General features: G+C 48.6%; 2 protein-coding genes and 1 long non-coding RNA gene across 3 annotated transcripts in view; 1 reads left to right on the top strand and 2 right to left on the bottom strand.

Annotated features, from left to right (window-relative positions):
- ADAMTS15 (ADAM metallopeptidase with thrombospondin type 1 motif 15) overlaps positions 1 to 24,977 on the bottom strand; it is a 27,183-nt gene extending 2,206 nt beyond the window's left edge. Inside the window, exons 1-8 of the mRNA XM_030333281.1 lie at positions 23,993 to 24,977; positions 11,958 to 12,090; positions 11,273 to 11,440; positions 10,756 to 11,039; positions 4,854 to 5,031; positions 3,634 to 3,815; positions 3,353 to 3,528; positions 1 to 1,359 (exon numbers count right to left, since the gene is read on the bottom strand). The exon at positions 1 to 1,359 is cut by the window's left edge and continues 2,206 nt beyond it. Coding sequence (XP_030189141.1) covers positions 585 to 1,359; positions 3,353 to 3,528; positions 3,634 to 3,815; positions 4,854 to 5,031; positions 10,756 to 11,039; positions 11,273 to 11,440; positions 11,958 to 12,090; positions 23,993 to 24,949 — 2,853 coding nt within the window. The 5' untranslated portion in view covers positions 24,950 to 24,977 and the 3' untranslated portion in view covers positions 1 to 584. The remainder of the gene's footprint in view (positions 1,360 to 3,352; positions 3,529 to 3,633; positions 3,816 to 4,853; positions 5,032 to 10,755; positions 11,040 to 11,272; positions 11,441 to 11,957; positions 12,091 to 23,992) is intronic.
- Positions 24,978 to 35,411: 10,434 nt separating this feature from the next.
- LOC115525976 lies at positions 35,412 to 56,208 on the bottom strand. Its single transcript, XR_003972503.1, has 3 exons — positions 56,197 to 56,208; positions 42,299 to 42,303; positions 35,412 to 35,485 (listed from the first exon to the last, which is right to left on the bottom strand). It is a non-coding gene; the product is annotated as an uncharacterized LOC115525976 (long non-coding RNA).
- ADAMTS8 (ADAM metallopeptidase with thrombospondin type 1 motif 8) lies at positions 42,639 to 63,742 on the top strand. The gene is made up of 9 exons (XM_030333422.1): positions 42,639 to 43,826; positions 51,792 to 52,031; positions 52,837 to 52,972; positions 53,642 to 53,809; positions 54,778 to 55,079; positions 57,383 to 57,566; positions 59,977 to 60,149; positions 60,271 to 60,446; positions 62,548 to 63,742. Exons 1-9 carry the CDS (start codon positions 42,639 to 42,641, stop codon positions 63,116 to 63,118), a joined length of 3,138 nt encoding a protein of 1,045 aa, XP_030189282.1. The 3' UTR covers positions 63,119 to 63,742.
- The last annotated feature ends 7,044 nt before the right edge of the window (positions 63,743 to 70,786 follow it).

Genomic DNA, 70,786 nt, shown 5'->3' with positions numbered 1-70,786 from the left:
TCTTCCCAAACGGGGTGGCCCAGGCTCCAGTTATACCTAATCCCACTCTCCCACCAGTTTTGGCCCACCCCAGCCATTTTTCATTATTCAGTCCTTGTCAGTCAGAAAGAAAAGGTGGGCTGACAGCACCATAAAAATCTGCCTGTTCAGAAACGGCTTAGAGCCCCCCGGGGCCACCTGAGGGTGCCAAGCTGCTGGGCCATGGCTCTTCCAGCAGCCTGTGGCCTCCCTGATGGGGGCCAAGGTCCCTGAAGTTCTTCCTGGGAGGTGCCCATCCTCCAGGTCCCTTGGAAACCAGGCCCCGGCGCCTCTACCCAGTGCCCGCACCTCTCAGCCTCTCCCAGAGACTGGGCCCTGGAGGAGCCCGGCGTGAGGTAGACTGTGCATTAGTCACTTGGCTTCCCCCACCGAGGCCAGGGAGGAGGAGGGGACTTCTCACTCCTGTCCCTGGTCCTTGTCCCTGGAAGTGGGTGACGTCATGGCATGGACCCCCAGCCACTGCCCTCTGCCCACGGCTCCAGCTGGTCAGAACACTGGCAGCACCAATTGGGCAGAGAGTAAGAAGGAGAAAAGGACAGTCCTATTCAGCATGGCCTCAAGATACAGAAGTCCAGCTCCTGGGGCTTCCGGCGCAGGTTGCACTGGTCCCGAGCCAGCAGCCGCCCTCCAGGGCCCAAACACTTGAGTGGACGCCTCTTAAATCCCCGGCCGCAGCTCTTGGAGCAAGGCGACCAGGCACCCAGCTCCCAGGTCGGGCAGGGCTCCCCACAGACTCTCGTTTCCACCGGCCGATAGGCTGCATCACAGGCAGACGCCACATGCAGCCCTGGGGGACCACGACAGTCGACCGCCCGCTTCTGCAGGCCACTGCCACAGCTTGCAGAGCAAGGCCCCCAGCTGCCTGCCACCCAGCGTGCAGGGGGCCTGTCGCCCTGCTGCTCCACCTGATTGGAGAGGCTGAGGACACTGTTGTGGAGCACAGAGGGGCCCCGGGGGTCCTTGGGGTGAGAGGCCTTGTCTTCCCGAGGCTCCTTGGGCAGATAGAAGGAGTAGCGGACCCGGGGTGGCGTCATCTTGCCCACAGAGAGGACCTCCACGGTCAGGGGCTCCAGGATGGGCCGGGAGGCCTGCAGGCTCTCCACCGCGGTCCCCGTGCCGCTATAGCGCAGTAGGCTGCCCTTCACCACCAGGTCCCGCTCCACGGCCGACACCACGAAGTGCCCATTGAGCAGGTACTTTCCCTGGCTATTCTTCAGGGCCAGGTAGTTGTCATCTCCAATCAGCCCCTTGTAGCCACGCTGGCGGATGTCGATACTCGAGGCACCTGCAGGGATGGCCACCACAAAATTGTAGCCATGCCTGTGGTGAGAAAGGGGATCGTATATTAGACACCTGCCTGGACATAATGCCCTCATCCCCCTCTAAAGTCATAGCTGATGCCCCTTTCACAACCCCTGCAGGAGGTCACCAAGATGGCAGAGACTGCTCAACCACAGCACGGAAGGTCAGGGGGGGCACACAAACTGGAAGGCAGTACCTCAGATTGTCACCACATCATCTGAAGCTACATACACTGGCTGTGCCACCCTGTGGCCTTTTTTATTCAGGATATTTATACTGTGGTGAATTCTTTTATTTTAAAATTTTTTTCATATGTCTTTATTTTGGGGGGGGGGGGCATAGAGAGAGAGAATCCCAAGCAGGCTCCAAACTGTCAGCACAAAGCCCAACGTGGGGCTCAATCTCACAAACCATGAGAGATCATGACCTGAGCTGAGATCAAGAGTCGGATGCTTCCCCGACTGAGCCACCCAGACACCCCTACATGGTGATGAATTCTAGGGCAGGAGTAAAGCACAGGTTTTGGAGCCAGACCCATCTCTATCACTGGCTTAGCTGTTGGCCTGGGATAAGTCACTTAGCTTGTCAGTTGCCTCATCTGTGAAATGGAGATCATAATCACACATACCTCATTAAAGCACCTAGAGCCTATGGCACAGTGCCTGCCATCCAGTAAGCACTCAATATATACTAACTGTGAGAAGGAGGAGGAAGTGGAGGAGGAACAGAAGGCAAGGCTTCAGTCCCTGAGCCCAAGGCTGGGACTAGACGTAATGAGACACACTGGCCCTGGAGTCGGGCACCCAGATGAAGCCCTGGCTTGGACACCACCTCCTTGGTGGCTCAGACAAATCAGTCTCTCTGGGTTCCAGGGTCCTCACCCATACAGTGAGGGGGTCAAACTAGATGATATCTAAGGCTCCTTCCAGCTCCACTAGTCCATGAAAGGAGTGCCTGCCATTTAGCCAGTGAAGCAAGTCTGGGGGTGTTTACCTTTAATTCTCCACTTGGTCACCCCCTGCAGATCCCTGTGAACACCACCCACCTGCAGTGCCACCTGTTCCCAGAAAACTTGCCCACCTACAGGCCCAGCAGAGGGCACTGTGTCCAGAAGAGGCAGCTGAGGCTCCTGGACAGCCATCTAGGCCTTTCTATCATAGCACCTGGCCTCCCAAGTTTTCAGAGCCAACCATAGCCTTGCTCAACTGAGAGCTCAGGGACTCTGCTTGCTCCAGCTCCTTCCAGAACCTGAGGCAGGACTTTCCAAAGGAGCACATTCCCCCTGAAAATAAAAAGGAACCTGCTGGACTTCAGAAAGCCGGGCTCTGGAGGTGGGAATAGAAGAAGCTTAGAGACATTTCTTCAGCTGACTCTGTACACATCTCCCAGGAAGAGGGAATCGATCAGTCCTAGCCACTCACTCTGCCGTTTATTGCCATTCTCACCTCAATCTCATCCCTGAGGCCAGGGCCTCAGGCTCCGGGAGATGGGCAGGCTGTCACATTTTGTCCCCAGGCATGTTTTGTGTTTTGTGATCATCATCATGAACATTTGGTGAGCATTTATTATGCACCAAGTACTACACTGAGCATTTTACTTAGAGTAACACCCTTAATCTTCACAATAGCACAATAGGAAATATATTCATATCAGGCCCACTATACAAGTGAGGAAATCCAGAATTCCAGAGATGTTGTCACATGTTCAAGATCATCCAGAAAATGGGTAACTGAGATCTGAACACTGGCCAGTCTTACTCTAGAACTCTAGATAGACTCTAATGTTTCTCTGCCATCTCCCTAAATATCATCTCCTTTTCAGTGGTGGACTCCTCAAGCATTCATCTCTGTCAATTGCCTGGCTGGCTGGCTGAATATCATACTCCCAGAAGAGTCTGAGTGGCCCCTACACCAAGGGCGCAGCCCATTTACCCCAGTCTAACCCAAGTTTCCACCACCTGGGAGCAGCTCCACTTAGCCCTCCTCCCCCTGCTCCAGGACCCAGAACTCACATGGGCTTGGTGAAGAGGCCTGTCACCTTCTTACAGCTCTTATTGTCGCCCCCACACACCCCACACTTGTCGAATTTCTTCTTGGAGCCCAGGTTCCCATCACAGCCAGCCTTGATGCACTTGCCTTGGACACAGACCGAGGTGGAGTCAGGAGTACATGGTGTACCATCCACCACCTGCAGTGCCCCCAGGAAAGGGAGAAAAGGAAAGAAGGGCAGTTCAGCCAGATGCATCCCAAAGACTTTGTCTCTGCTTTGGTCTCCTGCCCCATGCTCACTCACCTTGGGTGCCAACACATAGAAGTAGCCGGTGCCATTGGCTCGGCAGATGAGCTTGCACTTGTCCCGGGGAGAAACACCTGAGTACTTGGGCACCCATGCCACGGCAAGAGTGAGCCGGTTGGTGCTATGGTTGTAGCCATTGAAAGCCTCACACTGCTCCTCCCGGAAGCTCTTGCCGGAAGCTGTGGAGGGAGGAAGCACAGGCAGGAAGCTAAAGGGAGGAGTGATGGGGGAGAGAGAGCCCTCCTCCCCAGGGTGCTCAGCGCCTGTGGCCTTCAACACCTCTTACCCTCATCTGAGTTATCCTCATCCCTTCTCAAAGAACTAAAGCAGGCTAGGACCAAAGGATGCAGGTCACAGCCAATCACACAACCCCCAAACAATGGGCCGCCTTCAATTCCCTCCATAACAGACACCCTAAACAGTTTGGGGCTACACAATCCTTCAGGAGTCTTCTGAAACTATTTTCAGAATGTTATGACATGAATAAAATAAATTACATCCACGACAAATAATACTAATTATACTGATATACAACTATCAATATATATCAAAACATATTTGTGATATGTGTGCTCCTTGTTAGCCCAATACATAACAAGATTCAATAATGAGTCTAATAACCACCGTCATTTTCAAGTAGTGATGAGAAGAAATGGCATTCTGAGAAATGGCAATAACTGAAATGTCATATGAACATATTCAAGATCTCTACTGCGGACAAAGTCGCGTGTAGTGCCACTAGCATTGCAGTTTGCTAATTAAAAGAAATAATAATTTTAGATAGAAAGATTAGTAAAAACTATACTAAACTCACTGAAGGGAATGATAAATTTTAAATTTAAAAAGGCTAGTAAAAATAGAGACGTAATTTTCTCCCCTCCAAGCTCATGGACCCTGGATAAAGAGTCCCTGCTTATGAGTGATGGGCTTGCGAGACTTAATTAACTAAGAGGACATCTAGTGTGTCACTCTCTTGGGCCACTTAGCCCCCCAGCCTAAGTAGGGGGAAGAAAACACCCCCGCCCAAGGGGAGTGGGGAAGAAATGATCCCAAGAGGAATCTGCTCCTCTGCACTTCCAGACTTTGTCCTAGGGGATAGAATCTTGACTGCTGTCAATCTGCAGCCATGAAGTATCCAGAGTGTGGAGGATGAGGGAGGGGTGCTCTCCAGCCTCGATGTCCCCGGGCACAGGCCAACACTGCCCTCCCCTCCTCACCTGAGCTGGGGCAGGGCTCCAGGTTGCAGGATCGGTATTTCACCCTCACCCCCTCGCAGTATTTGCCCCCATTGGCAGGGGTGGGGTTGCTGCACTGCCTCCGGGCCAGCTGCACGCCCCCCCCGCAGGTGCGTGAGCAGGGGCCGTAGGGCTCCCATTTGGCCCAGGAACCGTCCACCTATGAGAAAGAGTCTGTCATACTCCTGCAGCGGCCGGATGCACACCGGGAGCCTGCAGAACAGCTACACGGGTACAGCCCCCACCATTCCATCCCGTCCCACTGGAATGAAGTCCACTGTGGATCATAAGGGGAAAATGACAAGCAAATGGTCAGGGTCCACACAGCGCCCACAGAACACTTCAACCTGGTCAGTAGCAAATGCCAACTGCACCCAGTTATAAATGAGGCCACTCCGAAGACAAGCCCCTTTGGGCTATGGGGTCAGATAGCCAAGTTCTGTCATCATCTCTGCCCTCACCACATGGGTGGTCTTGAGCAAGGGGTGAAACCTCCTTAAATTTAAGGTGCTTCATTAGCAAAAATGGGACCAGTAATACTCAGGTGTGAGATCAGACAGATTTAAATGATACATCGTGTGTGAAAATTCCTAGCACTGTGTTTGCCACCGAGCAAGATGGGTTTCTCCTTACCTACTCTTAGCGTATTGACAAGAGTCTCTAAATCTAAGGCAGGGGCGGGCCCCCAGTCTTGCCAGAAAACCTTGTTGCCATAGATACTTGAACATTTTTATTTATAAATGATCCATAATCCAGACTCCTCTCCAAACCAGACTTAAGCAGATCTTAAGCTCAACCGGGCTGAAATTGAGAAAGTTTCACTGCAAGAGGTTCTAACATTTGTGCTCAGAGGAAATGAAGATAGGAGACTACAAAGCAATCCCAAAACTTTGTTTGGCTTCAGGGTGAACTATGCAGTGTTGTTTCATTTTTCAAGAGGGTGGAGAGGGGAGAGAAACGGTATAGTTTTCATTATTGTTTTTCTTAGGATGCCAGTAAAGCGAGTTTTCATCCCCTGAACACACATCAGTTGGGCAACAAAGGAAGCGGCCTAGTTGTACAAGCCTGGGATTAAAATGCTCTCATACATCATCCAAAGTGACTAACCCACATGGAGCTAATCAGGAACTGGCTGCATGTAATCTAAATACTTTAACTTAGGCATACATGCAGCATAGTTATTCTATCTGCCCTTCTGTCCGATAGCTTTTGCTTCACTGAGTCAACATGTCTCTCATCCAGTGAAGAATTACTTGCTGTTAGCCCCACCTCCTCCTGCAACTAGCACCCCACCTCCTCCTGGCCTTTCACTTCCTAAGAGTCTCTACATTCGCTCCTTCCACCTCCTCCCTCCTCGGTGCCTTGTAATATGGGTTTTGTCCCCATCACACCTGGGAAGCTGCTCTCTCAAAGGCCTGACATGACCACTAATAAACTGAAGAGTCTGTGTATACACCTCATTTTCTCCAGTTTTCCTTCAGTGCTTAATCCTTCAGTACATTCATCTCACAGGAAACACTCCTGCCATGTGCCATTCATTCACCAAATACCTATTGAGTTCTTACTCCATGTCAACGCTGTGTGCATCAAATCCCTGCCCTGAAAATGACTGCATCCCAGCAGGGGAAGATAGACAATAAAAACAGGCCTGGGCATATTGTGTCAGAAGCAGTTAAATGCAGGCACTGGGGAGAGAGCGGTGGAGAGGGCCTTGGTGAGGTGGGCTGCTCTCCATTACAGGGGGTCATGGAGACTTCACTACAGAGGTGACGGTGGTGCAGATGCCTGAAGGAAGTACAGGAGGGAGTTGTGCAGATAGGAGGGAAAGAGCATTCTAGGCAGAGGGAGCAACGCAAAGACCCTAAGGAGGGACGGGCCTGGAGTGCTCCAGCATCACATGAACAAGAGAAACAGGAGATGAAGGCAGATAGAGGACTCACTTGTCCAGAGCACACGGAGTAAAGTCCCTGAAGGGTTCTGAGCATGTGGCATGACCTGACTTACATTTTATTTTTTTTTTAATTTTTTTTTCAAAGTTTATTTATTTTTGGGACAGAGAGAGACAGAGCATGAACGGGGGAGGGGCAGAGAGAGAGGGAGACACAGAATGGGAAACAGGCTCCAGGCTCTGAGCCATCAGCCCAGAGCCCGACGCGGGGCTCGAACTCACGGACCGCGAGATCGTGACCTGGCTGAAGTCGGACGCTTAACCGACTGCGCCACCCAGGCGCCCCCTGACTTACATTTTAAAGGATCCCTCTGGCCCCTATGTTGGGAACAGTCTGTGAGGTGTAAGACCAGCAGCAAGGAGATCAGCTAGGGTGCCAAGAGCAAGAATCCAAGGGGGAGTTGACAGTAGCTTGGCACAGGGTGGAAGCAGATAAGGTGGGAAAAATAGTTCAATTCTGCATCTATTTTGAAGATAGAATCAACAGGAATTGCTGAAATAGTAGATGGGCGGGTGTGAGAGAACAGAGGGTTGGCATGAGCAACGGGAAGATGGAGTTGCCAAAGCAAGTTCAGGACAGATGATCAGGAGCTTGGTTTTACAGATGTTATGTTTAGGATGCTTATCTGAATGGAGAAATCAAGATTCAGTGAGGCATGTGAGTCTGTAGTTCAGGACAGAGGTCTGAGCTGGAGATACACATCTGGGAGTCTTCAATGTATCAGTGTAAATGGTACTTAAAGCCATTGGCCTAAATGAATCACCTAAGAAGTCAGTGTGGATAGTGAGGAGAGCTAAGGACTGAAAGCTGGAATGCCCAACATGGAAAAACAAGAATATGAGGAAGAGCCAGTGAAGGGGACCAGAAGGGGCAGCCAGTAGGGAGAAGGGAAACCAAGACACGAGCCTGTGTTCCCAGGGGAGAGAGTGATCAGCTGTGTCAAATGTTGCTAACAGGTCAGACAATATGAGGATGGTAATCAATCACTGCCTTAAGCAGTGTAGAGGCCATTTGGCGACCTTAGTTAGAGTTATTTTTAGAGGAATAGTGGGACTGAAAGCCAGATTGGAATGGACTCCAGAGAAAAATGGCAAGACAGGAACTGGAGAGAGAAATTTCATACCACTCTTTCCAGGAACTTTGTGGTAAAGGGAGTCAGAGAGATAGATTTTGATTTATGGAGAGGAAGTAGGATCAGGAGAAGTTTTATTTAAGATGGGAGGAATTATAGCAAGTTTGTATCCTGATAGAAATGATTCAACTCAAGAGAGGGGAAATCTGACACTGCAGGAGAGAGACGGAAGAATTTATGGAGCATTTTCCTTGAATAGAGGGGATACTATCCTAAGCACAAAGCACTGCACCGCCAGGCCCCATATGAGAATGTGGGCAGCTCATCCATAGCAAAGGAGGAAAGGTAGAGATTACAAGCACAGAAGCAGGACAGACAGTGGATGTGGTGGTGGGAGTTGGTGGAAGTTCTTTTCTGATTACTTGATTGCTTGTTTTTTTATTAATGAGATGGGAAGAAAGACTACTGGCAAAAGTGGAAATGAAGAGAAAGGGTTGGTAATGGCAGAGAGAGGCGAAGGTGTGATATAATCATGTAGGATGTTGGGAGGACAAATGCAGTAAAGGAAATAAAATACCATATGACTCCTGAGCAGCATTGCAGGCCCCCCTAAGTTGTCAGGCCATTAGTTTAAGCTGAACCCACTGAACATGGTTCCATGTCTTTCTCCAGCCGCACTCACCTCCACCTGCACAGTTGAGTGACAGTTGGATTCCACCAGGACAGTGGTTTATCCTAGCGAGTACGACAGAGAGAGGCAGGGGCATGGGAGCCACGAGTGTACATGAAGGAGTGATTTTAACAATGGACCACGGAATTGCAGCTCAAGAAGGAGGTTGGTGAGGGCACAGGAAGAGCAGGTGGGACTGAAGAATTGCTGGAGTCCAAAACTAGAGGGCTGGACAACAGGGCCTTGGTAGTCAGAGTGTGATTCTTGCAAATGAGATCCCAGGGCAGCACTGGGGCTGTGTGATCAGTAAGATAAGCTTTGTGCTTTGACCTCGGCTGATTAGGGCAGTGTCCTTTGTGAAGGGCCAGGGTGGTGAAGGGAATGTCCAGAAAAGAGACTGAGGATATGGTGGATGTTGCTGTTGATGGACTGAGAATTCCAGAAAGCATGTGGAAATACTGTCTTCTCAGATCACATTTCCTATATCCAGTATCCTCTTGGGCAACATCTTTATCCTCCAGACTCCTCTTCCCAAGAGAAGGAGCTGGCCATGGCTGGCCTGTCCTCGGGACCTTCTGGTGGTCAAGGCAACCCCAGACTAGCCCCAAACCACACCCCCAAAGATGTTTCCCATATAGCTCTGGCCTGTCCACCCCTCCAGCTTGCCCCACCTCCCTGACTTTGCTCCTGCCTGTTGAGACCCTACTCATTCCTCAAGTCCCTCTCCAAATCCAACCTCCTTGCCAAAGTTTTTTCAGAACCCCCCCCCCCCAGTCATCATTAATCTCTCATTCCTTATTCCCCCATGACACATTTTCACACTTCTATCTTAACACTGAATACATGCCTCTCTGGGTCTTGGATTACAGTGACATTTCTAGCTTCGCCACTAGACTGTGAGCCCACTGAGACACAACCCATGTTTTATTTCTTTCACTGACCACCACACAGTACCTCACATAGTTCTCTGAATACAGTGGGATGATGCCTAATAAATGGCCAAAGGCTTAATTAAATATATGTTCCCAAAACATAGAACAAGATTTTACATAATTGTGTACCAAACCCAGCTCAGGGCAACTGATAAAGTGCTGGCAAATGCTTTTGTATTATATTGCCCCCCTGTACATAAAACCCCAAGGCAAGGTCCTCTGCATCCAAGACAAGGATGGGGAAGGGACCATCATCTCCAGGATCCAGAAAGAGGATGGACTGCTTATTCCTGTCCGACAAAGTCCCAATCCCTTTGTGACCCCACCCCCAGACCAGAAGAATATAAAGTTTTTATTATATTCAGAGAACATGTGGGGTTTAAAATTTGTTCTTATTCAACTGTTATTCTTTTTACCATGAAAAAAATAACTTTTGCTCAGTTATGTCTTAGCTTCAAAAAACAATCACGACAGAAACTTGGTTTGGAATGTAGCAAATTACTGAAGCTTGCCCAAAGGTCTGTTTCCTTTCAGTTCTGAGCCTGGTTCACCTCTGGCCCAGAGCTCCCTGGAAACAGAACACACTCAGAAATAGATGATAGGGGCACCTGGGTGGCTCAGTCAGTTGAGTGTCTGACTTCGGCTCAGGTCATGATCTTGCAGTTCACAGGTTCGAGCCCTGTGTTGGGCTCTGTGCTGACAGCCCAGAGCCTGGAGCCTGCTTCAGATTCTGTGTTTCCCTCTCTTTCTGCCCCTCCCCCACCCACAGTCTGTCTGTCTGTCTGTCTGTCTCTCTCCCTCTCCCTCTCTCTCTCTCAAAAATAAAATAAACATTAAAAAGTTTAAATAAAGAATTTAGAGTGAGTGCTCAATAAATTTAGTCATCATTATCATAAGAAAAAGAAATAGCTGATAAGGGGAGGCTGGAAGGAGCCAACAAGTGAGGAATGCCAAATATCTAGTGATTGGCTTTGGGTTCAGTGCTCACTCCTCCCCAGGTAGGATGAGGCACAGAACTCAGGGCTGGGCCCCCTTATTCCACATGAAAGACTTTCCTCACATGTCTAAGGCCTCACCAAGTTCTCTGACCTACCATATCTCTTGCCTCCAGGCTTAGAGTCAAGAAGGGGATAGGACCACAGACAGGTAAATGGAGGCACAGTGCAGCAATGTGACACAATTATGGCTACACAGCAAACCTGTTCCCGCTGGAGGCCTCCGAGTCCACCCCCTGCCTCCCACTCAGCTCCAGAACACTCACCCTATACTTATGGAGGTTGTGTCTCTCCACACAGGTCCCCTTGAGGCAGAACTTGCCCTCACCACAGCTGGTGCCATCTGCCCAGGGGAAGTGGCGGGTCTGGCACACCATCTGCCCCTTCGCCTTGCCAGTGCACCACAGTTTGGTGCAGTACTGCATGTAGGGACAGGGCTTCGAGCCCACACCAAAGGCAAGCTCACACTGCTGGCTCAGGCTGTAGCTGGCACCCGGTAGGTCCTCAGGTAGGGAGATGGGCTTGCTGGGTTGATCCAGGAGGCAGTCACCTACAGGGAGCCAAGGACATTCATCAAAGATGAGTTGAGAAAGGTGAGCTCAGCTAGCCGTGAGTCTGAATGATAGGGAGACATTGAAGCAAGAGCCAGTGGAATGGACTCCCTAGAGAACCCAACTCTTTGGGCTCATGCACACCTTAGGTAACAGAGGACAGGTGCAGAGAGGTAGTGAGCAGTCACTCCAGTGACAACCCCGAAGTCCCTCCTCTGTCACCCTGGCTTACCATGCCCACTGTCCAGGAAGTCGGTGACGATGGCAGCACTGCAGGCTGACCAGGGGTTGGCACGGTCAATCTGGATGAGTGTTGGGGACATCATGTGGTTGGCTCGGAGTTTCCCAAACACCTCCTCACACACTTTCACATTGTCATGGGGCATGTTGAACACGTGGCCTGTGGGGTGAGGCAAGAGGACTCAGAGGGCAGAAGGATGTGGGCTATGCAGTTTTAAAGCAGCAGGGCGGAGGGGAGGGGAGGGCGGTTCAGCTGAGGAAGCTAGAGAGCCCATGTCAGCAATTTTCAGGCTGGTCATTTCTACGTAGTGATAGACTGACTACTTTGCAAATGTTAAGATAGTGTTCTTGTGTTCTCTGTCCTGTCCATCAGGCTGTGGGCTCAATGAGAGCAGCAGTGTTATCTAATATATTCTCCCCTTCATGCTTAATTGATGAGATACTCTGACTGCTGAGTCAGACAATATTGCTGGCCAACTGGGCTGGGGCAATCAGAAAAAATAAAACCAAGCGATTGCTAAGGCAGACTCTGACCCTAAGAAAGGATCCCTAAAGCTTCAGGACATGAGGAAGCAAAGACAGATGTCTACCCCCTGACCAAAGCACCCAGGGCAAATCCAAAAGGACCCCAGAGGGGAGCTCTCCTCCCCGTACCCAAGAGTACCCTCCAACCTTACCCAGCTCATGGGCAGTGGTGAAGGCTGATGGAAGCCCATCATCCTCGATCACAGAACAACTTCTCTTGGGGTCGCACATAGTGCCCACATCAGCCATGCCCAGCGTGTCACAGGTGGTGGCCCCACACAGGTCCTGCCAGGGTGGGGGAGAAGCAAGAAGCCAGGCAGAAATTAGGATGGGGTACAGAAGGAGCCTGGAGGAAAGAAAGGCATCCTATGGGATGCTCAGCTCATCCCAACTCCCAGTCTAACGAAGTCCAGCACCTTCCTAGACAGGTCCTTTCTCTCAGAGGGTTGCAGGGCTACACATAGAATCAACCCAGACTGAGGGAGGAAGCATCAGGAAGAAAGCCCTATGGCTCACTGAGAAGATTGTGCCCAAATCCTACTCATAGAGATCCTGTGGGCGGAAATTAGGAGGTACAAAATTAAACTACAAGGTCATTGCTTTATATAGAGACAGACTTCTGAACCAGAAAATGGCGACTCCTACAGCTGGGTGAGGTTCCAGTCATGGACAACTGAGGCAGGTGGGAGTGGAAGGCAAGTGTGTTCCTCATCCAGAGTCAGCTCTGAGCAGTCTCAGTCCTTGCGGAGTGACTGGACAACCGTGAATTAAGCTCAGATTCTCAGCCAAAGTGTCATGGGCCAAGGACCCACCCAAGCCAGAGATTTGGCTTCCTTGAATTGGGAGGAGGCAGAATGAGGCAGATACAGTCTCCTATCCAGACATAGCTCAACTGGCTACAGAAGTTCAAAGGGACCACTGGCTCAGCGGCTGCTAGGAACAAAAAATAAATGAACTGCCACCGAAGACAGTCCCTCTTTTTTGTACTGAAACCTGCATCAGAAACTAGGACTTCCTGCAACAACCCTGATGGGAAGCACTTCTGGGGATGGATATCTTAATAAACTTATTGAGCCATCAATGCACCTACATATCTTAAGAGCCCAGGAGTTGGAAACAGGACAAGATACTTAATCACAATAGAGAAGACACTGTTGAATCAGTGATACCGGTATTCTTTCCATTACATCCTTGTCTTCATTCACAGTTTACAAGAAACTATTACATGTATCATCTCATTTTAATCCCCCAGAGAGTGTTAGGAGGCAGATACATCATTATACCTATTTGTCAAAGGTGAAAACTGAGGCCCATGCTCACAGTTAATCATGGCGATGATTTATTAAATGCTGACATCGTGTGTGTACTTAACGTGCATGACCTTACTTAATCCTCACAACATCCCACTGGAAGAATGACTGCTATTATCACCTTCCACAGACAAGGAAGCTGACGCTCAGAGAGGCCCAGGTCACAGAGCGGAGATGTGCACTGGGGTCTGTACGACTGGTTACCAGCATTCTTTGCACCATGTCACAGCTGATTGGTCAGCAGCTCCTAAGTGAATTCCCAGGAGAAAGAGTGGTGTGTGTTCTCCGTGGTAGCCAAGGCATTCACATAAACACACCCAGAGCTGTTCTCAATCTTATTTCTCTTTAGGGCTCTGTGCACGTGCGTGTGCATGCACATGCTGATGGTGGGGAACAGCTGGGCAGCAGAGTTAGTGGGGCCAGGAGGCATAGGAGGAAAAGTGGTCATAGTACAGAAAATCAGCAAAATTTAATCCAGAGCCTTCCAAAGTTTACCACCTGAGCAGTCAAACTTGGCTTCCCATGGTCAGGTGATAGTCACACCTCCTAATGAGTGTTAACTCTGGCCAAAGAACTGGGAGGGTAATCAGACTCCAGAATACACAGGTCAACCATGAGCGGTGGACGCCTGGCCTTGATCTGCTGTCCTGGGCTCACATGTGGCATGTCTGCCATTTCTTGGAACCCTTCAGGGTGAACCTCAAACTCCCTCTCTTCCAAGTACTCTTCCCTTTCCAAAGGCTCACTCTTCCAGAAAGTTCTCCTTCCTTCAGAGTTCTGAGACCTAGAAAAGAACTGCTATCAAAACCTGGGAGGGGTAGTTCACCTGACAAGCAGTTTAAGGAACACAACTGCTGAGGAACAGGGCAGGGTCACACGGATCAGCTTGAGAACGGAGGGAGAAGAAGGCAGGGGACAAAGAAGGAAAGAACAGAGGTTTGCACAGAGGCATGGAAGGGGGAGGGGGCTGGGCCCATGCATCCCTAGACACTATAGTACAGCCTCCCCACTAAGGCAGGGGTCTCTGAAAATTCTCGTCTAGTGGTCACAGCCCATAGGGAGAGCCTGTAGGACAAACATGACACCATCCTGGGGCCACCATGCACACTCACTGCGGGCTTTGTGTAAGAGAAAAGGCATGGAAACAAGAATGGAAAAGCCTAGACTCTGGCCCTGGCCCCACCACTAAGTAGATGTGTGTTTTGGGGCAGGTCACTTCTCTCCTCAGGCCTCAGTCTCCTCTGCTCCTTCCCTGATCCCAGGGTGCTCAGCCCCTTCTGGCCCTGTAGGTTATGAAAGGAACACACACAATGATAAACTTCTAGAATGGAAAGAACCCTAAGGATGATCTTGTCTACTAATCCATGAAACGAACTCCCAGAAAAGTGAAGGTCACCCATGTGGACATTCAGAATCCCATCTGCTGCTCTGCTCAGCAGAAATGGTGAGACCAGACTGACAGCTCAGACTGGGGTCTAATTAGCCACTGGAGCTCCACTGCCCAGCAGCCCGCCTCTGCCGCTGGAAGGTCCTTAAAGCCAATAAAAAGGCCTCCATTCTTCTCCAGGAGGGTGGATTCTCTCTGGAGCATAGACATGCAGCTGCAGACCCTTCCTGGCCAGGAGCAACCTGTTCTTTCCATCAAGAAATCCCGGTTTCCCTGGATCAAACAAGAGGAACAAGGAAGGAGCCGGCAGATTTCCTGAGGGTCAGGGTGTAGCTGAGAGCAGCAGGCTTGCAGTAACCAGTGTCTTCATTGTGGGAAGATGCAGCTGTTTGGGGTCAGAGGCTCTGCCTGGCCCTCTTCCCCCAGCCAGGGACTCAAATGAAGAATTGCTGGATCTTAGTTCTTTGAACGCCTACAGGCGGGTGTGCAGGGCTCAGTAGTGCCTCATTTGTGGCACTGAATGTCTCCACCCTTCTGGAATGAACTCAGATGCACTCAAATTGCCTTAACCTCTTCAGCTCAGGCCCTTGTCTCCAGAAATAGAAACTGTTCTGGTTCCTTCTGCCTGGAGGGTGGAGGCACTTCCCACTCAGCCCCTACCTGCCTCACTATTTCTGGTAATTTGCCATTTCTCCTTGAAGCTACAGCTGCTGTTCCAGATGACCCAAGAATCATCTTGGCCAAGACCCTGGTCTTCCCAGGTTATTGTTTTCTCACTGTACCTTTTCATAAAATAATTTAGGATTGGAGAGCCATGACTTGAAAGCAAGTACCTTGCAGTGGCCCAATCCACATTTACCATGCCCACTCCCTCCACGCCTCACCACAATTCCTCATGGCCTTCCTTCCCACCTCCTCTCATTTCCCCAGCCACATACTGAGATGCTCATATTTTCCAGCAGTACGGGGTGGAGGACCCACAAAAATCAAGCACATTAACTTTTTTTTTAATGCAGCAGAAGATATGTGTTCTCATGCAGCCAACTTCCTACTCATTATGAACTTGTAAGCATGTGGGCCAGTGCTTATATTCATGGCCACACCGCAGCTTCCAAGTATTGTACTCACACAACTTGGGAGTCAACCTCTCACTCTGTAGATGAGGAAACTGAAGCTCCATGAACTCACCCAAAGCCATACAGCTATTAACTAAAGAATGAGCTACTGAACCCTTTTGACACCAAGGCCAGCAGGGGTCTTTGGTCTGAACCACAGCACTCTAGTTAAGATAGCATAAGTACTGTTGAAAACCACCCAGTGCTTGTATTAATATTGTGCCTTTAACTTGTTTCCCATCTGAATCTCTGGCGTGCATCTCTGTATTTCCTCATCCAACCCCAAATCTACCTCTGTTTGTAATCCCTAAGCATGGGAGGGCCTTGTTTTGCTAGAAGAAGGGGAAAAAATTAGCAATTCTGGGTGTCTGGGCAATGGGACTAGGGATGCCTGGTGAAGAAGAGAACCCACTCTGGAAACATCTATCAGCAGAGTGGGTTTCGCTAGAATATTAATTCCTCAAGATGTACAAAATGGTGTTACAGTGGGAGACCAAGGTAACTAAGACAAGAATAAGAGAAATCCAAAGCATGCAGGAAGACCAAGCTTTTTCTGGAAATCATCAGTTCAAGAGAGGATACATATCGAATACAATGTTAATAGCTGACACTGAGCTGCTACCAGGTGCCAGACACTGTTCTAAGAGCTTTCCTGTATTAGTTCTTAAATCTGTACAATAGCTTTATGAGGGAGATGCCATTGTCAGGCCCCATTTTACATATGAGGCTCAGAGAAGGTAAGTTACTAGCCCAGGATCGGTGAGCCCAAGGTCAGACAGGAGGGGAGGGGCAGAGTGAAGACTGAAATTCAGAAGTGCCGCCTGAGAGCTGAATGCTTCCCTCACATCAGTACTGCTTCCAGAGATGAAGGGGCTGGGGAATCTCAAGATGGCAAGACTTTCCAGCCCATACCCTCAGCCCCCAAAGCACAGGTTGGCCACTGAAGAGGGAGAGGCCTGGGAGAGGCCTGGGGAGAGGGGAATGACAGGACTGACTGCCAAGAGTGCTATTAGAGCAGCGCCTGCACCCCTTTCCTGGTTGAGCAAGCTCCTGGCTCCTTGCCCCACACCTGCACTGACACACTGACCCCGTCCCTCCTGTGCACCCTGTCTGCTGGCTCCCTGCTGGGGCCTCTCCTTTCTCCAGGGCAAAAGCTGATGGCAAAGAGCCAACACGAAATGCCAGAAGAACCTGACCCCTCCCAACCCTGCAGCCTGACAGCTGAAAACGCTGAGTTAATGATCCCCAGGAAGGGAGGTGAGCTACCTAAGCACCCAGAGCTACACACACTCCTTTCACTAGTATCAGTGCCTTCCTCCCATGAATACATACTGAACAACGGCAGCATGCACGGCCCACTGGAGGGGCTACAAAGACACAAAAGTCTTTTTTTTTTTAGATTCATTTATTTATTTTTTAGATTCATTTATTTTTTAAAATAATTCTCCATCCCTTCCCCTGGGGTCCGTTAAGTTTCTCAAATTCCACATACGAATGAAAACATAAGATATCTTTTTCTTTTTTTAATTTTTTAATGTTTATTTATTTTTGAGAGAGAGAGACAGAGACAGAGAATGAGGAGGACACAGAGAGGGATATACAGAATCTGAAGCAGGCCCCAGGCTCCGAGCTGTCAGCACAGAGCCCAATGCAGGCTTGAACTCACAAACTGAAGATCATGGCTTGAGCTGAAGTCAGCTGCTTAACCGACTGAGCCACCCAGGCACCCCCAATATCTGTCTTTTTCTGACTGACTTATTTCACTTAGCATAATACCCTCCAGTTCTATCCATGTCTGTTGCAAATGGTGACATTTCATTCTTTTTCATCACTGAGTAGTATTCCATTGTGTATATATACCACATCTTCTTTATCCATTCATCAGTTGATGGACATTTAGGCTCTTTCCATAATTTGGCTATTGTTGATAGTGCTGCTATAAACATTGGGGTTCATGTGCCCCTACAAATCAGCACTCCTTGCTTAAAGGAGTTTACAAGTCAGTGGGAATGTGCTGAGTCCATAGTTTTCACACAAAAACAGACATGTATTAAGTGTACTTACAAGTACAATGAGACAGAATGCTTTAAAACAGGGCCATCCCAAGTGTAAGTTCTGGCAAAGGATCTATAAATAATTATTCAACAACAACAAACATACTGACAGACCACAAAGGTAGTGATGACAACAGGTGCTTATTCTGGAATACCCAGTAACTTATCCTTGATAATGCCTTTAAGTTCAGTACCATTGTCATCATCATTATCCTTCTATGGATAAGGAAAGTGGAGTCCAGGTGGCTGATTCGTTCAATGACCATTGCTAAAAGTCAAGTGGCAGGACTGAAACTCAACTCTGCCTGACTCCAAGTCCATGTTCTTTCCATTGTGCCACGCAGCCAAGACCAGGCATCAAGGCAAGGTGTGGGGAAGCACCATGAGTGGCACAAACATCTACCAAGAAGTTCAAAGACAGGATGACAGCAAGACCAAAGGAGGGAGAAAACCTCATTTGCCTTCCTATCTAAACCAGCGTTCAAGAAAAAGAAAGAAGAAGATTCTGGTGCACATTCCTCCTGATGTTTATAGCAGCATTATCTAAAAAAGCCAGATTATGGAAACAGCCCAAGTGCCCATCAACTGATGAATGGATAAAGAGGATGTGGTATATACATACAATGGAATATTACTCAGCCATCAAAAGGAATGAAATCTTGCCATTTATGACATGGTTGGAGCTAGAGAATATTATGCTAAGTGAAATAAGTCAGAAAAAGACAAATACCGTATCATTTCACTCATATGTGGAATTTAAGAAACAAAACAAACAATCAAAACGAGAGACACAAACCAAGAAACAGACTCTTAACTATAGAGAACAAATGGATGGTTACCAGAGGGGAGATGTGTGGGGGGATGGGTTAAATAGGTGATGGTGATTAATGAGTGCACTCATGATGAGCACCAGGGGTTGTATGAAGTGCTGAATCACTAACTCATATACATGAAATTAATATTACACTCTATGTGAACAAACTGGAATTTAAATTAAAAAAAAAAAAGATTCTGGTGCACACTCCTTCCTCCAAACTTCCTCCCCCATCCTCCATTATTAATATAGGCTTCCTTATTTGGTATAAGTAAAAGAAGGAGGGAGAAGAACAATCACCTTCCAAGTCTGGGAGCAACCATATTCCACTCCTTCCTCTCCTATTCCCCTTCCTCCCTCCTCCCTCCTCCCTCCCAGAAGTAGTGTTCAGTTTCCATTCAGTGATAAAGATTTACAAACTCTTAAATACCAAAGCTACAGGTACCCCTCTTTGCTAATATCTTCCAAGGTCCAACTTCCAAAAGATTCTGACAACACTATAACTCTCTTTATTGTATTAGGAGATATGTGTAAAACACATGTTATCATTTTATTACTTTTTTAAAAATTTTTTTAACGTTTATTTATTTTTGGGACAGAGAGAGACAGAGCATGAACGGGGGAGGGGCAGAGAGAGAAGGAGACACAGAATCTGAAACAGGCTCCAGGCTCTGAGCCGTCAGCACAGAGCCTGACGCAGGGCTTGAATTCACAAACCGCGAGATCATGACCTGAGCTGAAGTCAGAAGCTTAACCGACTGAGCCACCCAGGCGCCCCTTATTACCTTTTTTTAATTGAATGCTAAATTTCACTGCCATATGGCAAGTCATTTATTATAGAAAGAACTAGCCTCTATCTCAACTGAGCCTCCAGAGTGCTGTTCCTCTCTACACAGTATAGAATACATGCATGTGCCCCCATAAAACATAGTACTACTCAAGGCCAAAACAAGGTAAGCACCAAGCTGGGGACTAAGAGGCAGAAAGGTGAGGACATGAATGAAGGAAACAGAAGAGAAGAGAACAATGGCAAGCAGCCTGCCCTGGAGAATCTCAAAAGAGGAGAAACAGAGCATAGAAAAAATGGTGAGGGGAGAGGGGGAGGGAACGGCATACAGTCCTACTAAGTGCAACAGAATAGGGGCGCCCAGGTAGCTCAGTTGGTTGAACATACAGCTTCCACCCAGGTCATTATCTCATGGTTCATGAGTTCGAGCCCCACATGGGGCTCTGAGTTGACAGTGTGGAGTCTGCTTGGGAGTCTCTCTCTCTCTGCCCCTCCCCCACTTGTGCACTCTTACTCTCAAAATAAATAAATTTGAAAAATAATAATAAAAATAAAATAAGTGCAACAGAATAAATAAAGTAAATGAAGGAATACTCATGCAGAAAAACCACAAATTGCAAATCCTAAAAAACAAAGTCTGTTCAAAGGAGAAAATGTTACAAATAGCAAAACAGATGGTGGAATGGAGAAGAGGGACTCCTGCAACACAGGAAACAAGTTTCCTTTCCCATCACCACCAGCTCCCAAGCCCAATACCTTCTTGCCACCTGTCCCTTGTCCCTTCCCTCAGAGGGCCTTCCTGGCTCTAGCCACAAGAAGAACAATCCCCCACCGGACTTCCAACAGAGGGCTCATGCCTCCCCCATGGCACTTAACACACCCTTGTGTAATAAGCTATTTCTTTGTCAGGCTCCCAGATATCCAGTGAATTCCTGAGAGCTAGAGGCCACATCGTAATATCTGTACCCCCACAGCCCAGGACAGTACCTGGAAATAACAGCTGCTCAGTAAGCACTTTTGAAATGTAGAATAAATTCACGAAAGCCAGTCTGCCACAAAGTTACCCAAATTGCAGAGGCATCGGAGGTTAAGGGAGAGGAGACCGAGAGAAATGCAGTCCTACTGAGCCCCAGCACCAGATACCTCATTCCTGCTGCCCAAGGCAACAAGAAGCCACTGAAACTTGTCTTCTCACGGAAATGAATGTCCACCCAGAAAGACTGGCTGTAATTCTCCACAGATCCTGGTTCCAATCCCGTGCTGACCTCACCCTGCTGTTATGAGTCTGGAGACTGATTGCTTTGCAGAATCAAATGTGCGCTCCTTCTCCAAGACCGTGAACTGACTCTGAATCTTTAAGAAAACTCCTCAAATTGCCAAAATATTTGTTGTATGATCAATTCTTTTTTTCTCCTTTGCGCACAGCAAAGTCTCCTCCCTGGGTCATGTCTTTCCAGTGTTTTGATTTCAACACCCCACACCCCTCCCTCTGCCCGCCAAGAGGACAGCAGCGTCTCCCCATAGCCTGGGCCCAGACTTGTTTTCATGCACAGCAACTCTGACAGTGGGTCAACGGGGGTGCTCCGGTGCCCATCAGTCCCAATGCTCCCACTGTTCCCCCTTCAGGTACCTGGCACCTGGAGCTCTACAGGTGCTGTTCTCGCCTCTTCCTCATAGGAGGAAGTACAGTCTGATGGAGACTGACCCTTCCCTGCTTCCTTCCTGTGTACTATCAGAGTCACTAGCCATTTTTCAGAATTTTCTGGGGGGACCAAGGAATAGGTGACTCTAAAGATGTCTGACAGTTCAAGATCCATTATAGACCAAAGGTGATTAACAAAATAAGCATATTTCTAAAAACTTGTTATCCAAACAAACCATATACAATTGACCCTTGCACAATATGAAGGTTAGAGGCACTGACCCCCATTGCAGTCTAAAATCCACACATAACTTTTGGCTCCCTAAAAACTTAACTACAAATACCCTAGCGTTGACCAAAACATACCAGTAACAGTCAATTAACACACGTTTTGTATGCTATATGTGTTATACGCTGTACTCTTACAGTAGAGTAAGCTAGAGAAAAGAAATTGTTATTAAGAAAATCATAAAAGAAAATCCATTTAGAGTCCTATACTGTATTGGAAAAAGTCCACCTGTAAGTGGACCCATGCAGTTCAAACCCAAGTTCAAGGGTCAACTGTAAAGATAGATAGATAGATAGATAGATAGATATAGATAGATATAGATAGATATAGATAAATAGATATGCAATCCTACTGCATATCCTATATATATATATATATATATATATATCTCCTCATTTTAGTTTGAAAAAGCATTGCTTACACCAACATTACAATAATCAGGGAAGTTCATACCCGACTTAAAGGATTACTACTAAACCTTACAAAGTAAAACACAAGTTTCTCTTGCGTTGGAGTGCAGCAGGAGACTCCTCCAGGTTCCCAGAGACCACATCTGCCTTGTCTACAAAGAGCAGCTGCAGGCTCGTGTTCTCACCACATACTGTACCTTCCCCAGGGGAATTCAGGAATGAGCAGTTCCTAAGACCCTGAGAATGCTGCAGGCCCTGAAGTCTGTGCTGGCAAGGAGGCGAGGCAGAGATGTTTACTCGAAAGCATTAAGCACATACCTGGATGTTGGTCCTGCCAACACAGCTTCCCCACTTTCTGGCTTCGCCCTCTAGAAGCCTAAGAGAAAGACAGCTTCCAAAATTCACATCTTGCACATCACTGCTTCTGACCCAAGTGGCCATGCATCTTGTACCCATTATGCATGGTTAGCATAGCCCCTGGGTCTAGACACCACTGACAAACAGAAGCTGTCATGCTGCTTGATTGCTTCTTCTTTAAAACGCGAATCCTTCTGATGATGTGGCCCATACTCCCAGCAGGAGTCCTCTTTCTAGGGCTGGCTCCAAAAGTCAACCTAACCACAAAGCGGTGGAGACTGAGGTCTGTTACGTTAGAAGCACTGAGTGACCTCCACAGGGGCATCCCAGGTAGCAGATGGGCCAACAGCTGCTTTGCCCATTAAGATATCCTGTTCTTGGCCTTTGCTTTCTCCCCCCAGCAATCTGACTGCCGAGTTGGTCTGTGTGCAGAGGTCGAAGCCACCTCCTCTGCAGTTTCCCCATGACTCAGACAGTGTGTGCAGGGGCTGGGCAGTGGCAGCTCTACAGACCTCAATTGGAAGAATGAGTGCAAGGAAACAGACTCAGGCCAAAGACCTCCCTAGAGGAACCAGGTGGTGGGAGGAGAAGGCTGGGAAAAGAGGAAGTTCAATTCCAGGAGGGGACAGGCGGTGCCAAATGGGTTAGTGTGGAAGACTTTAGCTCCAGCCCGGTGTGTGCCAGTGCAGCTCTGAGTGGCCTTTGGAAACAGTGGAGAGTGAGAGCCCCATGGGTAACCAAGGATTCTGTGCCATTCCCAGAATGATGTGGTTATGACAATAACAAAACAAGAGCATGGCACCAATTCAAGTTGCAACCCCCAAAATCAGAGGAAGCGGGTCACTTGGATGCCCCTCTTCCTCCCAGTCCCATGAATCTGAGAAATTTCAAGAATCCAAAATCTTCAACGTACCCAGTCACCACAATACCTGTGAATGTAAATTTTCATAAAGCCATAGCAAAGAGCAGAGGTGCTTCTGTGATCCGACCATCTTTCCATTCCCAACACTCAGTACCTTTCCAGTCCTGCACCTGGGGTCTCCAGATGCTCTTTACTAAGCTCACACCACCTGCACACTGCCAGGGGCAGAAACTGGAGCCCTACAGTCAAGTGTGGTCATCAGAAGTTTCAGTGAATCGGTGTCATAAGTAACCTCTGCTGCTCTGCTCCATAACACATCAGGGCAAATGGGTCACCCTCGGCCAACAAGGAAATGGGAAAATTGAGAGATTTTTCCCAACTCGACTCCAAGTGCAACTCCACTTGAAACTCCAACCTCCAAACAGGTGCTTGAACTAGATGGCCTGCTCTGAATGGACTGGAATCCCCTCAAATGGAAGGCAGGCCCAGCACACAAGGGTACAGGAGAAGCAGCAAAGAAGGACGGAATGCTCCCAGTACTTGAGTCTGTCTTTTTCATTTCAACCCACAAAATATCCCAATTGACTCCCTTCGTCCCAATCCAGGTTTTCCAGGCCCAGGACAGAGGATAACTGAACATGTTACCCAGAAGAAATGTAGCCAGGCTCCGAACTGGAACGCTTGCATCACCTTCCAGTTTCACAAGAAGAGAAAAGAAGCCTCAGAAGAGCTGTCTGGAAGGATTTAGACGCCCTGGTTGAACAGGGGCGGACCTTTCCCGACCCCTCCAACACCATCCTCAGAGCGCCTCCTATCTGCCTTGGAGGCACACTGCGGCTCCGGGGCGGCAACTTCCTGGGTTCCGGCCCCTCCGCGCCTGATCTAGGAGGCGCTGATTGGCCACGCCAGGCCAACACCTTCTGAAGTAGCAGGCGCTCCTCCGACAGCCCACGTGCATCCAGATGCACGTGAGCCGAAGCTCCACGGAGCCCAGGAGCGGACTGTCCCTGTTAGAACCAAAGTGGGAGACGGGAGAGATCAACAAAATTTTAACCCGGGGTCACTTACTTGGCACAAAGGGCATTTGGAGAGCTAAGGACGGTGACCCTAAGAAAATGGGGTTATCTGGGTCCAAAGAGGTGACAGATCATCTAACTCACCTGCCTGGTGAAGAGGATGGCTGTGTCCCAGTACTCTGGGTGTTTGTCACTCACTTTATTCAGCTTCTTCTGCCAGGCGCAGAAGTTGCGCAGCGTCAAGGCCGCGTTGCCCGTGACCTTGGGCCCGGCGTCGCGGTCTCCGAGAAGTAGCACCTTGACCACAACGATGGTGATGGGGTTGAGGATGCTGGGATGGCGGTAGAGTCGCGCCGCTGTGGCCAGCAGCGTCAGCAAGTAATGCTCCAAGTCCGCGCCGTGGAACTTCACCATTGACTCGTCTGCCACCACCAGTGTCTCCACGAACCGCGGGATAGACACGAAGCGCTTGGCGCGCCCGGACCTGCGCCGGCTGCGACTCTCTCCTAAGCCGGTCCCTCGCGGCTTATAAGGGTCCAGCGCCCGCAGGATGGCGGGGTTCCAGCCTGAGGCCACCCCGCAGCGAGAGGTGGGATCTCCGGGTGGCCCGCCAGGGGCCCCCCGGCGCTGGAGGAGGTGTGCGCCCTGGCTGTTGCGCTGCACTGCCTGCGCGCTGGCGTTGGGGAGTGGGCTAATGACATACTCGGCGCCTCCGTAGCCAAAAGCTCCGCGTAGACCCCCGCACAGGCTCACAGCGGCGAAGGAGTCTGGTTCGGCGTTCACGTCCCCAGAGTAGAAGCAACGTCGCAAGTCTGCAGAGCTCCCGGTGAGTCCCGCGAGGGGGACGCCCAGATGCTCAGTGGCGAAGGCGGGCGCCAGGAACTGAGCATCTGGAGTTAAGTGTAGGTAAAAGTCCTCCTGAAATGCTGTGATCTGAAAAATGAGTCCCTGGTGCCCGGAGTCCTCGGGACCCCTCCGGTAGTAGTGGCGGCCATTGATGTCCGGGTCCAGTCGAATGGGAACCACCACCTCCTGCTCTGGTTCTGCCCCGCCAGCGGGTCCCCCGGCGAGAGCCAGGGTTAAGATGCCCAGCAGAAGCATGGCGCCGGGCAGCGCACTGCCGCACTCTCAGAAGGGCTCGGCGCGGCTCCCCGGCCGCCGGCGAGTCTCCTTGCAGCAGGCACACGGGAACCACCAACGCTCCGGGGCAGTCCGCAGCTCCCAGAAAGCAGAGCAAAGGGAGAGAGACTCCTCCCAGAGCAGTGAGCGTGCCCCGAACAGCCCCGCGCCTCCTACCTGTGCCTTTCCAAGCAAAGCGCGCCCTGGGAGCTTAAGTACAATCGCTGTCAAGTGCAAGGACAGAGATTTGCAGCCGAGAACTAGAGGGAGGTGCCGGGCCACTTCGAACCGCAGCCACTCGCTGCGCTGAGAGCCAGGAGCTGGGCGAGCCTATTAAAGGCCCCCTCCTCTTTGGACTGCCCAGTCAGCGCCCCTCCCTCTCTCCCCTCCCAGCCTCCCAAAGCTTGCAGCCCGAACCTCCTCCAGGGGCCACCGGAGAACTCGGTCCCGCCTCCAGAGCGAAGAGCCACTTGGCGGGGAGGGAGTGGCGTTGAGCTGAGGCAGGAGGCGTGGGCTGGCTAGAGAAACCAACGCTTACAGTCTCGGTTCGCATTTTGCCCTCGCGTTATGCCCCAGTGCCCCCACACACCAGTTACTTCCGTCCCGATCGACATCTGTCTGCTCCCTGGGTCAAAGCCTTTATCTCAAGGCAGTTAGGGTCGGGAGCTGGGAATGAAGACTCACCGTAGACCCCTCTCCTCCCCTCCCCATCCTAGGCCCGCCTCACCCCTCCCGTTGCAACGTCCCTCCTGTTTCTTCATCACAGAGTCCCCTAAAAGACCCAGAACCAAGAATTGTCCCTGTAAATGTCATATCGTCAGAAGGACGAATTCCCAGGAACACGGAGAGAATCCTTCTCGAACCCGTGTAGGCCTACAGTCTCCCCTGAGGCAGTGGTGTGCTGGGTGGGCTGGTTCAGAGGTTAAATTTTCAGGGATTTTGCCAGGTGGCTGTTAAACACCACCGTTACTAAAAATTACACTATATAACTTACAATTATAAATTGTTTAATAACAAACCCCGTCACTTCCTAATTATTTAACTATAATCTATGCCCTTGAGCCTCCAGAACCACCAACCCTCCAGGACAGCCCACAGCTCCCAGAAAAGACAGCAAAGGAGGTGAAAGTATGATGGAAATATTAAATGCTACCTCATTCAAGGACATCACAATAAGAGCTGGAAACAGGTCCCAGGGGGAGTACCTACACCACCAAATGGGCAACTGCTATCACCTAGGGCTTGGGGAAGGGAAGAGAACCAGTGGGCCAGCAACAATGCCTGGAGGGAATGTGCAGAAAGGGGTGGTTTTCCTGCCAGAGAGGGGCTGAGGGACTGGTGGGCAATAGGAAAATCTGCCAGTACTTCCTTCGAGTTTCTCTCGTTAGATCCTTGACCAGGTACCACATAGGGCACTTGAAGGGAAGGCTGAGTGCGGGTCAGTGGGGACAAGACCATCAAGCCATGAGTTCCCATCTAGTTCCAACATAGTCTGGGGAGCCCTGTTTCAGGCACTGGTCCCCAAGATGCTCTGTACCTCTCAAAAAAATCCCCTTCTTTCTTCTGACAAGGAAAAAATGCAAGTAGAGGAAAGAAGGTCCTTGTAGTTTCTCCTAGTATCTAGAACATCTTGTCAGAATCAAAAGGCTCCAAGTGAGTTTCCAAGAGGAGAGGACAGGACAGGGGAGGATGCAGTGATTTGAAGCATGAAGTGGGGTGGTGCAGAAGAATTTTGGAATTTTCTTAGGGACATGGCTGCTCAAGTGAACAACTCTACTGCTGAAGGAAAGAGAATGCCGGGACTGGTCCATCAGTTAAGAGTACTTTTTGCCCATTACCTTCTCCCCACAAAGGACTCAGTCTTCCAAGAGCCCCCTGGCACCTTGGAACAGGAAGCCTGCTCAGATACCCGTATTTCTCCTGGGCCCCTCCTCAATTGAGATGCACAGGGCTGAAATTCATTATGTGAATGAGTAAGAGATGGGTGTTTATGCTCTGTAAATGCAAGGGAGCATGTGCATATGGCAGGAATGTATGTGAGAGCAAGGAGATTCAAATTTACAAAGCCCTTGTGTGTTTGAGTGTTTCAAGAGGGCCTATAATTAAAGGAAAACTCAGACAGACCAAGCGCAATCATAAGTCACTTATTTAGAGCAAGCAATTGTTTTCCTATGCCCAGCAGTTTTAATGATGGGTTACAAGGCTTCCAAAGACATTTTACTTTCACTGTGGTGGATGGGGTTCGGTAAGGGCTGTGCCATGTCAATCAAGATGGCAGGCTCAGGGAGAGGAAGCCCTTCTCCACCTGTGTGTCTTGCTTCCTCTTCCCCAACCATGGTCCAACTGTTCTCACCACTGGGCACAGAAACCAGCCATGTGGACTTTCTCAAAGGCACTGGCATGCATTGAGCACTCACTCTGTGCTGAGCACCACACCAAGAATCTCATGTGCGTTATCTTCCTTAATGCTTATCTGTCCCCTCTTGGAGGCTACAGTTCTGTCCAGTCACTTCCGCCAGGTTCATGTATCTAGGGATATGCTGCTGAAATAGATTACAAACAGCATTCGAGTAGAAGGCAGAATTCAGCATCAACCCTCCATTTCCATCACTAATCTGATACTCTGACTCTTAATTTTCCCATCTGTCAAAAGAGGAGGGATTACCCTAGACCAGAGGTCTTCTCTTAGAGGACCGCATTAGAAATCTCTGGTCTATATGATATCTAAGATCACTTCCAGAGCAAATATTACATGAGAGTTTGACACCTATGGAAGGCAACATTGCATGATGATTGAAAGTCTAGGCTCAGAGGACCCAGACGTGCAACCTTGCTCCACCAACCTCAGTTGTGCAATCTCAGGTATGTGACTATGTGACTGGACCTCCCGAAGCCTCAGCTTCTTCATTATTAAAGTTAGGATAATAATACTACCCATCTCTATCATTACTATAAAGATTAAATAAGTTAATGCTTAAAAAGTGCTCAGACGTGCTTGGTACATAAAAAAATGATTCTTAAATGTTATTTAATAACTAATATTCTCATTAGCCATTATTATTATTATCAAGCCTTCCTTGGCCCTCCAAGATAACTGCCATCATCACCTTTTGAAGTCTTCTGATATTCCTAACAGGGAAGGGATGGAAGCTAATGGGAACAACCTCTCCTAGCTCTGCCCAGAAACCTCCAATGTCACTTCGACCACCCCACCTCACATTAGGACACTGCTGTTGCCTCCCTCTGGCTTCTGCCTGTCCTCCACCATCTTCTTTTTTATTTAATCTTTATTTATTTTTGAGAGACATAGAGAGTGAGCTAGTGGGGGAGGGGCAGAGAGAGAGGGAGCGAGAGGATCTCAAGCAAGTCCCAAGCTGTCAGTGTGGAGGCTGATGCAGGGCTCAAACCCACAAACCGTGAGATCATGACCTGAGGTGAAACCAAAAGTCGGACACTTAGCCAGCTGAGCCACCCAGGAGTCCCCCTCCACCATCTTAAGATCTTTGAGAAATAAAAAGCAAAAAACAACTCCTTCCCCCCAAAGAAAGACTGGGAGTGTAGTCCATGGTGTCAAATCTAAATACTTCAGCTTGGCCAGTTATGCCTTTTGCCAACTAGGCCGACCTCTCCCTGCCCTTCAGGTCTCCAGCCAGGTGCTGCCTCCTGAGAGGGGACTTCTTAGGCCACCTGATCTAAGAAGCCCCAAATCATGACCATGATTCCATGTTTTATTTTTTCCATGGAATTTAATTCTATTTAAACCTGTTTTATTCACTTGGATCTTAACTTTCTCACCCCAACTAGAACGAAAGTGGGACCTTGTCTGTTTCATTCCCTATTATATCCCCCAAGGCCTGGCACAGTGCATGGCAAATAGGAGCTCTCCATTCATAGTGAGTGGATAAATCGACTCACTTCTAATCCCAGCTTGGTCACTCATAGTCTATGAAACTCTGGACAAGGTACTTCATCTCTGGGGGCACCTGGGTGACTCAGTTGAGCCTCTGACTCTTGATTGCAGCTCAGGTCATGTCTCATGGTTTGTGGGTTCAAACCACACATCAGGCAATGCAGATCCTGCTTGAGATTGTCTTTCTCTCATTCTCTGTCTGCCCCTCCCCTTCTCTCTCTCTCTCTCTCTCTCTCTCTCTCTCTCTCTCTCTGTCTCTCTCAAAATAAATAAATAAACTTAAAAAAAGATACTTCATCTCTAAAATGGGGATAAGACTAGCTTTTAGGAGAGTTTGGAGTGCCTGACACACTGCTCCCATGATTATTAACTCTCTTCAACTCTCTGATGGAAAGCTCAGCCCAGTAGCCTAGTCACCTAGCCCACTCATTTCCTAGTTGAGGCAGCTGAAGTCCAGAGGGATGGTTACTTATCTAAGGCTCCCAGCCAGCTGCTTTGCTCATGTCATAAACTTGTTTCTCCCTACCCTTTACATGAAAACCTGGCTCTAACTTGGCTTCTTCTGCCCAGAAGCTGTTCTTACAACATGCATAGCTTTGTGTAAACCATTTCTTCCATATAGGATGCCCTCTCAGCCTCCTCTATGCCTATGGATTTAACTTTCACCTCCTATGTGAAAGCACTTCACTTAACTCACACAGCACAGCTTTGTTCCTTGTTTCTCAATTCCTTCAGTGTATGCTTATTCCATTTCTAACATAAGAATATTCCGTTTGGGGGTACCTGGGTGGCTCAGTCAGTTAAGCATCTGACTTTGGCTCAGGCCATGGTCTCACAGCCTGTGAGTTCAAGCCCCACATCGGGCTGTGTGCTGACAGCTCAGAGCCTGGAGCTTGCTTCAGATTCTGTGTCTTTGTCTCTCTCTGCCCCTCTCCCACTCATTCTCTCTCTCTCTCTCTCTCTCTCTCTCTCTCTTTCTCTCTCTCTCTCTCAAAAATAAATAAACATTTAAAAAAATTTTTTTGAATAATATTCTGTTTGAACTTGCCTTTTCTGATTAAATGTTCAACCCTTTTCCTGAACTGGGCTATGGCCACAACAGACTAGACCAGAAACTCACCAAAACTAGGGCTTCCTTTTCTTTCATGTCCTCTTCCATGACAACACCCAAAGCAGGTGTTGACTGCTAGGCTGAGCCAGGTGGATGCAGGAGGCTCCAGGTAGGAAATCATCCCTAAAGGAGGATGCACAGAGGACAAAAGGAGGCAGCCACAATGATTCAGTTTGGAGACTTAGACTTCATTTCTCTCAGATTGTGACTTTTTTCAACATGAGAACCAAGAATGACTTCCGCCTACCTGGAAAATCAAGCATCCTGGAGGATCTCCCCAAACAGGAAAAAAAAGATTAAGGAAAAAAGAGAATGGGTAGGTGAAAAAATAAGAAATGATCTCTATGGTCTAGGCAATATTTTAATGAGGAGGGAAGTGACTGACAGAGGTCTCCCCATCGTTCAAATGGGGTCTACCCATGTTAGGAGTCATTGGTCTACCATGTTAGAACTTAACTTAGGCTTAAATTAGATTCATTATTCTTTGTCAAAGATCTCTAAAATTCCCAGATGTATTCAATGTGCTCTTCATGGAAACTGCACCGCAGAAATGGGCAAAGCACACGACATCTAGAAAAGGCGCGGGTTTGAGGAAGCTTCTTGGAAGATTCAAGGAGTGTTAAGCCACTGAGCTGCATCATCCACTGGCTTCCACCAGTGCTGGATTCCTTGGCCACTCTTCTCCCAGATGTGGAGACAGCTGAAGCAGCTGGAGATTCATCTGAGACCCCATGAATTATAACCCTGGGCCTGGGTCCATTCTTCTTTGCTCAGAGGAAATACTTAACTCTATTTTTTTCCCTCTCAGCCACCCACTCTGTTTGGTTCTCTGGGGCAAAGTATTTCATAGAAATCCCTTTGGCACTTAAGTCCTGTATTTGTTCTCTTGGATGCTAGGAGGTGAGAACAAAGGGTCCTGACTTGGCTTGAGGAAACTCATCAAACCATGGTTCCCTGCTGCCTCCTGTTTATACCCTGAATCTCCCCCTTACACAGTTTGAAAAACAGCTGCTACCCTTGGATCTCAGGCTTCCCAATTTAATCATTCATTTTATAGATTTACACACATACACACACACACACACACACACACCTAAATTACTTTGGAGCACTTGGCTGTTCAAGAGATAACTAGCGCTCAGGCTGGTGGAGGAGAAAAAACTAGAAGGGAGAAGAAATGAATACTAAATCCTCCACTCCTGTCTGGGGATTTAGAAAGAAGTTTTTTCTGCCAAACTATCGTCTATCCCCTCTGCTCCTCCCAGTATACTCTTTTCCTGTCACCATCAGCACCCAGAATAGTAGCTTCAAACTGGGCACTTGAACTTGAGCCTCAGGCCACCAGCCACCATCAGCAGGAAAGCACCACCCCTGAACTTTAGTACGTTAGACAAGGATCCAAAACAAAATGCATCATTCCTCCCAGGTGACTATGTTTTCTTCCCTCGGCACATTTTCCTTCTTAAAAAATTTACTTGACATACACAAAAGAGTGTGTGATTTGTAAAACGAGTTCCTACATATGATCGGACTTCATCTTCACAGAAACACTTGGGGAGGGAAAATGGTAGGACAGGAATTACTGGCATCTCCACTTTGGGCAATTAAAACTAAGACTTAAAGAGGTTAGGGGGATAGACAAAGGTCATCTGATTAGTAAGTAGCAAGAGGAAGACTGGAACACTCACCTGGTATTAAGTCCCAGCCCAGAATGTTTCCTCTCTACCTCACTCAGCTGCCTGTCTTCTGGCAAGACCGTGCCATTTTCCTCACTCCCAACGTGGGCACACCCCTTCTGGCCTGTCGTATACTCCCAGCACGCGGTTCTTTCCTCATCTTCCTTCCATACCCACACCCCTCACACTCTTTGAATGCTTGCTCACAAGCTAGTTTAAATAGGATTTATAAGAACACCGTGACTTGCCTGGAAGCCAAGTCCAACTCTAGATCAACACCTAACTTGATGGCCTCAGTGTGACTGGTCTACTGTCTTTGGAGCCTTTACAAAAAGCCACAGAGAACACTCATCACAGAGGAGTACTATTTAATTTGTATTAAGAGAGCATTTTTTTCTGTTGTATTCATTTTCACTTCCTTCCCTCCAGGCTACGGCACTAAGGGGACTCGACTCACTGCAAGTCAGTAGAGATCACAGTTTGCTCTAATGTAGTGATTCTTCACCATTTGGAGGCTATGGAGATGTTATAAACACTGTGAAACCTCATCCCTAGAAAAGTACCAGGAATGTACACACACTTGAAACTTGGCCCATAACTTTGGCAGATTTGTACTCTCAGAAGCCCATTCCCTAGCTCCTGAACTATACCAAGCAAGCCCTGCCCATGCCCAAACAGGAAGAAGCCTCTTCTCACACATGTTGTTAAAATACTTGAAAATCAGATATGGTTGCTCCAGGACCTGAGCCTAAAACACCAGCCCTTATATGACTGAGAAATCAGGAGCATGGAACAGTCAAGCTGACTGCACAAAATTGCAGATCTTCAAGCCAGGGCTTAGCCCCAGCTCTGTTTGATGTTGGGTTATTTGGGGATGCTAGTTAAATGGCCCAGTCTCCAGGAACTTTGAATTCCTTACTCATGAAAATGGAGTAATAGTCTTATTATAATCAGTAAGAACACAATGACCCCACAGAGTAAATAGCATTACGTGGGACTCTTGTAATTAGAAAGTATGATATAGGTCTCACTTCCGGAGTTTGCAATTTCTCTGATTTGTTCTGCCAAAAAAAAAAAAAAAAAAAAAACCATGAAGTGAGCTGTAAGCTCTTTCTCTCTTCATGTAGGTAAAATTAGGGGGTAGGTACATAGCTTTTGGAAACCCAGGACAGCCAACCCTTCCCATCTGCGCTGTGCTCCTCCACTCTTGTCTCCTCCAAGCATTCTAGCCCCCTCCCCTCCACCTGCTACACTCCCTGTCTTCCCCACCCCACCCAGCCCCTGCTCTGCTTTCTGCCCTCTCTCTAATTCTTCTCATACATCTTCAATTCCTTTCCTCAAAATTTGCTGCTGCCTGCATCTTAATTTACACTCAGGTGAAAACAACTGATAACAGTTTCAAAGTGCTTCCCATTCACATATATTTACACCTTTAAAGTATCAAAGTCTTGTTCAAAATGCAGTTGTGATGGTGGAATTTCAGACAGGACCAACAAGGAAGGCTCTTGAAGAGGGAACAAGAGTTCTCAAAAAGACCTTCCTAGGCAAGGTCACCACTAAGGTTGAACAAACCACCTGCACAGCAACAGATTCCGTCTCTCCACCTGTCTGTCATCCATCACGCCTCTTACTGGACCCAATAGGTTGGGAGGGTTCTTACTAAATCTCCCAGGATGGAAGGATTTCCACCTCATAAGCTACTGCCCACAAATTTTTATCTGGTTTCTCATTTACAAAATCATGTGGAATGCCTACCTCATCTTTCCCTATCTCTTACTAACTTAGTCGATGTGCATTGCCTCATGTCAGGTTTCATGCCTCTGTTTCACTCTGGAAGTGAAGTGGGTGGGCAATGGGAGATGAGCAACAGATATCATCATGGACAAGGTGAGAGCAGTGAGCCCAGAGTGGCAGAAAAGATTTTCAATAGAGTGTCCACAACCAAATACTCATGAGGCTTATAGGCATGAGCTTTCTCTGATCCTCAGGAACATCAGAAATTAAAGGGCAGAAAACTCTGGTATTTAACTACAGAATAACATCAAACTAGACTTCGACCCAGATCAGTGGTAGAAGAAAAGCTGCTTCTGGCTATCCTGGCCCAGACCCACCTCCCACTTGAGTGTGGATCCCAGAGCAGAACCCAAGGCACCCAGCAGACCCCAATTGTCTCCCACCTTGGGTTCCAATGCTCTGCTGAGAAGATAGATGTTATCTCCTTCATAAAGGCTTGCTGTGTTTTCTCTGCCCTTGTTCCTGCTCCCTACAGCTCGGTGCAGCCTCCTTTGTCACCATTGAGAGCTGAGAGGTGATGGGATACAGTAACCAGTAATGTCACTTCTTAGCCAAACTGGCTGAGCAGCCCTGCAACTTGTCCAATACTTTCAAGCTGTGGTTGATAAGACTCCAAACATCAAGTTACCCCCAGTAAAGATTTCTCCCTTTCTCCTCTCTTTCTCTCACCCGGGAATCTCCTCCTTCCCATCAGGACATCCCACCCTGACAGGGTGAATCAGCCAACAGACCAACTGGAAGACACTTGTAGACCACAGAGCTCCACTGGGTAGAAATCACTGCATTTCATAAAGGCACATAAAGGGTGCCTATTGCTTCTGGAAAGGTCCCAGAGGTGGGAAGAGAAGAGACAACAGGAGCAGTGACTGGACCGACAAATCTCACCTGTGCTCTCGAAAGTGTGAAAAGAGAAAAGTGGGGGAATGGGGAAACTGGAAAGATGAGTAGAAATTTAAAAGAAAACCCCAAATTTTACATATATTCATCCAGCAGACTGCATTCTTACAGCTCTAACTACACATCTTAGCATTTGGCTCTGAATTCCGCATTCATAGTCCCCGTGACTGCTGAGCTTCCAGTGACATACCAGAGGGTCCTAAACAGGCCTAAAAACAAACTCATTAGTCCCTCTTCTGAACATACCCTCCACAACATACACACATGCGCACACCTTCTTCTTCCTGTTTTCCCCAACTTGGCCAGTGGCATCTCTGTTCACCTCAGCCCTCAACTAGTCAGCCTTGCTACCTTCGCCCCACTGAGCCTCTGCATCCATCACCCCATGGACCCTGCGTACTCCTCTCCATCACCACCACCACATCCTTAGTCCAGGGCCCTCACCATCTCTGGAAAGCTTGTTCTAACAGGTCTCCCTTTTTCCAGCCCCTCCCTTCATGTGGTCCTCAGTCTATATAATTGCTAGAGCTGTCCTTCTAAAAGACAAACGCCATCAGTTACTTCCCTGCTTAAGTCTTTAATGAGTCTTCATTGCCTCTGGAAGAAAGCTCCTCAGCACCCAGGGTAACAAATACATGCCCTCACATACTGGCCCAGCTTACTGGCCCAGCTAACTGGCCCAGCTTCATCGCCTGCCACACCTGGGCAAGACCTTACACTCCAAACCTGCAAGATTCACTTTCCCAAATGCAAAGGTTCTTGTATGTGTCTGTGTGTCTGTGTGTCTAGGAGAGAGACAGCATGGCTTGAAGCTTGGGCACCATCATAAACCAAACAGTAACTATCCAGACCAGGAATTCATGGCCAACTGACTACTTCACAACAGAAACAAATGGTCTTTGATGTCTGTCACCCCAGAAAGGTATTAGTACCTAAGATAGAAATTCAGGAAAAACAAGCCAAAATGTACAAGACCACACCAGGTGTCACCTTTGTATTTGAATTCAGAACCCATTTTGGTGGTGGCAAGACAATGGGCTTTGGCATGATTTAGGATTCCTTGGAGTATGCAAAGAAAAATGAACCCAAACACAGACTTGCAGGACATGGCCTGTATGAGAAGAAAAAGACTTGGGGCTCCTGGGTGGCTCAGTCGGCTAAGCATCTGACTTCAGGTCAGGTCATGATCTCACGGTTTGTGAGTTCAAGTCCCTCGTCGGGCTCTGTGCTGACAGCTCGGAGCCTGGGGCCTGCTTCAGATTCTGTGGCTCCCTCTCTCTCTGCCCCTCCCCCGCTCACACTCTATCTCTCAAAAATAAATAAATGTTAAAAGAATTTTTTAAAAAGACGCAAGAGGGGCGCCTGGGTGGCTCAGTCGGTTAAGCGTCCGACTTCGGCTCAGGTCATGATCTCACGGTCCGTGAGTTCGAGCCCTGCATCGGGCTCTGTGCTGACAGCTCAGAGCCTGGAGGCTGCTTCGGATTCTGTGTCTCCCTCTCTCTCTGCCCCTCCCCTGTTCATGCTCTCTCTCTGTCTCAAAAATAAATAAACGTTAAAAAAATTAAAAAATAAAAAAGACGCAAGAAAACAGCAAAAGGAATGCAAGAACAGAATGACGAAAGTCAGGGGCCTGCAAAAGTCAGTGCTGGCACTGGCAAAAAGTGAACTGGAGATTGGACAGCAAAAGGAGTAAAGATTCTGCAGTGACTTTATCTGTGGTGATTGTGCAGACTTTTTTGTAAGAGGATTAATAAACTAAGAACTTTAAAAAGAGAGAGAGCATGGGTGTGAGCAGGTTACACATGTCACACAAACCCTGGGTTTTGCTATAGAGCAGCAGGGGGGACAGTGGGATTAGATGTGACATGGAATGAATGCAGGGCTGGGATCCACATTCTAGCCCTGAATCTCCTGTCAACCGGGGTGTGACTCCGGGAAAATGACCTCCTTGCAGATCTCAATTTCCCTATCTGTAAAGTGAGAAGTTAGAAAAAGGATCTCCTCCTCTAATGTCTGTGCCCCTCTTCAAAATTCTGTAGTGCCAATGAATTTGATGAGACTCTAGACAGAGCAGACTACAAAAAAGAATGTTCTTTAAAAAAAAAAAAAAAAAGAAAGAAAGAGGGGTGCCTGGGTGGCTCAGTCGGTTAAGTATCTGACTCTTGATTTCAGCTCAGGTCATGACCTCACAGTTGGTGAGTTCAAGCCCCACATCAGGCTCTGTGCTGACAGCTTGGAGCCTGCCTGGGATTCTCTCTCTCCGTCTCTCTCTGCCTCTCTTTCCATTTCTCTCTCTCTCTCTTTCTCTCTTAAAATAAATAAATTTTTAAAAAATAAAGTTTTTTATTAAAAAAAAAGAGAAAGAAACAAGTCCTATAACCTCAGGAAGCATCATCAGTGGACACCTGCACAATTTGCTCTAGGCCTAGATGTCTAAAAGAAAAAAAAACTGGATTTTTTTTAAAATCCAGAATCAAAAGAATGCTCATTTCCTCTGAGAATACTCGAAAACTAGAATGGATGAGGCCTTAAAGATCTCCTCTCCCCCCCAATTCAAGAACCCTCTTTCCCACTCCCACTCCTACAGTTATTCTGCCAGGCCAGATGGGAATACATGATGGTGATGATGATGATGACAACGATGATGATGGTGATAGAAACAAACACTGATGTATGCTTACCGTTCTTAGCGCTTCAAATTCCAACTCATTGTGAACATATTTCTACACAGTGGATAGTTTTTACATCAAGTCCCTTGAAATAAAGAACTTGAATAAGCATCTTATCTGCCCTGAGAAAGTACCCTGCATCGGAAGATCCTGGTTTCTTTCCTTCATCTCTCTTTCCTTCCCTCTAAAACAGGGAGAAAGGGTACAGTATTGCAAGTTAATACTATACACACACTCACACACACACACACGTGTGTGTGTGTGAGTGTGTGTGTGTGTGATCAGATGTGGTTAATTAGACCCATTGTTTACAGAGATTTTAGACCCTCTAGGAGCAGCTATAAAAGGTACATGTGACAAGACTACCATCTAGTGGTTAGAATCAATAATGAATATTTGGGGGAAACCTACCATTTGCATTAATAATTAACCAGATGTTCAGAAACCCAACCACCCTCACAATTAAGGTGGTCCCAAGCCCTGGAGACATCTCAGCTCAGCCAGCTCTCCCAGACTGCCTGATGATTTGAGTTGAGAGACACTGGACTGATGACCGGGAATCAAGGTGAGAAAAGAGCAGAAGGAAGGAGAGAAGCATGCGTTATGTTAAAGACAACCACACAACACCTCCTCCAACCTTCTCTAGTGGCTGGTTGTAAGAAATGTAATAAACACTCAGATTCTTATTTGTACGATTTTGAAGAATTCCCGACTCAAACTTTTATGACATGATAGAGATTTCTAACGTTTGAAGAAGTTGCTCCGAAAGTTGTAAAAGAGGATAAATATGAAGTTCCAACAATGCCACCTGCTGGCCATAAGGTGGTAAAGCGAGCATGATCTAAGCCTCTGTTATCAACAGGGTGTCCATTGCTATGGCATATAAAACTCAGAACGCACAAGTTACACTAGTAATCACAGATTGTAATCACAGACGCACTGCACATGAAACCTTGGGCAACCTTATATTTTGGGTGCCCAACATTGAACCCAATAACACGGCAGTTAAGTCACTGAAAATACAAACAGCAGAAACAAAAAAGCTTTATTTGTTTGCTTCTTGGTATATTAAAATCCATTAAAATCTGGCCAGCAAGCAAGTCAGTGTCAACATCACACAAAAGTTTGTGCTAGATCTGGTTCTCAGGGATAGAGATAACAGGATTGAGAGCTCATCCATTGAACCTGTGACTGTAAACACCAGAACAACCAAATGAAGGTAGGTTAAGCATTCAAAGTAGCTAGCACTTCACAGAAGTAAGGAAATTGCACTTAAAGGGGTTTCAAAAATATGAGTTAGTGGTTTCCCAAATAGTGGGTGAATTTCCAAAGGTTATGAAAGAACATTTAGGACTAAGAAAGAATTAGACAAATAAAAATACATAGGGATACTTGTGTACATACAGGTGGCAGACACAAAAACTTGCATGTCAAAGAGAATATTAGGGGAATGTCAGCACATAAGTGATGTCAAAAGTCAAACATAATCTTCCTGGGATGGATGCTCAGTAGTGTGACAGATAAAGACCAGGAAACTCTCTCTCTGTTATAGGGCAATACAGGGTCGTGGCTATTACAAAATAGCCAAAATTATAGAAAACGAACATAAATTGTGGCAAAAGGAGTATTATTTTGTTTAGAGAGAAAGAACTCTGTTTATGTTTAAGTGCTACAAACAGGCTTTTGGGGAAGGCTGTTTATTCCCTTCTGTGGGATCTTTAAAGATGAATCCTAGAATCCCTTCCAGCTCTGTAATGCCATGATTTAATCCTTGGTTCTAAACAAAGGAACATTAATTCAGCGCAGGACATTATCACCAGAAAATAATATATTTAATTGGTAGCTTATGAATGTGACCTTGGTTAAAAACACTGTCTCCACTACTTAATATTTTTTAGGTTTATTTTTTTTTTTTTGGGGGGGGAGGTTTATTTATTTGAGGGAGAAAGGAGAGAGAGAATCCCAAGCAGTCTCCACACTGTTAGTGCAGAGCCCAGCATGGGGCTCAAGATCACAAACTATGAAATCATGACCTGAGCTGAAGTTGGTGCTCAACTGACTGAGCCTCCCAGGTGCCCCAACACTGTATCCGCTACTTATTAACCCAACGACCGGAAGCAAGCTAACTCACCTCTCTCATCCTATTTCTTTATCTGTAGGATGCCTTTTTCAGAGGGCTGTCATGAGGATAAAGTGGAATCATGTTTGTGAGCTGTTCAGCAGAGTGCTTAGCCCATAGCAAGCACTCTCAAAAGATGGAGACTATCATTTACTGAGGAGTGAATGAAAATTAAACTAAAATGAGCCTCTAGAACACTGCCTGACCCAGAACAAGCACTCAATTTTAATGAAAAGGTATGAATTGCCAGTGAAATTTGAAAGTAATACAACTTTTTTATCTTCATACAGGGGGGTATCATAGTATTTTAGGAAAAATTTAACCACTAATTATGTGTCTTTGGGCAAATCACTAAAACCTCTGCATTTCTGTTTCTTCTCTGCAAAATGGGAATGTAAGTAGATTAGATGACCACTTATGTTTCTTCCAATCTGGTTCTAGAAGGAGGTCCTAGAGAATACCAGAGCTTAGTATAGATAATAAATTGATAATATACACTCTATAAAATTCCAGTTATGAACTAAGATATAATCAGTGACCAATAGTAGAAGTTAATTAAAAACTTAAAATTCACAATAGACCTACAATATAAAATACCATAAACACAAAATCCTTTAATTACTTAAGGACTGATTAAATAATGAGTAAGTGCTAGATAAAAAATTAAGGACAAACATAGATATTTGAATTTTAAGTTTTATATAGTTTCCTTTATAGTCACACCAAGAAATTATTTTGAGCCTCTCATTTTGTAAAAATCACAAGTGAGTTTAAATAATCCCATATTCCAAATTTTGAAGACTCCAAACTAATGCTGCTTTACTGTAATTCAGGAGTCAGCAAATGTTGCCTGCAAAGGACCAGATAGTAAATACATTTTAGGCTCACTCAACCCTGCCCTTATAGCACAAGAACAGCCATCGTGTAAATGAATGGCTATGACTGCATTCCAATAAACCAGTATTTGTGGACACTGAAATTTGAATTTCAAACTGTTTTCAAGTGTCATGAATTTTTTTTCATTTTTTTTCTATCATTTAAAAAACATTAAAATCATGCTTAGCTTGTGGACTATGTGAAAACAGCAGCGCAGGATTTAGCCAATGGGCTGGAGTTTGCCATCCTGTTGTAATTACATATTTTGGGAAAGAACGTGATAATGTAGGGAATCCAGAATTGGCAAAATACCCCTCTGGGATTTTTGCTGGTTGGTTGGTGTTTGTTTTGTTTGGACTGTTTTCATCTACCATTCTCCTAAAGGCTTTCACCACACACCAGGGACCCTTAGTCCCAGGGGCAAGGGCACGCACTGGGTTTAATCATAACTAAGACAAGCCTGACACCTTGAGGTCGCTCAGCAAGTGGCAGGTGCTACCCTGAATAATTAAGTAGCAAGGCACATCTCCCAGTAAGTGTGAATCCAGGAGGGGGCAGCCATGCAGACTCAACCCAGCAGTGAGCCAGCCAGCAGCTGTTGTTATTGTTGAAATGGGGCAGGATAAAGTCCGCAGATCACTGTCTGACTTCTCTCTCCAAAGGGCTGTCTTTAGGGGCATTTCATTCTATTAAAAAAAAAAAAATAACTTCCAGAGCCTTCCCAAATGAGACCAGAGGGCTCCAAGGACATTCAAGACTTTCCCTGGGCTGGTTAAATCTCCTGCCTGCAGCTATTAATACATTCCAGAGGAGAGAATGGGGAATGGAGCCCAATGGCCCCATCCTTCTCCTTTCAGAGACTTACAAAGGAAAAAGAAGGAAAACGTATAGGGACATAACTGCTATTGAAAATCAGCACTTTGACTCTGGGACTTAAAGAAGCAAAGACCAATGATCAAAAATGTTACAACAGGCTTGAAGTAAATAGGATTATTCATCACCTGTCCAGGTCAGACTCTACCAGGGCCATTATGCCATTATGCTGGGATGCAGTTTTCCTCATTTTTGGAAAAGCATTGAAGAGGCCGTTCTTTCCATACCCCTTTCTCCAGAAGTGTTTCCCAAAACATATGAGACGGGAGCTATTCCTAGCTTGTAAATGATCTGGAAAGACAATCCTACAGCTTGCTAATGCATCCTTTTTTCTCATTCAAAGCCATCCTTCCGTGTTTCAAGGAAAATAGACAGAGGAGACACTTGGAAAGAATTTGGGGGACACCAGGGTTTACCAGAGGTTCTGTAGTCACAAAAGTACTTTTGTATTTGTGACAACCTCCTCTTTGGAGGTAACAAGCCCGGAGGGTCTCATATGCATGCTGAATGTCCATAGCTACCAGTTCAATTGGGCTAAAAAGCAGGGAGGACCTCAACTGCCAGTACCCCCAACACAGGCAGAGAACTGGGTAGCTGGGTATAGGTGAGCTGGCAGAGGATTTTAAAGGTCCTGATGCCAGTGAATCTCCCACACTGACAACTGGGAGCAAGCACAGAGAGGAGTGACTCTAGAGCCTGTACTTAGAGAACAGGACCCTGAATCCAATCCAGAGCTGTGCCATTAAGACTGGGGTGACATTAAGTGCTTCGTTTTGTGGCCCTCAGTGAAGACTGTAGATCATGCCACTCCTCTCTCTCTCTCTCTGGGCTGCAGTCCTGTCTCATCCCTGGGGGAGATGGCAGTGTGGGAAGGAATCAACTCTCACACACATCCGTACCCACAGCTGTGGGCAGTGCCATGTGAGGGGGCTTGCCACCTTTCATCAAGGACCCAAAAAAACTGAGCAGTATTCAAATCAAGTTTTCAGGGCCCAAACTGCAGTTCCTGAAGATCTGCAGCCTTCCTAGGGAAATGCTCACCTTCCCTCCTAGGGAAATGCTCACCTCCCCTCACCTTCCCTCTGATTCCACTTTGCTGCCAACCTTACCTCTCGTAATTTACCGCTGTGCTGGGCTCTGCACTGCAGCCCTTGGACAAGGCAAGTAACGGAGACCTTGGTTGTGTTAACCAGGTGGTATTTGTCCCCGATCCCCAGCTTGGGGTGCAAATGTGGTTTTTAGTGGGGAGCATGATTTTAATATGACCTTTCCTACATCCCTTTTGGGCCTTACAATTGAAAAGCTCTGGAACCTTCTCTGGAGACCTCTCTTCTACAAATCGGATCCCCAGCAGTCGGGATACAACAGTCGGGATCCCCAGAGTGATTCTACAGGGATGGGAACACTGTCGCTGGGGCCAGTGCAGGAGCCTCTTGGAGGCTGTGCCCTGGGCACTTGGTCTTGAAGGAGGTAGCAACTGGGGCCTCCCCAAAGGACTCTGTCTGAAGGGCCAGTCCAGCATTGCAGGAGTTAATGTGGGACCGCGCGTAAAGGGAAGGGGAAAAAAGTTGGAGTTGACACTTACTGGGGGGGGGGGGGGGGAGCGCGTCTCCCTGACTCCTGATTGGTTTTACATTTCATCCAATTTTTTTTTCTCTCTCCTCTCTCGCTCCCTCTTTTCAGTTTCTCTCTCTGATCCCAGGGGAGGGGAAACGGGAATAGTGAGAGATCAAAAATAAACCTCTTATGTCAAAGCCGGGAAGGAAGTATAAATACGAAGCGCTCGGCAGCCCACTCGGTGCTTCCCGGGGTGGGGAGGAGGCAGGAGGCGGCTGCGCGGGGACGACGTGCGGGGCAGGGGCGGAGGACGGGCGCACGCGGCCCGGGGCGCCAGTTTGCTCGCGCTCTGCTTGGCGGGCGGGCGCGGGAGGAGCGGCCAGCGCCAGCCAGAGGGGCCGCTCGGGGACTGCCGTCGCCGCCGCCAGGCCCCCGCTGGCCCAGTCGGCCAGCGAGCTGATTGATTTGCTTTTTCCTGGAGAGAGCGGCCGGGCTGCGCTCGCGCCGCCAGCACCTGCCCGCGTCGGGCCGCCTTCTTCCCTCTCCTGCGCCGCTGCCGGAGCCCCCATGCCCCGCGCCGCCCCCCGGTGGCCGCCGCTCCTGCTGCTGCTGCTGCTGCTGCTGCTGCCGCCGCCGCCGCCGCTGGCCCGCGGCGCCCCGGCCCGGCCCGGCGCCCGGGGGCAGGCCTCGGAGCTGGTGGAGCCCACGCGGTTGCCGGGCAGCGCGGGCGAGCTCACGTTCCACCTGTCCGCCTTCGGCAAGGGCTTCGTGCTGCGCCTGGCGCCGGACGCCAGCTTCCTAGCGCCCAATTTCAAGATCGAGCGCCTCGGGGGCTCCGGCGGGGCGGCCGGGGGCGAGCGGGAGCTGCGCGACTGCTTCTTCTCCGGCACGGTGAATGGGGAGCCCGAGTCGCTGGCGGCCGTCAGCCTGTGCCGCGGGCTGAGCGGCTCCTTCCTGCTGGACGGCGAGGAGTTCACCATCCAGCCGCAGGGCGCGGGGGGCTCCCTGCACCAGCCTCACCGCCTGCAGCGCTGGGGGCCCGGGCCGCGCCGCGGGACCCCCGGGCTCGCCGCCGCCGCCGCCTCTGAAGCCCACCCCCTCCCTGGAGGACCCGAGTGGGAGGTGAAGGGAGGGGGTCAGAGGCAGGAGAAAGGAGACGAGGAGCAGGAGAAGGAAGAGGAGGAGGAGGAGGAGGAGGAGGAAACGGAGGAGGAGGAGGAGGTGGAGGGCAAAGAGGATGCAGAAGGCGCCAGCGAGCAGCCACCACCCCTGGGGGCCACGAGTCGGACCAAGCGTTTTGTGTCTGAGGCTCGCTTCGTGGAAACGCTGCTGGTGGCCGATGCGTCCATGGCTGCCTTCTATGGAGCCGACCTGCAGGTAGGATTCGCTTTGCCTGGAGGCCCCCAGTCACCTCCTAGAGCCTCCAAAATCTTCCCTTTCCAGTTCCTCTGAGAAAACCCTTCACATCCCTCATCCTTCCAAGACCGACCCCAAACAAGGTTCTTTCCTTTCTGAGAAGGTGCAGGAACTCTTTTCTTAGCCTCTGACCCCTGGGCTACCTGCTGCCCTCCCCCACCCCCGTCCTTTCTAATTTAGAGTGGAGGTCCTGGCACCTCCTCCTCTGCTACTCACCTTCACCCCTCGCATCCTGAATCTCCTTCAGCACTTGGCAAACTGAACTAAAAGTGGGTTTTCAAGCACAACAGCTCCCCCCACCCCCAACCCAGGCACCTGCCTCTCCCAACAGAGATGAAAATTGGACATTTTGGAAGAGCATCCACCCCACCCTCCATTTCCCAGCCCTCTACTGGCTCCAGACCTGACAGGTTCCCAAGGAAAGTCAGCTGGGTTGGAAAGATGTGGCTGTTTCATTCCCTTCGTGTACAGAACTGAGGTTGCCATAAGTAAAAGACATTGTTTGGAGGGAGTTGAACCTGGAAGGGGGCTGCCCAACTTCTGTGTACCCAGCTGGTTCTGATCAAGGGGCGTGGACTACCTTGCCAACCTGGCACTCAGCCCCGGGCAGAACTTCGCAGTGCCAGCATCAGCACAAGAAGGGAGGGGAACAGAATTTCTGCCTGGGGGTTAGCCTGGGAGACTGAAGCTTCAGTGGAAAAGGGAGGGGAGAAAGCAGTGGGGATATGAACTCTTTCAGTGAACGCTCCTTGTGGAGCCAGAACTCTCCTTGGTCCACCCCAGCTGCTCCCAGCCCAGACATAGCTCTCTACTGAGCTTGGCTGGGCAGGAACATGGAGTTCAGGGGACAGCTCCTGTAGCCAGACCACGTCTAACTAGATTCAGAGGTGGTGCAGACTCAGCAAGAGGTATCTGTGTCACCCTGTGTCCCAACACCTCCCCCAAGCACCAGGTGAAGTACAAGGGTTCCAGGAGAGGGCCGTACTTTCTCTTCCCCTGAGGAGCACAAAACCAGGGGCGTGCTAGGTAGAGAAGACCTGCCCTCCCAGCGGTCATAGATCCCTGCAGCAGGGATCCTGGCCACTGCCGCAGCTTAGTCGATACTTTTCCAGTAATGGCAATCTTGGCCAGTGATCCTATTCTGGGATCAGCCCATGCCCAACTGTTGGGGGCACCGAGTGCTTCAGCATCACCTGTGCCGAACAGTCTAGATGATGCACCCCATCTTTCTCACTCTGCAATCACGGGGAAATGCATCTAGATGGAAGGATGGGAAGAGATAGGGGTGAGTGGCCCATGTGGCTGCTTCTCTGGTTACTGTAGAAGCAGGCTCCTTTGCACACTGTTGTAGTATTCACTTCTGCCACGTGCTGGTAAGGCAGCTTTGAGCCATCGGTGTGGTCTTTCCAATGGGCTTTAGGTCTATGATGACTGCATATCTGCTTCCCTGCCCACCCTGAAAGCAAAAGGAGGCACCAGCCAACTCCCCTGACTCCTTTCCTCAAGCAAGTCCTCAAAAGGGTGGTTAATGGGGCTTCTCCCATCACAGGTTAGGGCCACCACACCTGGCTATTAGGGAGCTCTACCAGAGAAAGGCTGAAAGTACAATCATTGCAAACCCTGAGCTGAGGTGCTGAGCCACTCCCCATGCATGGACCAGTTTCTGACATCTGCCTGAGAACCAGGAGGTAGGAAAGACAAGAGCACAAGGAAGCATCAGATAAAGTAATTACTTTTCAGGCTTCAGAGCCAACATGTTTTCCCTCCTGTCTTCCTACCATCTCACTCAGCCCATCACCTAGTAACTTAAGATACTGAGTATTTACCTCGAGGATATACTTGGCTGGGCTGGGCTGGGTCTGCCTCGGCTTCTCTTCACAGAGGCACCCAGCAACACTTCTACCCTTACAGATTTCTGACTGGATGACCCAGTACATGCTTGTCCCATCCCCTCTCCCTCCCCATATGCTGTTTCTGGACCACCCACAGACACACACCTTGCACCCAGCCAGCCTCCATGGGTCAGAAAAGCATATCAGAATAGGCATCAGGCACCTGCATAGGCTGAGGGCCTCTCCCTAGGGGATCTGCTTCCAGGTCTTATACCTGAAGGAAAAGTCCTGTCTCAGCTGTACCAACTCCATCACCTCCCCTTTGGTCTCATTATGTCACAGCCCACTTACACCCCTGCCTGCTGTCACCACGCTGGGGTGGGGCAGGGGCTGAGGCACAGCTGCTTCTGTGACCTCCCACTGACCCCTCTGCTTTGACTGCTTACCAGCTGTGGAGATGCCACAGGATAGACTTGAACTTCTCAGCTCAATCCCCTGGACTTCCTAAACATGTCCATGAGCTCAGCTAAGACAAGAATGAATGTCATGTTCTAGTTCCCCAAGACCTTGCCTGCCCAGATCCATATCCCCAAAATAGAATCCAGTTCTTTATAAGTAACTCTCCGAGGCATCTCCTAGAGACTTCATTTGCACAGATGGAAGGCACTTTGGGGTATCTTAGCAGGCAGTGGTGTAAGGTAAGGATGAAGGAATTTTACCCCCTTGAGGGCTTGCATTTCCTCATCTGTGAGGCCAGACACCTGGACTAGGTCATCAGTGAGGCCGCTTTTCATGACGAGTCTTCTAGAAAATTCAGCACTATGTGGGGAAACCATGCTCTGAGTGCGTTCAATTTGCATAATGGTTTGTATGCATCACCTCAGCGGAAATACCTGTGAGGGAGGCAGAGGAAAAAGGTTCAGCTCACAGGGAATCTGTGACTTTCTCAAGGTCACACAACTAGTAAGCAGCAGGTCTGGGTCACAATCCAAGTGTCCTGAACCTGAGTGCAGTGCTCTTTTTCTCTTGTGCCATGAGGTTGCGTTAGCATGAGAAGGGTGTGTGGCTCTGTGGCCCTACACTTGTCCATATTGTGGGAATAGGTCATTGAATCCAGCAGTCCAAAGATGCCCAGCCAAAGTGGGAGGCCCTATCCTGGGAAGAAACCACCTCAGGGCCAAGGGAAAGAATTAGCCATGCTAGAAGCTGGTCACACTGTTAAGCGACAATGAAGTTTTCCAGAACTCTGTACACTTGAGTTCACTTAATCCCTTGACAGAAGGGCCCCCCCCCCACCTCCCACCTTCTTATCTGGTTTCAGAGTTAATGAGCTCAGACAAAGGGGGCTTTCTGAAAGCAGGGACCACCTCGGAAGAGGCCATTAACTCTGTCTGCATCCGGCTGCTGCTGATTGTTCCCTGGATGAATCTGGAGCAGGAACGCAGTGAGGGGCAGGCTGAGCCCTGCCCCACACTCAGTCTGAGAAATCCATCCTGCCGGTGGATCAGCTGCCAGCTGAGCTCTGAATTCTTTGCTTAGCAGGGAGAGTCCTAGAAGTGGTAATCATCGTCCCCAGAGAAGACCAGAGGACTCCCAAGATGTCAGGCTACCAGCAAGGGATTTCAGGAAAGGGTTAAGTCCTAGCGATTCCATCTCCCCTTTACCCATATCCTCTGGGAAAATGTCTCCCACAAGCCCACATATCCCAGCGTGTCCAGCACAATCCCCACTTAGGCCTGTTCCGGCATAATTATTAGTAGCATCATCTTCACTCTCAAAAGTGTCCTGGTTTGGATAAAAACAGAAGCAGACACACACCCCCACTGGCTCTATATCCCCCATGAGGATGGGGGAAAGACAAGTGTTACGTCCCAGGTGAATTATGTTCTCCTTCCAAGAGGAGTCTCTTCCAAGAATGATCAACAATACACAGTTTTTCCCAAAGAAAATGCCTTGATATTCAAAGGTCTTTGATTTGCCACTTCTGCCTCCCCAGGTGTAGACAATGCCAGGGGTAAGCTTGCTTGCTGGCTTGATCTGGGTTTGTTTTGGCTATGCTGTCGCTGTCCTTGCAGCCTCCAGGATAGGCAGCAGTGTGGTGAGTAAAAGCATATGCTTCGAAGGATAATCAAAATGACTGAGTGTCCTTGAGTAAGCTACCAATTTCTCTGGGCCTCGATTTCTTCGCCAGCAAAATAGGAACGGTTATACCAATGTCCTAGCATTGTCTTGAGGATACAAGACAGTATAGAGAGCACCTGACCCAGTGCCCAGCACATAGTAGGTGCTCAACAAAGAGGAATTAATACCAGAGTTGCCTTTGGTGACGACATTTGTCAGAGGAGGAGGGTAGTGTGGTCACACACCTTCTTAGCCAGCCCACTGCTGTGTTGGCTCCGCTGTCCCACGCAGCAGGGAGGCCTTCCTTTCCAGCTTGCTCAGCTCAGAGTGTTTAAGCTTGACTCACTGTGGTTCCAGTAAGTGCGTATACCTTTGGAGAGGGACATTGCCCCTTGCTGGTTTTTTTAATGTTTTATTTATTTTCGAGAGACAGAGAGAGAGAGAGAGAGAGAGAGCACTAGTGGGGAGGGGAGCAGAGAGAGTGAGACACAGAATCGGAAACAGGTTCCAGGCTCTGAGCTGTCAGCACAGAGCCGAACACAGGGCTCTAACTCACAGACCGCAAATCATGACCTGAGCCGAAGTGGGAAGCTTAACTGACTGAGCCACCCAGGTGCCCCGCCCCTTGCTGCTTTGAGAATGAGGAGCGATGAAGGACATCAGTGCAGGACCCTCTCTCTTCTCCAATTGCTTCTTTACTCTCTTTGGCCTCTCCCCCACCTCCTCGGCAGTCTGGGGCCCTAGGGAGACCCCCAGTAGGAAAAGTATGGCACTGGTTGCTGAGCTCAGAGTGTTTCCATGTTGCCGTGCTCCCCTGCCTTGCCTCTCCCAGGTGTGCAGCAAGGAAGCAGTGGGACCCACAGTGTGAAGAGCAAGTGAGCCAAGCATAAGGATGACAGAGCAGAAGAAGCCGCTGGAAATGCCTTTGGCCCAGGCCCAGCCTTCTCCTGGACTCCCACTGCACTTGGCTTTGGCTGCCATGGGAGCTCTGGGGGAGGAATCTCCTTGTTTGTATTGCTAAGAATCAGAGTGCTATGTCTCAGCCTAGCTGGCTCGGGCATTTCTTTCTCTTTTTCAGGTCCTAGGGGCACTAGTGGAGGAGACTCCCTAGAAAGTGCCCCGCCTTTTCCCAGTGAGAATTAAGGGCATGAGGTCCCCAGGTCATTCAAGGGCAGGGATGTTGGACCAGCCCTGGCCAGGCTGGTCATGGGCTCCCACTTACCTGACATGGTTGCTGGAGGTCATCTGCTGTGCTGGGGCCCCCACACCACCAGGGGCACCATCTTGGTCACATTCTTTAGCAAGTAGCCCACACTTGTGTGGTGCACAGAGAGGTATATATGGACACCGGGTGGTGGAGTGAGCCGTCTGACCTTCTCCTTCACTGGCTCCTGAGCCCTCTCTCTGTGGGACTGTAAGTCGGGCCTAGCCTTTTGCCTAGGGTACTGACTGAGAATCGGAGGCTCACAGACTGACAGCCAACCCCACCTCCCCAGGTCCTTGCCCCTAGATAACTGCAAGAGGCACTGCAAACATCAGGCTTTCCTGCCATAGTTTCTTAGAGGAGCTAGCAGTGGGGATAGCAGTGCCTCCCATCTCCAGAAGCTCAGCAAGACAAGAGAGAAGGGGAGGACCAGGATTTGGGATTTTAACAGACACACTGAACCACATAGTTCTTGTAGCTCTCTATAAGAATTTGTACCAATGGAAATTATCTTCTGAAATAGCAACCAGAAGGACATCCAAATGCTCTCAAGTCTAATCCACCGCCTTGAAAAAAAAAAAATGGCTCTCAAGCCTGCTCAGCCCTACAGTTATTTAGTATCTGGAGAAAATGCTGTGAGCTCCCTGAACTGCAAAGGAGGAGACTCCCTGAAAATCTTAGTTTCGGGAAGCCTCCGCTGATGCCTCAGCCCCTCCTTTGTACGCAAATGTACACCCCTGTGGCTTTGGTTTTCCCTGGGGACATGGCTGGTGTGTGGTCCCCACTCAGCTGCATTGCCCGAGAGCCCCAGTCTGATCTGGTCAGCTTGGGAACACAGATCCTTCTTAAACCTCAAGCCTTCCGGGACCAATGCTGAGCAGCTGGCATCTTGTGTTAACGCCTTTTTTGTAAGACATCATCTCCCCAATTTTGAGATTGTGAAATTGGGACTCAAAAGGAAGAAATCTTGTAAAGAGAGTTGCAGGTTGCCTCTGAAGAAACCCTAGGGCTTGGTCCCTGGCCCATCAGATTTGACCCTTCCCAGGGCAAGAGCGCAGGAGACTCTGCCCCCTGGAAACAGGGAAGCCTGGCCAGGAAGCAGCCTCAGCGAGCTCCCATTCCTCAGCCCTCACCCCCAGTTGCATAATGATGTGATTGCTTTTTTTCCCTCAGGAATCCAGCTCCAGGAGCAAGTGCCAAGTTTCAGCTTTGCTGATAAGATGTTTACATCAGCCTAAACATAGCTGGAGTGCTTGACACGCTAAGGAACCTGCCAACCCCTGTTTGTAGGGCTTACAAAATACCTGGCTCATTGCCTGCGAGGTGAACAGACAGATCCCATTCACAAATAATGGGATTCGTCTGGAACTCCCACACATGGCCTCAACTGACAGAGCCTTTCACCTCTGTCCCTCTTTAGCCTTTCACCCTCCTCTCCCCTCCTTCCACTCCTACCTTCCAGACCACAGGAAAGAAAAAAAGAAAGGCTTATGGGAGACAGTGCCCTAGGAAACAGGGAGCAGGGCACATGAATGGCAGGCTCAGCTGGCCACACTCCTGGCTGAAAGCACGCGTGCCTTTTCCCCCTTTTCTTCTGCACAACAGTCCAAGAGGACTCACTTCTAGAGGTCCCTGAAGCAGGAGAGTAAGCTCCATCTGGCTGCTTCCAAAGCCTTGGGAACAACCCAGGGGTAGGACAGAGGCCAAGCAATGATGTGGACTCCTTCAGCTGGCCTGGGCAGAACTGGAGGCAGGTGTGATCCTAAGCGCCTGGGTCTCATTAGGTCCACTGACTTCTCTCAAGGCCCTGGCAGAAGGGAATAGACCTTCTGGGATTGTCTAGAAACCAGCAGTCAAGCACTGGGAAACTTAACGCAAAGGGTGTAGACCCCAGAGACAGACGTGCTTGGGCTGGTGTCCCGGCTTTAAGAGCTGTGTGACCTTAGGCAGCTTGTTTGACTTGTGTGAACCTCTACTCCCTAATTCGTAAAATGGGGGTGACAGCGTCTACCGCACAGAGTTAGCATGAGCATCGAGTAAGGTGTGGGTCTGGTGACTGGTGCAGGCTGGCTACTGTTAGTAGTGATTATTGGAGCAATCTGCAGGCTAACAGTGGCCATCCTGAAAAGTAGAAGTTACCCAACAGGCACCAGGAAAATGCTCAACTAGATTCTAAGGGGCACATTCTACTAACCTTGAACACTCAAACAATTGCTTCTGGGCTGAGAACAGAGAGGGGATGGGGGTGGCTGGCACAGAGGCGGTTGATGTCAACGTTAAGGTAGAATAATCAGTGCGGTCCAATAGGACTTTCTGTGATGATGGAAATGTTCTGTCTGCTGAGTTTAATACAGAAGCCTTGAGCCATAGATGGCTACTGATGTGCTTGAACTGTAGCCAGTGTGACAGAGGAACTGTAACTTTAATTTTATTGCATTTAAACTTTAGATTTACGGAGTCACCTGCGGCTGGTCAAGATGTTAAATGCACAAGTTTTGGAACCAGGCCATCTGGGTTCAAATGCTGGCAGTATACTCATTAGCTTTGTGTTCTGGGTCAGTTACTGAGCCTCAATTTTCTTACAGGTAAAATGAAGGAATATAACGCCAGGGCCTCAGGGGTTCTGTGAGTCTTCAGCAACATGCCGCAAATCCAGCGCTCAGCACAGAGCCTGGCACACAGGACGCATATCAAGGGGTGGTGGCAGTGGGCAGGCAACAGGCCAGGAGATGTAACCCTCCCCTCGACCTGCCCCCTTCTTCCCAACAGAACCACGTCCTGACACTAATGTCTGTGGCAGCCCGAATCTACAAGCACCCCAGCATTAGAAACTCCATCAACCTGATGGTGGTAAAAGTGCTGATCGTGGAAGATGAAAAGTGGGGCCCAGAAGTGTCTGACAATGGTGGCCTTACCCTGCGTAACTTCTGCAACTGGCAGCGGCGTTTCAACCAGCCCAGCGACCGGCACCCGGAACACTTTGACACAGCCATTCTGCTCACCAGACAGGTTTGTGGGCTGGCTCCAGAAACCCCAGGGAGGAAGGGAGGCGGGATGGGCGGATCAAAAGGGAGGGCCACTAAGGCCTGCCCAAACATGGGAAATGTCTCCCTGCTGGCCCCAGCTGGACGCCAGGAGCCTCATGTGCCGAACGACGACGAGGGGGAGGTCATGAGGACAAGTGTGAGGTATTTGCAGGGGAAGGACAGGAATCTTGCAAGGGCCCTTTTCCAAAAGTTTGTGACCAGCTGTCTGCTGAGGTCATAACAAGAGGAAATGTGCTCACACTGCCCAGTAAGAGATCGGGAGTTGGAACGAAGAGAGGAGAGCCATCTGCAGTGGTTGTTAAACACAGAGGCAGGTAACCGGAGATTTGGTAACCTCCAAACCAGGAGGCAGGCCTGCCCTCCTATCTGGTAAATTGAAACAGAGCTTCCCAAAGGCTGAAGACTCTAATAACATGTATCAGGCACTCTTGATGTCTTCAGTCCTCACAGCAGCCCCACAAAGCCCCATTTCACAACTGAGGAAACTGAGGCACAGATCGGCCACACAGTGGTAACACTCATAGTCAAGCCTACACAGTCTTGCTGCAGGTCAGTACTCATAACCCCTGTGCTACCCTGCCTTCCAAAACAAGCTGGCCCCAGGACACACCAACACAGAAAAAGAAATGGGTTTCCTCACACGATTGGCCTTTGTGAAGAAACAGGGCCTTTGGCTTAAAAATTTTCCTTCAACTCAGGAAGAGCAGAAACAGGAAGATGTTCTGTTCGATGTCTGTTCTCATGCCCTCTCTCTCTCTGCCAAGCAGAACTTTTGTGGGAAGGAGGGGATGTGTGACACCCTGGGTGTGGCGGACATTGGCACAATCTGTGACCCTAACAAGAGCTGCTCCGTGATCGAGGATGAGGGGCTCCAGGCAGCCTACACTCTGGCCCACGAGCTAGGTAAGACTTGCCATGCCACGTCTACTGTACTGTGTCAGAGGGATCTGCCTCTTCCAAATCCAGGCCAGCCCAGGGTCTAAGGAGTGCAGATCTCACACACGGCCAGGTTCTACCCAGAATTAGGACAGACTGATTATATGCAAATAGATACTGTGCTTTCTCCATTGCCACCCTGAGCATGAGGCCATAATATTAAAATAGGGTCTTGGACCATCAGCAGAGGTCACCAGCAAAATGCCAAATGAAACAAATGCTCAGGTCGAGTTGCGATGCTTTGCCAGAGCTAAGTGGTAAGAACTCTGGGAAGATCCATTGGCACTGCATAAGCAAGCAAATCATTGAGGTGCATGTGAATTTAGGACAGGCTGAGGCAGAAAACAAAGGGAAATCAATGTTCCTCAGTATTCTGAGAAAGCTTCCCAAGAGAGAAAAGCCCAGAGTGAAGCCTGAAACAAAAATCTTTAAGGAACAGGGGCATGGCTGTTCCCATGAGGAGCCGGTGACTGGTTAGCCCTTGAGATGCCTTCTTCTGTCAGCAGAGGGTAACTGTCTTACAAGAGGGGGTTGGGTTGGTGCTGGGCCTTGTGAGGAGCCCTCAGGGAGGGGCAGGGCGGAGTGGAGGGCAGTGGAGGCCAGTTAGGGTGGACTTCAGGTCTCTCTTTACCCCAGGGCACGTCCTCAGCATGCCCCACGACGACTCCAAGCCCTGTGCACGGCTCTTTGGGCCCATGGGCAAACACCACATGATGGCACCCCTCTTCGTCCACCTAAACAAGACATTGCCCTGGTCTCCCTGCAGTGCCATGTACCTCACGGAGCTCCTGGACGGCGGGCACGGTAGGTGTCCCTCCAGCTTCTCCCTGCTTCTTTCTGGCCAGCTGCTGGTGGTTGAGGTCTGCCCAGCCCACCTCCTGGATTGCTAGATTGCCATTGGCACCTGCGCTGTTTCTGGCTGAGCTCCTTCACAAAGCATCAGAGACGTTTAGGATAGAAGACACCAGAGATGCGTTCCTCACCCAACCTCCCGTGCTATGGCAGGCTAACCATCCTCACAAGGCATGCTCTTCCTTGCCCTATCTTCTAGCGGCCAGTGTGCTGGGCTAATTTAGTCACAGAGCAGGTAGAATTAGTCTGAGAAGGTTTACCTGGAAGAGGTGGGCTTGAACAGAGCTCGAAGGGATGGAAGAATGTAGTACAGAGGAGAGAGTAGAGCATCCGGACTGGAGGCATAGATCATGCGGCAGCTTAGAAATGGCAAAGAGGCAGGGAATGAGTGGTGTGAGAGCAAGCGCAAGGGGGATGGGGGAGAGGGGTGGCCTGGTCGAAACAGTTTGACTTATTGGGCAAAGCACTGAAAACATAATTTATTTGTGGTTGTTCTCATTGAAGAAGATAGGGACACCTATGATACAAAAATAGTAGATTATCCAAACACCAATCCTTTGACTTTATTTTGCATGCCATGGTTTTTGAGAGCACATTTACATCCCCAATTATATGTGATGTAAATTAGTATGTCAGCTAGCTGGCCTTCCCTAGGTGAACACTGAATGTATTCAAGATGTTCTGGATGACAACAAAAAAAATTCAATCCTAGTAAAATGTTTACTACTGATAGTCAAAAATGGGATAGGCTCATGTAGATGATTGAGTATTGACAGTTTTTAGCTTGTCAAATAAACTACGATGGCTGGGCCTTCAACCTCAGCAATAATGTGGGAGTGTAATGTGGGAGGCTCTGGAGAGCTGAGAGCGGGAAACTCCTGCTTCTCATTCTTGTTCTTCTGCTTTCCTCCATTTCTCAGGAGACTGTCTCCTGGATGCTCCCACCTCAGCCCTGCCCCTCCCGACAGACCTCCCAGGCCGCAGGGCCCTGTATGAGCTGGACCAACAGTGCAAGCAGATCTTTGGGCTGGGTTTCCGCCACTGCCCCAACACCTCTGCGCAGGACATCTGCGCCCAGCTGTGGTGCCACATGGATGGTGCTGAGCCCCTTTGCCACACGAAGAACGGCAGCCTGCCATGGGCTGATGGAACGCCCTGTGGGCCTGGGCACCTCTGCTGGGATGGCAGCTGTCTGCCTGAGGAGGAAGTGGACAGGCCCAAGGTGAGGGACAGCCACTTGGGGGTGTGGAAGGAGAGGGAGGGGGAGGCTGTTTTCAAGGAGGAAACCACACTTGAGGGCCATGAACTGAGAGACTTTGGGCTAGGCTGCAACCATGACCTCTAAGTAAAATCACTCATCTTTTAGCAAACAAAGCAAAGCATATTTACCCAAACTCAAGAGGAACTCTTCGGAGGCTGTACTCTCGAATGACAGATGGTGGCAGATGGATGACACCACCAGTTGTCAGGGCATTTTGGGAACTCCCCCTTGGTAATTGCTTTGGGGTTGACTTGAAGGCTTGTGAGGATTGGTGATAGGTATGAAGCATTCCAGCACAAAGGCCAGAACTTCACCATTCAATAGAGGGAGGCCATCATGAATTCCATTACAAACAGATAGAGTGATAACAGAAGAGGAACACTCAAGAACTGAGGGAAAGGTATCCATATCCTTCCTGTGTCTGAGCTGCATTCATAATCAGAGGTCAGGAGAATGAGATTAATTGTGAGAATTCCATAATCAAGAGGGGAGAAGGAATCAAAGCTGTTTCTGACCGGCAGAGAAAACTTGGCCTGGGACAGAGTAAACTTACAAGAAAAACCAAGGCTATGCCAGCAAGAGTTTTTAAATGATTTCCTTCTTTGCCCTGCTTTTAATACTTCCAAACCGTGAGGCTGATCACATTTCTCTTACTGCGAGTCACGGAGCCTGCCTATGAAACAGCATCCGCTGAGTTTTGCAGCCTGGTCCCGGTCCAGCACTGAATCACCGGGGTGGCCTGAGCACTCTCTGTCCAGAGGACTATCCTCAGTGGCATGTCCTTTGCACTGAGGCTCAGGAGCGGGCTCAGGCCAGGTAAGCCACACTCTATCTAAGCTCGAACCAGGGCAGGATTCACGGATTCATCCTCAGCCACTTATCCTCCCCATTCAAACACTAAGCTTCTCTTCTAGGTACTGACCCCCACCCCCATCGCCCATAGCATGTGCTTCACGCATTACTGAGGAGAGGGGAGGGGGTCTATCCAATGTTCCCCAGCACCAGAGCCAAACTCAATGCAGGGAGACTTTGACAAGGAATGATCATGGGATGATGTTTACCATCTATTTTTAAACACAGAAAACAGTTCATAAAACACTATATGACAGAATCAGAAGTATGTAAAGTAAAAACATCGCATCTTTATTATTATCCAGAGCAAAAGTATAAGGAGTTATCAGTGAAAATTACATCAGTGGTTTTATTTGGGCAGTGGTATTTTTTTTTAATTTTTTAAATTAATGTTTATTTTTTTAAAGAGAGAGAGAGCAGGGGAGAGGCAGAGAGAGAAGGAGACACAGAATCCGAAGCAGGCTCCAGGCTCTGAGCTGTCAGCACAGAGCCCAATGCAGGGCTCAAACTGAACGAACCAAGAAATCATGACCTGACCCAAAGTCGGACACTTAACCAACTAAGCCACCCAGGCACCCTGGGTAGTGTTTGTTTGTTTGTTTTTTTTAAGTGTTATTTTCTCTTTTATACTTTTCTGGGTTTTTCTTTTTTTACATAAGTAAATAATACTTTTGTCATTTTAAAAAATTATTTTGCTTTTGAAAACTCTATGAACCTATCAAGGGCAAAGCTCTGTTCTCCCAGGTTGATTGTAAAATAGAAGCAACTCTATTTCCCGGACATTATCCTACCACTGGAACTGGTAGCTGGTAGACAGATAGCAACAGTTCCCAGCAATTATTACTTTAAACCAGGACTTCTCAACCTCGGCCCTAGAGACATTTGGAGCTGCATAAGTCTTGGTTGGGGGGTGGAAGCGGAGGATGTCTTCGTCATTGTTAGATGTTCATTGTTGGATATTTTTAGCAGCACCCCATCCTCTATCCACTAGAGGCCAGCAGCATATGCCCTCCCCAGTTGTGACAACTAAAATGTCTTCAAACATTGCCAAATGTCTCCAGAGGATAAAATTGGCCCAGATGGAGAACTGCTGCATTAGACACAACCTTATTCCCATAAAATGTTGTTTCATTCAACAACTAATACCAAGCACCTTACTAACAGCAAGACACTGTTTTAGACACAGGGGAGTCAGCAGTGAACAAGTCCCACACAGCCTCCATGTTCAAGAAGACGATAACCAAGCAAATCACACAGTCATTAAACAAATGATTAGGGAAGCTTACTGAACAACACCCACCATTATTATGAACATAGCTAGGTGAGGAGGTCAGGGCCATGGCCCCTGTTACACTGACAGCTGAGGCCTCCTCACCTCTTCTCCTGATTTAGTGTGGCCTTGTGTGTTTCAGGCTGTAGTGGATGGAGGCTGGGCCCCATGGGGACCCTGGGGAGAATGTTCCCGGACCTGTGGAGGAGGAGTACAGTTTTCACATCGTGAATGCAAGGACCCTGAGCCTCAGAATGGAGGAAGATACTGCCTGGGTCGGAGAGCTAAGTATCAGTCCTGCCACACAGAGGAATGCCCCCCTGATGGTAATGACCACTGATGGCCACGACTGTTGTCACTGCAGCAAATCCCCAGACAAGAAGTAGGGTGGGTCTCCTGGGGATGCAGAGCTTTCCTGAGATCCAGATATGAATGGACTCTGCAAGACACCAAATTTTAGGGCAAAGCTTAGTGGCCCCTAGACAGCTCTCACTTGGGCTGGGAGAGCATAGCAAAGTCAAGGAAAGAAATTTCCCTTGTCTTCTAAGATGTGTAAATAGAGGATGTCATTCCCAACCAAACTCATTCAGGGGGTTGGGGGGAGCTCTGCAGAGAGGCAAGAGTCTAGGATACTAATCCTCCTGGAGGCATCTGAACCCTCGTCTGTGTGCAGAATAGAAGTGTTTTCCAAAGCAACTGTCAGAGCCAAACCTCCACTGTCTTTCCAGCCAACATTCAGCCTAGGGCGGAGGGAGGGTTTCTGAATCTGATTCTAGTGCACATTCCTTCTGAGAAGAGTTGCCCATCTTCCCTTGGGGCCATGGCAACTGCCTAATGGAACCTTACCAGGGAGCAGCACCACCTCTAGTTGGCATATATTCCTACCCCCTAGTTCCCCCTAGAAAGCACACATGTTAACTCAGAGGCAGCAGGGGTAGCAGCAGAACTGGTGAGAGGGAGTCATTAGACATTTTTCCCCACCATCCCATCCAACTCCCCCTTGTGCAGCTCCAGGAAATTTTGGCAGGCAGCAAAAGACAAGCAGAGTTTTAAGGGAGATTCATCCAAGTGCAAAGACACACTGACATTGGGTTGGTGTCTAATGAGGGAATCTGTAGGCTTTGCAGTTTTGCAATGGCATGAGGGATCAACAATGGCATGAGGCTCTAGAAATTTTGCCCTGGAATCATGAGAATTTGCCTGGCATGTGGGGTAAAGAGAAGGAGAGACAAAGGAGAAGGGATGACTATAAGGCACAAGGTAGACATGGTGATAGTATGATCTCAGGATGCACCAGGGTCCATCCTCTCAATCAAGTGGTTTTTAGTGCCTCTTGTGTGGCTCAAACTATAATAGGTGTTATAAATGACCTTATAAAAATGCACAAGACATGTCCTCAAAGGACTTGCGGTCTAGTTAGAGATCCACCTGCCTTTTACAAAGCAATTAAAGCCTAATCTACGAGGCCTAGACCCCTAGACTTATGAAGAATTCGGAGCAAGGAAAAGCCTGAGCTAGTCTGAACCTTCACAGGGAGTTAGGGCTGAGCAGGGCCTGTACAATGGAGATAGGAATGAGGTGTAGGAGGATGTGTGCCAGGGAGGAGATGGGAAAGGTTTGAGAGGGGCTAGGATTCACTCAGGTGGAGTCAAGCAGCATACTAGCCCTTCAAAGCTACACAACAAAGGTTTGTGAAAGCTAAAAATGGTATCTGGAGATTCTCTGCACTGCCTGTCCATCAGGGAAGCTTTTTGAAACACAGAGGCCCAGACTGCTCAGGTGCATTGAGTCAGAATCTCAGGAGTAGGGCATGGCCATCTGTGTTATGAAAAGTGTCCACAGGCCATGCAGATGTACAGCTAGGGTGGAGAACCTCGGTATTAAGAGCAGGTTTAATTTCAGGATTGTGGGGTAAAAACAACAACAACAACAACAACAACAACATATGTTACTCCTGACAGATTGTTCTGGAAGCAGCATGTAGCAGGATGGGAGAGGAGGCTGGGAACTAGGTCTCACATGAAACCGCAATGCCTCTGCTCGTGGGAGGTGGACTCAGATGGTGAGAGTGGGAAGGAGACACTTAAAATCACAGATTGTCCTGAATAGGGTGTAGGACTTAACAACAGGTTGGAAATAGTGGATGTAGACGCTCAAATGTTCAGCAGAAACCTGACTCCAGTGTCACAGCAGAATATGGCAGTATCCCAAGTGCAAACTAAACCAGTTAATGGAGAAGCCACATGGAGTTGGGCTTTTGCTGAGCTGGAGGTAATCTCACTACTACAAATGGAGGTCCCTCCAGAGACAGCCAGAACTATAGCCGGTGAGGAATAGGGGCAAGATCAGAACCAGAGATAGATCTAAGAGTTCTTGGATACATGTCCAATGTCACCAAGGAAGTCAAAATAGAGCACAATTAGCAGGGTCCCAAAAATATACTCCATGGAGCATTCAAGCTTACTGAGTTGTCCCCTGTAACTACTAAGTTTATTCATTTATAAGATAAAATTGGTATCTTCCCCAAATGGAAAAGACATTTATCCTTACCTTGCCACATGGACCTAGATTGGGGGAGTCTAGGAATGTTGAGCCCAGATGACACTGGACCTGTGTCCTGGGATTGGGTCAAAACCAGGAGGAATAAAGGGGCTCTGAATCCTGGCATTTCTGGTGCTGGGTCGTCTCTGCTCTAGCAAGCCATGTTACCTCCATGTAATTTCTTACTCTTTGTAGGGAAAAGCTTCAGAGAGCAGCAGTGTGAGAAGTACAATGCCTACAATTACACGGACATGGATGGGAACCTCCTACAGTGGGTCCCCAAGTACGCAGGGGTGTCCCCCCGGGACCGCTGCAAGTTATTCTGCCGAGCCCGGGGAAGGAGTGAGTTCAAAGTGTTTGAGGCCAAGGTGAGAATCCTGCTGGAGCTCAGAACTACGGGTGGGGAGCAAGGCCACCTGGTTCGACCCCACCTGTGGGCTCCCTCTGTGCACACCATGCCCTCTGTTGCCCTCCCTCTCCCCACTGCAGGTGATCGATGGCACCCTTTGTGGGCCTGAGACTCTGGCCATCTGTGTCCGTGGCCAGTGCGTCAAGGCTGGCTGTGACCATGTAGTGGACTCACCTAGGAAGTTGGACAAATGTGGTGTGTGTGGGGGCAAAGGCAATTCCTGCAGGAAGGTGTCTGGTTCCCTCAACCCCTCCAGGTGAGTATCACCCACAGTCCTGTGCCTGGGTTCTAGAAGAGCTGGACAGGCTTTAGAATCACATCGGCCTAAGTGTGGACTGTAGCGGCCAGTTAATACCCACGCAGCACTGAGCTGTAGTTTCTCTGTAAAGCATTGGGAGGCCCCCCTATCTCAGAATCATTATAACAAGTCATGAGATGGGCGGAACCCTTGGCATAGTGTCTGACCCATAGAGAGGACGGTGCACAGGGCAGCCAGAGGCCCCGAGGATAGGGGTGTATCAGCTCTGAGTCAACCAGCAATACAGCTATGCTGACTAACCAGGGCCTTGGCCAGAAAGCAGCTCTCCCAGGCCTGTTTTGGGAAGGACATCTCACCCTACACCTGGTGAGTCCCACCCTTTCTTCAGGTGGATCTTTCAGAAAGGAGTACAAAGAGGGGGCGGGTCTTGGTGGCCTTAGGGCTTTCATGAATCTGACAACTCTGGATGCTTTGTCACATCTTAAAGCCATAAGTTCATAAAACTAGTATTTAAGTGCTTTTATCCCTGTAGCCTCATTTGATTCCTAAAATAAGATCAGATGGCCAATACTATTATTCCCCATTTACAGATAAAGAAACTAAGGCATGAAAAAATCACATGATGCTCCTAAGGTCACACTGATAGTTAATGACAGCTGGGAAGAGAACCCAGGTGTCTTAATCCTGCGCTATTTTTTTCCTGCCGTGGCATACAATTCCCGGAGAGGAATGGCAAGGGCATATGTTACACGGCCACACTGTGCCCCTGTCTGTCTCTCACTATCTCTCACCTTATCGGGCTCAGAGAACAAAACCAGCCTACAGCAGACAACTTGGCAGTCTTCAAATTTAAACTCAAAGGATATAGAAAAAAGAAGCATGTGGTGTGAGATATTCAGATACTGGGTCCGTTAGCTGGTTTTCTCTTAGGCATTAGACATATGGGGCTGTGGATTCTTTCAGAGCTGCCCTAAACTAAGTGGCTAGCCTGAGTGGATAGAAAGGCAAGAGTAGCACAGAACTGACCGCCTGTCCTCAACCTTCTTTGCTTTCTTCCCAGCCTATGTAACACGAGCACTTTTGCCCCAGAAGAGAAGACTAAAAACTAAGGTTTTTCCAACCCACATAAAGCCCTAGACCTACAGTAGAGTTGAAACATGTTCCCCGGGGTGCGTGGGTGGCTCAGTTGGTTAAGCATCTAACCCTTGATTTTGGCTCAGGTCATGATCTCATGGTTTGTGAGTTTGAGCCCCATGTCAGGCTTCATGCTGCCAGTGCAAAGCCTTCCTGGGAATCTCTTTCTCTCCCTCTCTTTCTGCCCCTTACCCTCACACACTCATGCTTGCTCTCTCTCTCTCTCTCTCAAAATAAACTTGAAAGAAGAAAGAAAGAAAGAAAGAAAGAAAGAAAGAAAGAGAAAGAGAGAGAGGAAGAGAAAGAGGAAGAGAGAGAGAAAGAGAAAGAGAAAGAGAGAAAGAAACACATTCCTTATCTTCTCAGAAGCACACAGCTCATGCTGTCTGGACACACCGGAGGAAGGCAACTAGAAGCAGCATTTATCACTCTGGCTCCTGCCCTGGGGCCCTTTTAACCAAATACTAGGGACTGATTGGCTCTAAGAGGTAGAGTGAGATGTCCACCCTGGTTGGATTCTGGAACGGGTGTGTGGAACAGATTTTTCCACATGGGTTTGAGCTTTGAGTATGAAAGTTGCCAAGCAAAGTTATATACCAATGCAAGGAGCTAAAAGTGTTTCGAGATCTCACTTGAGCCAAGAGCGGCCAGGTTTGGCAGCACTGATGCAGCTTTGCGAACCCTTCTGGAATATCTTCCTCTCTGCTGATGTCCAGATCCACACATCTAAACTCCAAGCATTTGAAACAGAGTTACCAGGCAAAGCAAAAACGCTTGAATATCCCAATGCACAGAACATTCCTATTGGCCTCAGCAGCTAATTTATCAGGAACTTTGGGGCAATTACTTGGATGATTTGCTGGTGGTTTGTGTCTGTCCACCGTGGTCACCAGCGTGCTAACTTCCTGAGGCACTGGGCTGGGTAGCCACTGGTCCTAAGGGTGTCTTTCTGTTCCTATCATAGTTACGGCTATAATGACATTGTCACCATCCCAGCTGGTGCCACTAACATTGATGTGAAACAACGGAGCCATCCAGGGGTCCAGAACGATGGCAACTACCTGGCATTGAAGACTGCCGATGGGCAGTACCTGCTCAATGGAAACCTGGCCATCTCTGCCATAGAACAGGACATCTTGGTGAAGGGGACCATCCTTAAATATAGTGGTTCTATTGCCACCCTGGAACGGCTGCAGAGCTTCCGGCCCCTGCCTGAGCCTCTGACCGTGCAGCTCCTGACTGTCCCTGGTGAGGTCTTTCCTCCCAAAGTCAAATATACCTTCTTTGTTCCTAATGACGTGAACTTCAGCATACAGAACAGTAAAGAGAGAGCAACCACCAACATCATTCAGCCCCTGCTCAATGCGCAGTGGGTGCTAGGGGACTGGTCTGAATGCTCCAGCAGCTGTGGAGCTGGCCGGCAGCGGCGGACCGTGGAGTGTCGGGACCCCCACGGCCAGGCCTCTGCCACCTGCAACGAGGCCCTGAAACCTGAGGATGTCAAGCCCTGTGGAAGCCAGCCGTGCCCACTGTGATCCAGTGGGGTGAGGCCAGTCTCGTGTTCATGGACTTGGGGTGCTGGAGTGCAGACAAAGGTACCCACTGTGGCAACCCTACCTATGGAGGTGGCGTGGCCTACCCAGGCCTGCCATTGCCATGGCCACTCCAATTCGGCATGAATTCACAATGCGGAGAAGAGAACGGGGACAACAGATCCTAAAGTCTACTATCTGGTGGGTTGAACCTAGTATGGGTTCAGGTAGAGGACATAGGTTAAAAGGTTAAAAAAAAAAAAAATGCACTTATTGACCCAAACAGGAGACTCAGCCTGTTTGCAAAGGACTAGTAGAGTTAAATGAAAAAAAGTTTTTCCTATTTGATTTCCCCAATAAATAATCTACCTCAGGGGGAAAAATTAGTAAAACAGAGACTCGGAGTATGGGGTTGATGGCTAATGTCAAAGCTCCACAGCTGCGCCCCCGAGCCACCTTCAGAAATGACCTTAACTGTCTTCAGTATTAAAATCCATTGCCTAAAGGGCTGCAGAGTTGCAGGACTGTGGAGAGCCGTGCAGGGTCTCAGGCTGCACCTGCAGGGGCGGGTCCATTTCAAGTATTTATGCAAATGTGTCTCTGAACTAAAGTGTGATCTTGTGCCAATGCAGTGGTCTGATCTGGTTCACTATTTCTTTGGAAAAGGCAGAGGACCCAGAGCCCAAGGACGGAGGCTAAAACTAGGTCAGCTGACCTTGAACGCACACAGGGAAGCTGGCACCTTGCCTGGGTCTCTCAGGCCTTCCTCTTGCTGAATCCAGCTCATTCAGGCAACTCTTCATCATAATCTAGACCGGTCATTCTCAAATTCGAGCAGGCATCCAGAGGGATTCTTAAAATACAGATTTCTGGGCCCTACCCCAAGTGTTACTGATTCAGTGGGTTAGAGAGGGAACCTGAGAATCTGCATTTCCAGCAAGTTCCCAGGTGATGTGGAGACTGCTGGTTTGAGAACCACTGCTCTGGTGGAAATATCCAACTCTGAGGTAACAGTGGCTGTGAGATGCCTCTGGGTTCATTATTCTTGAGAAAGACTATCCCATTCCATTCTGCAAACATACACAGCCTCCCTTTGATATACTGACCAGCCAGAGATACCAGATTCTCTGCGGACCTGAGGAAAGCTGAACCCATATCTAAGCACTGTCATCCCAACGACCTCAGTGCCTTCTCTCCACATCAGACTTTATCTCCACCTCACCACTCTCCTGGCCCCAACAACTTGCAATGGTCCCAATCAGCCCTTTCTACATGGAACTGCATCCCCCACCTGCTACCTAAACCCTACCTGAGAGCCCCAGAATCCCACCTTCCACTCTGTATCTCCTCACCTCTTCCTGGTTCAGTCTTCCATATGGTCTAGTGTAGAGGGAACTCAGTCCTTGCTCATTAATGGGTACAATGAAACAGACGACATCAAGAAGTGACATTGTAGTGAAAAGAAGGAACACATATAAATTCGCATCTTCCATTTTTCATCACTTTGACCCCTTTGTCCCTCCCTTTTGCTTTCTCTCAAGACTCACTCAAATAACTAGTGACATGGGCAGAGAGGATGCTATAGGGAGCCCTGGTGTGAGTGAGGAAACGGTGCCCTCTGGGAGGACTCGCCCTGGGAGCAGGAAACGAAATAAATTGGATTCTGGCCCCTACAGTGCCCTCAGCAGGTCGCTGCTGGTCAGCTCGGTGTGGTGCACAGCTCCACATGGAGTTAACCACTTTCTCCCTATCTGCTGACTCTAGTGAGGGGGAGGCCAGGCTTACCTAAACATAAACAAGCACACACACAGGCATGTCGATGATGGCTAGTAAAACCAGAGTCTTCCTTGCCATGCACCAGTTTTGTTGAGACTGATGTATGTTTCTGCAACTCCTCTTCTCCTTCCATTTCTCACCCTCCCTAGAATAAGCAAAGCCAAGCGTGTCCCCCATGCGCTGCCCAGAGCAGTCCAGCTGTGCCAACCCTACGCAGCAGGGACTGCGTTTGCCCTGGAGTTCAGCTGGCAGCAGAGCTGCCGATGTGCAAAGCAGAATGGAATCCAGCTTGGCTCTTCCTTGCTGTGTGGGCTCGGCCAGGCTCACAGAATACATACTTGTTTGTGTCTGGAAACTCAACAGCTGCAGTGCAGGAACTCAGAAAATAGATCTGCAGTGAGAGACCACACCATTATTTCCCCTGGCCAACCTCAACCACCCTTGGAGCCCCGAGAAGGGAAGACTACATTTCCTCTGCTGAGAGTTTGCGTTTTCCTGCTAGTGCTCCTGATGGAAACTGGTACTAGTGTTTGCTAAAGTCCCTAAGGCCCTGATGCGGCAGGTAGCTTGGTCATTCATCTGGATCCTCTGAACACCTGCCAGAAATATTTCAGAGGTGGTACATTAGCATCAAAGTTCATTTCTTTCATCTTTAATGTAAGTGAATCCTTGCCTGGGGTTTATTCTCTGCCCTTTATTCCCCTGTAGCTGACCAGAGGGATTTGTGAATTTATAAAACTATGCAACATTATTGTTCCCCAGCCCACTTTAGCAAACCATCCCCCTCCCAGGAACATTGTCCAGGGACAATGGGACCATCTTCCCACTAACCCCACATCTTGTCCCTCTGATATGTTCACTAGGTTCTTTGTGTTTGGGGTTTTTAACCAGTGGGCCCTCATAATAAGGACTGTTCTTCTTTCCACGCATCCAAACATATAGTTCTTCTTGCTTTCCTCTGGATCCTTCTTCATTTTTTCCAGGCCTCCCCACCGACAACCAAAAAAAAAAAAAAAAAAAAAAAAAAACATGAACAATAGGAAAATTTTTAAGCATATGTTGGCTTTTGCTTGGTCTTGATATTTTCAACTTCTGGTCCAGGGCAATTAGAGAGGCTTTGTCACCACTGCATTCTTGAGACTGTAAAGTGGTAAGGCGATATGCTTTCACACATAGCCCAGGACTCCCAGGGTCTGAGTCTCCCCTGGTCGTAGGAAAAGAGGCTTGTGAGCCCACAGCAATCTCTGCTCTCTGCATGCTCTGCCTCAGATCACCAAGCCCCTCCAGTAAGCAGCCGTGTCCCTTTCACTGTTGGAAAGGAGGAGTTGTTTGTAAGAGTGAAAGAAATACGGAATCTACCAAAGAGAATCAAATGTAGTATCACCCTCAGGTTTCCAGATTTCAGCTACCACAGTCTTATCACTTCCTCGTGCCTCTTCAGTCCATCGAAGCCAGATTACTGAACATACAGCCAAAACAAAACATGAGGTGGGATAAGCATGAGGAAGGAAGACGAGGAAGGCAACATCTTAGGCAAGATTAAGCTACTGCCTCCGCCCTGATTCTGCTCTGTGTAGAGTGGGAGGGGATGCCCTAAGTAAAGGGAAGTGTATCCATCCAGCATGCTGCACCCCAAGGCACTGCCCATGGGTGCAGTTCAGTCAGGAGACAGAGGAAGAGAGGGACACAGCCGTACTCCTGCCCTTGAGAAATACAAATGGGTTTGCTCTCTTTTAGTGGCCCTTGGCTGCAGGACAGTATGTCTATGAGAAGCTGCCTTCTGGCACAACGTGTTTTCCTGTGGTCCTTCAAGAAAGCTGCCTATGGACTGTGAGAGACAGAAGTCACTCACCTAAGCTGACATTTTTGCTGGTTCACTCAATAATCACTCAAGTGATATATTGTGGGCATATTTGCCTTACATCTGAAAAAATTCTAGATGGCACAAAATAACACGCTTCAGGGGAGCTAAATGTTGGAGCGCTGAGTGAGCAGAGTGCTGGTGTTGTGACCTCCATGCTTTCCTTGCCTCACTGGCACTCCATCAGCCTTTCCCAGGCACCTGTCTGCTTTCTAGGCTAATGCTTGCCAACAACCTGAGCAGACTTATCACAATAGACGTGCCCCTTCACAGTCTGGTTCATTCTTCTTCAGATGGAGAGTTTCTCTGAGATCCCACTGAAGATACAGTTGGCCTTTCTCACTTAAAATTGAGTGCCAGCCAGCCCACACCCCTCAAAAACTAGATTGAAAAGCTCCTCAAAGACACTGTCCGAGTGTTGGGAAGACAAAGGTGAGAACCAACATCCAAGTATATTCTGAACAGTAGATGCCAGTGCAGGGAGAGAGAAATATAGGAGCATTCAAAGCCACCTGTCTCTTTTAGAACATGCTTTCCCTCAGGTCTTGGGCTCAGTGGGAAGAGACAGGAAAGTTATGGCTAGTCTTCCATCCCCATGAGCTGCCCAGGCTACCACAGACAGATACACCCTTGCCCCAGGAAAGGAGAGAATAAAGAAGCCTTCCCCAGACCTCACCGTTCCTCATTCCCAAACATCTTGTAAGTCCCAAGGGCACTGGAAGACTTTGTCCTCAGCCAAACACAACTTCCTGTTTCTAAGAAAGGGCAGGGGAAAAAAACAGTTGAAAGAGTTTTTGGACACTGGAGATTTTGAGTTTCAGTAAACGCAAATGAATCAGACACATGTGGAATGAATTTCTCCGGAAGAAAAGATGCTGTGAGTTCCTCTTGCTGGACCAGAAAGTGGGAAAGGGGTAGGCTGAGGTAGGAGGCACATCAGAGGCTGAAAGGAGGGAGAAAAGCCATGTGAACATGGGATCAGGGAGAGGGTCCAGTGATGACAAGGGTCAATGTGGGCCCTCCCAAGGCCACATCCTGAACATGCTTATTACTCAGAACTTCTCCATCTCTGAAGTCATAAACTTAAATATCCTACTACCGACCACAATTTCCTATCCTTCCAGATCTCTCACCAGCTCCCATTAAATTTATTCAAGGGACCCCCAGATCTTTGACTACCTCCTTATATACACATTCCTGTGTCTTTATTTCTCCTCTGTCTCCACTTTGTCTTTCCTTGTGCTGCTTTAGATTCCATGTTCCCTCACCTCCACTTCAGTCTTGCCTAACAGCCCCAACTTCCTTGTCCCATTGACATTCCGTGTAGCTCAACAAGCAGAGCCTCACTCCAGAACCCCTCAACTGTCTGCTTCATGCCCATCATCATCATGTTAACAACCAGGCTCCACAACACTGAGGGAAATCACACAGGTACCACTAAAGAGTTTGGGGCCCCAGTGGAAATTCTGACCAGCAACCTAAGCAGGCTTCTTGTACACTCTCTCCACTGTCCTAAAACTCATGATCCTACCACATTTCCCCTTACTATGATTACCTCCTACTACCAAGTGGTACCCAAAACTGCATCTCCCATGATAGAAGGGAGAGAGAGGACAGTCTCACAATTAACAGGTCAAGGTACAGACATGAATCTAAAGGAACATTAGAATTCTACCTTATTTTGGATTCAGAAGCTATATTCCAATTGCTGTCAAGTCTACAGGAAGGTGAAGATACAGAAGATAATCTCTCTACCTTATTAAATTAATCTCTCAACTCTTCCAAAGGTCATGGCATATCAAGTCTAGACATCCAGGACTCACATATGGCTCAATTTCCCCATCCCATCATCCTTGTTGACCCCTCTGTTCTCCACAGAGTAGGTGCCTTTTCTATCCAGAGAAATGCCTTTTCTTGGGCTTGGCCCCTGGCGGGATTTATCAGTCATTCCATTCCATGTAGAGTCACCGCTACATGGAGCTTCAGATCTCAAGGGTGGAGGAGGTGAAGAAGGAAAAAGCCCTCACAGGGATAGGTCCAAGGATAATATATCTTAAAGACAATAGACTCCACCACACTAACTTTGGCCTCCTGCTAGCCTATCTCTGATGTGCTGTAATGCTGAAAGAATGTCCCCCTCTTCTCCACCTGGAGTTATTTACCAAAGGCCCCTTCTGTTTCCTCAGCCTCAAAATATGCTAGATCTCAAGAAAGGGGATGGGTGGGAGGGGAGAAAAACATACCCTACAAAAAAATGAAAGCCATCATACAAGAATGCTCAATTTCTTGCCACCAATCCTAAGGCCTTACCTATGGCTATACCTGTTCTTTTAAAACTCATCCTTTCTTCCTGTTTCTGTTACATGACGAGGTATTTCCCTACTATCAGAATTAATTCTTTCTTGAAACCATAGCTCTCCATCTTTTCAAGCCCTCTCCTGTAGATTTAGCTTCTACCTCTCTGCTGCTTCCTTCCCATGAGAGTCTGAAGGCACTGCCTCATCTTGCTGCTGCCATGTTGCAGCCCTATCTCTTCACACTCCCCTCACTCAGTGTGCACTCTTCATTCCCTCTGGACATCCATCTGCATTATTCCCTTGTCCTGAAAAGTCCTTTTTCCCTTTTCTCTTCTCCTCACTTCAACAAACTCCTACTTATTCTTCAAGCTCCAGAGTCAAGGTCACTTCCTCAAAGAAGCCCCCACACTGGGTTAAACACCTTCATGGCATTGTGCAGTTCACATTTCAAATATACAGCACACTGGGAGTCCTTCCTATTTTCTCTGCTGGACCCACAGCAGTGTTGTGTTGGCTTACATAAAGCAAGCACCTTATAAATGAAGAAACAAATGATCAAGTTTTTTCCTACCTCAATACATTTACATCACCCCCCACATTCCTCTCTGCTCCTTCTATAGTCAAGCTTGGGAGAATTGCTCTCCCCCTCATCCCCTAATAATCCAGCTCTCTCCACAACTGCCCACAGGGACTGACTTGCCAAGGTTGTCAAATGACCTTGTGCTAAATTCAGCAGACATTCCTCTCTCCTACTGCCTGAGTTCTGGCCCTCCTTCATAGTTGTGGAGATCCTCAGGGTTCTACTCAGTCTTCAGTCTTCCTGGGTGATCTCATATGCTCCCATTGTTTCAGTTTTTTCCACATGCTGATCACTTCCAAATTTAAATCCTGAGGCTGTGTCAGGGGTCCCCAAGACCACCCCACACTTGGAAACACACTGAAGAACTCACAGGACTTAGCTTGTAGCTGTTCTCATGGCTGAGGTTTCTTGCAGAGACACTGCTGAATTATAAGGGACAAAGACAAAGTCAGAGTCTGGAAGAATCCACATGAGGCTTCTTTGTGCTCTCTTCCTCCATGAGGGGATACACAAAGCATAGTCTTTCTCTAAAACATGTGTGTGATGTTTCTGCTTGGGGAAGCCCGTGAGAGACTCAGTGCCCAATGTTTTAATTGGTGGCCAGTCTACTAAGCTACCTATGCCTAGCACGTACAAAAATTCCAGACTTCCAGAAGGAAAGTAGGTGTTCAGCATAAATCATATTGTCTGCACAGTCTAGCCACAGGGAACTGACCTTATCAATCAACTGTTGACTGGGACACTCTGAGAGCCAAGTTCTCAGACACCAGCCAAGGGCCCACCGTGCAATCAGGTCTTTCTAAGGACAGCAGTGGCAGGCCTGCTGTAGTCACTGCTTTCTGGCTGGAGCTGGCTCCTGAAACACAGGCCCATGTGTTTCCAACTTCCACCAGACTCAGTGTCCTCAAACTCACCCTCTTCCTCCCAGCTGCTGTGACTATGACCTATCCTCTGTTTCTCCTTCTTCCCACCCATCCTATCCACTGGCCCCCAAATGCAACCACTCCCCTCTACTCCCACTGCTGCTCAGGGTCATCATACCCCTAGGATGGCTACAACATCCCTCAGAATAGGCCTGTCTCATTCTGTTTGACATCCCTCCAATCTGATGCTCGTATTATTCAGAGTCATCTTTTAAATATGAAAATTGGATCACT

Source organism: Lynx canadensis, chromosome D1 (assembly GCF_007474595.2).
Source record: "Lynx canadensis isolate LIC74 chromosome D1, mLynCan4.pri.v2, whole genome shotgun sequence".
NCBI classification, from domain to species: domain Eukaryota; kingdom Metazoa; phylum Chordata; class Mammalia; order Carnivora; family Felidae; genus Lynx; species Lynx canadensis.
The sequence above is the reverse complement of the archived record's forward strand: the minus strand, read 5'-3'. Positions and strand labels throughout refer to the sequence as shown.

Excerpts from the sequence above, each read along its gene's own strand:
- ADAMTS8 (XM_030333422.1), top strand. The coding sequence starts at position 42,639 with ATGTCAAAGCCGGGAAGGAAGTATAAATACGAAGCGCTCGGCAGCCCA. Across the intron at positions 52,032-52,836 it reads CCATTCTGCTCACCAGACAG|AACTTTTGTGGGAAGGAGGG; the intron begins GTTTGTGGGCTG and ends TCTGCCAAGCAG. Across the intron at positions 55,080-57,382 it reads AGGAAGTGGACAGGCCCAAG|GCTGTAGTGGATGGAGGCTG; the intron begins GTGAGGGACAGC and ends TGTGTGTTTCAG.